The 72089-nt window shown below is 27.8% G+C and overlaps 5 protein-coding genes and 1 non-coding gene across 15 annotated transcripts; 3 read left to right on the top strand and 3 right to left on the bottom strand.

The window, feature by feature from the left end:
• Positions 1–15848: 15848 nt before the first annotated feature.
• Positions 15849–15930, bottom strand: TRNAS-CGA (transfer RNA serine (anticodon CGA)). Its single transcript has one exon. It is a non-coding gene; the product is annotated as a tRNA-Ser (tRNA).
• A 5277-nt stretch (positions 15931–21207) lies between these two features.
• Positions 21208–24560, bottom strand: LOC109805417 (Thioredoxin superfamily protein). Its single transcript, XM_020367479.3, has 5 exons — positions 24231–24560; positions 24082–24147; positions 23476–23616; positions 22259–22351; positions 21208–21677 (listed from the first exon to the last, which is right to left on the bottom strand). Exons 1-5 carry the CDS (start codon positions 24471–24473, stop codon positions 21468–21470), a joined length of 753 nt encoding a protein of 250 aa, XP_020223068.1. The 5' UTR covers positions 24474–24560; the 3' UTR covers positions 21208–21467.
• Positions 24561–28728: 4168 nt separating this feature from the next.
• On the bottom strand, positions 28729–37063 carry LOC109806654 (putative lipid phosphate phosphatase 4). Its single transcript, XM_020369126.3, has 8 exons — positions 36931–37063; positions 33335–33542; positions 33139–33226; positions 32758–32867; positions 32327–32420; positions 31979–32167; positions 31804–31863; positions 28729–29101 (listed from the first exon to the last, which is right to left on the bottom strand). Exons 2-8 carry the CDS (start codon positions 33524–33526, stop codon positions 28959–28961), a joined length of 876 nt encoding a protein of 291 aa, XP_020224715.1. The 5' UTR covers positions 33527–33542; positions 36931–37063; the 3' UTR covers positions 28729–28958.
• A 2229-nt stretch (positions 37064–39292) lies between these two features.
• Positions 39293–43098, top strand: LOC109806062 (O-Glycosyl hydrolases family 17 protein). The gene is made up of 2 exons (XM_020368409.3): positions 39293–39922; positions 41672–43098. Exons 1-2 carry the CDS (start codon positions 39576–39578, stop codon positions 42783–42785), a joined length of 1461 nt encoding a protein of 486 aa, XP_020223998.1. The 5' UTR covers positions 39293–39575; the 3' UTR covers positions 42786–43098.
• A 5057-nt stretch (positions 43099–48155) lies between these two features.
• On the top strand, positions 48156–52374 carry TAF15B (TBP-associated factor 15B). Of its 9 annotated transcripts, none has more exons than XR_014432627.1 (8): positions 48156–48573; positions 48657–48762; positions 48899–49637; positions 49854–50004; positions 50104–50185; positions 50582–50786; positions 50906–50945; positions 52077–52374. XR_014432627.1 is itself a non-coding variant. In XM_020367966.3 (6 exons), exons 1-6 carry the CDS (start codon positions 48240–48242, stop codon positions 50691–50693), a joined length of 1524 nt encoding a protein of 507 aa, XP_020223555.1. In that variant the 5' UTR covers positions 48156–48239; the 3' UTR covers positions 50694–51286. The 9 variants fall into 9 exon arrangements, 1 of the variants encoding a protein (XP_020223555.1); XR_014432628.1 differs by having other exon boundaries at positions 52095–52374; XR_014432629.1 differs by having other exon boundaries at positions 52105–52374.
• Positions 52375–52522: 148 nt separating this feature from the next.
• On the top strand, positions 52523–56636 carry LOC109806662 (protein DOUBLE-STRAND BREAK FORMATION). 2 transcript variants are annotated; one of them, XM_020369135.3, is made up of 5 exons: positions 53623–54397; positions 54460–54667; positions 54805–54948; positions 55398–55542; positions 56353–56636. In XM_020369135.3, exons 1-5 carry the CDS (start codon positions 54339–54341, stop codon positions 56583–56585), a joined length of 789 nt encoding a protein of 262 aa, XP_020224724.1. In that variant the 5' UTR covers positions 53623–54338; the 3' UTR covers positions 56586–56636. The 2 variants fall into 2 exon arrangements, with proteins under 2 accessions (XP_082927376.1, XP_020224724.1); XM_083071250.1 differs by lacking the exon at positions 55398–55542 and having other exon boundaries at positions 52523–54397; positions 56358–56636.
• The last annotated feature ends 15453 nt before the right edge of the window (positions 56637–72089 follow it).

Here is a 72089-nt window from a genome sequence, read left to right on the forward strand (position 1 = left end):
GGTTTATAAAAATATACTACGATTTTTTTATAATCATATTATTAGTGTAAGTATTCATTTACTTTATTAATAATTAATTTCTACGCAGGCTTAACTAACATTTTTAATGGAATCACCCAATCCAATCCAACCTCATACTTTTTTCAATCCACAAGATTCGAACTAAAAATTAAACTTAAAGAGATTGAGTTCAAAGTAATGAGTTGTTGGCATGAATACAATGAATGTAAGAATACAGTAAATTAAGTGAGGTGGGAAGGGTTTGGGCATAGGCTATTCAGAGGTGACGCCCACATGGCATTGTTTATAGTCGCAGAGAATACACAGTAACACGTGGGGCACGGTGTCCCCGGCATGCATCATTTGGAGCCATATATATTTACGTGCTAAGAGATAGGTGCATTTGTTGAGAGAATTAATAGTATGTAGCAATTAAGGTGGATGGGGATGGATCCAGCTGAAAAGGGGGCCCTATAGAGCAGTGGTACGGTCCCTTGTTGTTGCCTTTTGCATTGTAATCCTGTGATCATTTTAAAACTTGGTGAGGATCATCAATCATTGTTTTGCAAATTGTGGTGCCCTCTTCCTTTTGCTCTTTTTCGCATATTGTGTGTGGCAATAAGTGTTTCAGGCTCTCTTTTGCGTGCAAAACACTGTCTCTGCATAATGCGTATACTCAAAACCCTACACTTCTTTTCTTATCTCAACCCTCCCTCTGCTTCTGCTCTTTGTTTTGTGCTCCTGCTTGCTTGTGTGGATTTTTTAATGTGCATGCTGTGGACACGTGGTTTTCCATGACAAAATTTCTGACCTAATAGTAAAGAACACTCCAAATAACCGATGCAAAAAGGTGGCTGGTGGCTACTGTGACTAATATATCATAAATTAAAACATATAATTTAAAGAATGAAATTTTTAATATTTTAGTATTGAACATCTAACTGATATGAAGTATATGTCTCCGTTTGAAAAAAGAATTATATGTCATGCAAATGCATAAAGATTGCATTCATAAACATACAGGTTATTTTAAGTAAATTGTTCTTAATTTGAAAAATATTGATAGTGATTAATGATGACTAAGTTTTTTATCTTAATTTTTTTACCAAGAGCTTTATATAATTTTGCAACACAATAATTTTTTTGGTACGTAAATTTATTGTCTATTAAGGAAGTAAAATGAATTTACAGTCTTGGAAACTGAAAAGGCTCGCCATATGGTATGGTAATAGCTTAGGTAAAGGTCCAATTGTAAAATAATAATAATAAAAATAAAAGTTTGTATAAGTCATACTACAAGAATAAGGACAATAACATGTGTTATAATTGTCGGAAAGAAGGATATATGAAGAAGAATTTTCTAAAGTTCAAGAAAAATAAAGTCAGTTCTTCAAATTTTTGTGGAATTAATAGAGATTTCATCAAATAGTCTATAAAAGAATCGAACGACGGAAATGTTTTCTTTATTTCATCTAATGTGAATGATGATGACCACAATTTTGATTAATTTAGCAATTGCTTTCCACATTATACTTAACTGAGATTGGTTTGTCACATTCAAAGATATTGATGGTGGTAAAGTATGATGATGCATTAGTGTATATAACTGGTTAAAGTGTGATGCAAATCAAGAGAGGGTTTTTTTTTTTTTTTAACAGCAAAATTAATATAATATATAACAGGTACAAGGGGTACCTGAACCCATATACAAAGTATAGAGTTTTCCAGGATTATAGAGAAATACTTAGTACATTTCTATCTCCTCATAATCAGAACCTGCTACCCTATCCACACCCGTTGAAACAAATACATGGCCCAGGATTGCTACTCCATTGAGAGAAAGAATAGGCAAAGGATGGTTTGAGGGTGGATAGCCACCTCCAACAAAAAATAAGAATGTCTCTAACTATACTACCTTGCTCAAATGTTCCGCCGACAAAGATACACTTATTCCTGTACCTCCATAAGGTCCACATTGTAGCTAGCCACACAGTATGCCAAGTTTCTGCCTCTGACTCGTTTTGAATTGGTGCTGGGAGGAAAGAAAAGTGGTCGAAGATCTGCCTAGGAAGAGGTGCAGGACAATTTAACCAGGAGAGGCACTGTTTCCAAACTCTATCAACCATCGGACATGTACAAAAGATGTGTGTAGTGGTTTCAATATCTACCTTGCAAAAGATACATTTAGATTCATGCTCGCCAAGTAATATATTCCTGCGTGCCAAATTATCCACAGTTGGGAGTCCTCGATTCAGAAGCCTCCAAGCAAAGAAGAGAACTTTAGGAGGGGCAGGGATAGACCATATTAACTTGAAGATATCGTGATCTTCAATAGTGACTGACTCAGCTAATATGATCTGATAAGCCGACTTAACAGAAAACATCCCTGAGGACTCTGCCACCCAACTCCAAGAGTCGCATTGGGAGGAATTGAAGATGCGAAAGAGAGGGTTGATACATTATATTATGAAAATATTAACTGGTGTGAGTTCTGTGCTCAAACTCTAAGAATTTAATTCCTTTAAGCATTTTAGGTTTATTTTGTTGTAATAAATATCAAGCTGAAGGTGTCTAGAGTGTTCTACAGAAAAATAAATAAATAAATAATTGAAAAATGGACTATATGGTACTTGTAAGGAAAAACAATGGTAGGTGTAGTGTAGTCGCAATTCTTTCTATTTCAAATTTTGATCCAAACTTGTTTGTGATATATCAGGTTAGATTAAATGAGTGTGGAATATTATAGGGTATTGTAATAAGTTTTGTTGAATTGATTAGGTTTTATTATTATCAAATTACTTATAAATGTTTAATTTTATAAATTTTATGTTTGAGATGTTCAATCTAATAAAAAAGTGTGTTATAAATCTCAGATTATCTAATAAAAAAGTGTGTTATAAATCTCAGATTAACTTGTGAGACGATCATATTATAATTTATAAATAGAGAGTAATTCTTATCTTATAAATTGATATTATAAGGTTAAATTAAATTCCAAATCATTTTTTATAAGATTTGCAAGTGAAGCTAGTATATTTAGTGAATAATGAATTGAGAAGTTATATTTTTTTTATAAACATTGTGTTTACAGAAAATAGCGTAAATGTCAAAATTAGCATCGGAGTTCATAAAATGTAAAAGTCTCTAAGATTACATAAATTTTTTTAATTTGGGAAGCTATAAAAATTAACTAAATTAGTTCTATCATATTTTTATACTAGTACAAAATCTGTTATTTATGTTATTGTATTCTTGTCGAAAAACGAAAAATCTGACATTAAAAAAACGCGGTGGCATTTTTAAAATTTAAATCAAGTTTTTTACGTTGGATACCATTAGGTCCGACATAAAATTTAAAATTTACGTCGACCCTCTATATAGTTCGACATAGATTTAAAAATTTACTTTGGACCTCGTGGTGTCTGACGTAAAAAACTTTTTATATCCCCTTCTCCTGCTTCATTTCTTCGCACGCACTCTAGGGTTTTATTTGCAGAACGTTTAGGCGACCTCCGACGACGAGTTTCTATGCATCCTGGGTGTTTCCGGTGACATTGAACGGCAGCGACGGTGGTGGCAACGTCCATTCATCGTTACAGATCGTTTTAACCAATTGTATTGAAGTTTTGGTGCGCGTCTTGCTTAGGTTAACGTTTAAGGGTACTCGAAGGTTTTGGGATTCAAGGTTAGTGCAAATAGATTGGATTGAAGGATATTTTTGAACTTAAACATTGTTTGTGTGTGTTGTTTTGGAGGATTTAAGGTTATTCCGTAGGTATATTTTTTAAATGAAAACTTACGTATGTTATGTGTTAATTTTACATTTGGAATGACCCGTTCTCCAACCAAAACGGCTCGTTCTGTTGCATATGTCATGTGTTAATTTTGTATCTCGAACAACCCGTTCTCAAACCAGAACGGCCCGTTCCAAATGCACAATTAACACACAACGAGTGCAAGCAGAACGGGTTGTTCTAGTTTCTTAGTTTTCAACTTTTTTACGTTGGGGTTCGAAAATCTCCAACGTAATATTACGTCGACTTTTACACCCGACGTAAATTTACGTCTTCCGTATTTATGTTAGATATTTTTATGACGTAAAAACATCAAAGAAGCTTACGTAAAATACCTCTTTTGTACTAGTGTTACTTAAAACTTTTAAATAATTAAGAGACCTTTAACTCAATTGATGGAGCGATGCACATGAATTATTTAAGCTATTTAGTACTGACTTTAATTTCCTACATAAAAGAAAAGTTTAAAAAAAATTACACAAATTTACATAAATATAATTGGTTAAACTGTATATTTTGAACATTCTTTTGCTCAAAACTCACAAGATAAAACATCAATTGTATATAAAATATTTTTCCCTTCTTCTCAAACCCTAATCTCACATCTTATATAAAAAAATTATTAAATTTTCATTAAACTTCCTACTTCTCAAATAATTGGATAAAAATAATAATTTATATATTTTAAGTAAAAATAATGGTAGGACAAAATTTGTTTAATTTTAAAATAAAGAAACAATTTAATCAAATTAAAAATAAAAACTTAAGAGACTCGAGTCACACACATATTATAGAAGAGATCAATTAAGTTACAAAAATTAAAAATTATTTTATATTTTATTACATATATATATATATATTAAGTTAATTTAAATTTATATAATGTTTCAAACTTAAGGGATAATATACTTTTATGAATACTATTGAGGAGTAAGAGTAACTTAATTCCTTCTCCCGGTCCTTTCTATTCTATATATACTTTAAATTAAATGAAAAATTGTAATTAAACCTTAATTTTTAAGAAAGTATCTCCTTATATATATATATATATATATATATATCACAAAAATCATTATTTCCTAATTCAAAAGTTGAAGAACTTTACGAATTATTACATCCGATATAAGTCGAAATGTTCAGTTTTATATGTTAAAATCATGGACACTTTAAAAAGATGGTATACGAATGATTGAGTATAGGATGTTTGCTTCAATAGAGAATATAACAGAACGCAAGAAAGAAACTTACAATCACATACATTATTATTCGACAATTGGATATATATTACTTATAATTAATTGACGTAATTTGAAAAATTAATTAAAATCTTTAAAATCATCTTAGCTGTCATCACAATCATTGATGACGTATCAACTAAATCTTCTCTCTAGAAGCGACACCTATAGAACTTTATTTTGTTGCATTATTATTACTACGTAGTGTGACTGTGACTCTGTGAGTGCTTCAATTTCATCCTTCTTTTGATTAAATTAATATGATGCATTTTTATTTATTATGATATCTAATGCTAAAGGATTAATGGACCTCATTGACGCAGCCACAACGCCATCGTTTACTTTTCAGACGGGAACGAAGAAAACTGCGTCTCTCATTATTATATCATCATATGTTTCAGAAATTAATTTATATATATAAGAATACACATTTTGAGTTGTACATATATATACTTTGTTAATATATTAGTATTTTACTTAGAAATATTTATAAGGTGAACTTTATATATATATTTTTATCCTTGCGTGATCTGAAATTTGAATATGACGAGTGAATTAATTGAAAGGATATGTTAATATAACCCAACATAGCATGAATATTTCTGCTCTAAATAATGAAGATGGTGGTGGTGTACAATCAGATGAGAAGAGACTATATTTATTATACACCCATAACCTATGTGACGGGTCGTTATTATTGTTGGACTTTAATTAATAAGATAAGATATGCTCATATGGGATCCAATGATGTATTTCTTTTATATAGTTTTTAATCCAATATTTCCTACCCAAAATTCAAAAGCAATCAAAAAAATATATTTTCCTTTTATATCCACGAATTCAAAGATTAATTTTCTCACATACATATATAGTTATATGTGAATCGTATTATTATATCCGATGGTGCATATGTGTATGCTAAATGGGAATCTGGTCCACAAAAAACAAAAGTGGAGTTTATAATTATGTATACGTTCCTTACTCACTTAATCGAATCATCGTAATTTATTTCGTGAAGGAAATGAAATTACCCAAACTTGTTGTTTTTATAATAAAGATGGCCTTCAATTATGGAATGTGATGTATTATTAGTTTATGAAGAAATAATACTTATTTCACACAAGCAAGTATGGTGTTCTGACTCACTCACAGGTTTATAGCATCTTCTAGTGCGTCACTCGTCTTATTCTTGTCTTTTATTATCTTGTTGGTTTAGGGTAATTAATTTTTTTTCTCTTTCTTACCGTGTCTTTTACAATGAGTACTCAAATTTAGTATGTGACACATTGGTCGTTAATAAAATTAAAAAGATGTTCACATTAATTCTTTAAATTATTCGTTACATATTACCGAGTGTGTCAATGAAATAAATTAAACGAGTTTCATGTTGTAACTTAACTAATGAATTGAAGAACACATGTGACTTATACTAAAATTTTATAAGTCGTGTTAACCTTTTTTAGTAGGACACGTTTTATTTTTTAAAAAAGTAAGTTTTCATAAATAAAAATTAATTACTTATACTTTTAAAACTTTCATGTGCTCATTTAAATTTTTTTTCTTCATATGATTAAATTTTTACTTATTGATCTTATAATTACGTAGCAATCTTTTTTATTTTCTCTATCGTGATTGATTTAATATTCTTTTATCAACAATTAAAGATTTTCATTACTGATAAACTTTCACATGTTTAGATTAAATTCCATAACTTGATTTATGTTAAGGGCCGTCCTAACTCAAAAGATTAATGACATAATTATAAAAAAAATTATTAGGAAAAAATTCTTAGATTAAATTTGTTTATATGAGATTTTTCTTTTAATATATAATATTACTAAGGTTAAAACACTTCATATCTCTATATATTTTATTTTAATAAATAAATAAATATATATATATATGTATATATATTATAAAATAAACTCAATTTAATACATGTATACTATTCCAATTTGCAGTTATTGAATGGGAGAGTGTACAAATGACAAATAAAAGTGTTGACCAATAAAAGAAAGTTGTAGTTATTAAAAGGTAAACATGTCTTAAGAAATGAGGAAATAAAAAAATATTTTTTATATATTGTTATAAATAAAATATTAATTATATCCTATTAATTAAATACTTTAAATTGTTTTAAAGATTACAAATTTGAAAGAAAAAAAAAAACTGAATTATCCATATAACAAGTTTTTTTAAAATAATATTTAAATATTTTATCGTATATACACAAACACAAAATTAAAAACATCCCTTTATTCATTCATATAATGATGTAATTAACTCAACCTATTTGAACAACTAACAAGTGAGTAAAAACAATATATGAGTTGTAGGGTTGTTTTAGTTCAATTAGTGATTTTAAATTCGAATCTTTTATGAATTGAATTACAATAAATATTAAGAAGAATCTTGTCATCTATAATAATTATATTTAATTCAAATGGGATTAAATTATATTTACTTATATAACTTACTCGAACCTTGTTAGGGACCTTTCTTGAAAATTAAGCTTATATTTAACATACCTTCACCTCATTAATTTGACATGTAAGATAAGGTGTTAGCTAACTAACATTTTCTTTCTATACTATTAGTGTAGAAAATTGATATATACTATATATTAATATTATTACATCTAGTATTGGGACAATGAATCATCCTGACTGTAGACTGAATATTTAAACCTACAGTATATATCAATACTAATTATGAATTAAGAAGGAGTTATAATAATATTAATGTAATTTTTACTAAGTATTATATCGTTTAATAACTTTATATTAAATGTGAATTTTATAAATCTAACAAAGTTCATATCTCTTAGATTATATATATATATAATTTTATATTAATTCAAGATGATTTGATACTTCACTTTTATAAACAAAATTGACATAATATATTTATTTAAAAATATAAACATTTTGATTACCTTCAAGTTGTTCAATTTTAACAAAATTTAATATACACGTATAAAGTAATATGAACTTTTAATCTAATGATTAAATTTACAAAATTCACATTTAATATAAAGTTATTAAGTAGTGTAATACTTAGTAAAAGTTACACCGATATAATTATAACTTTCCTATTGAATTAATGTTAGAATATATAATGGAAATAAGTCGAATTAATATATAGTTATTTTCGTTAATAAATAACCTTTTGCGGTGGTTGAACGTATGCTTGTTACAGTATTAAAAGTTATTCTCAATCTAAATTAAATTAAGCATTTTTATATTCTATGCAAAAGTTCCAGTCAAATTAAAAATTTTATTTATATAATAAGTTTGAATTATTGTTTTCAATAAAATATTTTTAAAATGAGACATATATTCTTTGAAAAGTTTAATTTTTTTTTTACATTATATCAGAAACTTTAATTAAATTGTTCAAAAAGTTATATTATTTAATCAAATATATTTTTTTACAATAATATCCTTTCTCTTTACTTCTTCCAATCACATATATCTCATCACATTTTTCCTTTTATCTTCTATCTCTAACTTTGAATAAGATAGAAATATAAATAAACTTGTCGCACAAACACATTACTTATTAATATTCTTATAGTATAATTTATCAAGACACATGCATATACTTAAGTAAAAGCTTTTATTCATTACTTCGAGTTAAACGTGATTTTTCACGTCTCAAACTCTAATGCAAACACAGTGAGATGCGTCTACTCCCAAATTCACGTCAATGTTGCTAAAAAATTGGAAGTTACAAAGAGTTGCTATACTTTCATATAAATGTGACAATTGGATGTGATTTTGGTTGATTTGATGGGAAACTAAACACACTTAATTGATTTCATGTTAGATTTTTCAAAATCACGTGAAAAATGTCGAATAATGTGATTTATAACAAAATTTACACATTTAATTTTATGTTGATGAATTGATTTAAAATTGAAGCAACCTTAGATAAATTATGCATTATACTTATGTAAAAAAAAAAACATTATATTGAGTATTAGTACCAACTTGTTTTTATAATAAAAAAATATTGAAATGTAACTCACATCATTTCAAAATCAATCTTACAAAATCAGTAAGATACAAAATCAATTTTTCGAACACTCTCCAAAAACACACGACTTTCAAAATCAATCTTACAAAATCAGTAACATAGAAAATAAATATTTCCAACACTCTCCAAACACACACCACACTTTCTTATTTATAACTGATGTAACAATGCATGTAAAGTGAACAATATTGTATGAAACAAAATCTTACAGCCTACTATTTCTCAAATATGTTGGAATTTGAAGGAAAGCAATTTGACAAAAAGAAGGGTAGGATTTTAGTGACTTTTACAGCAACAGTAGTGGTCGGTCCAATTTTCGAGCAGCAAGAAAAGTTAATTAATAGGGTATTTATGGACTCAGCAAAATGCTACTACTAAAGTATTTGCATTTCCTGCAAAGGAATTAAAGACATGGCTATTGCAAATTGAAAACATAGATAGTTTCATAATCATATTCGTATAAACGATGTGCTGGTCAGTGAAGTGGGTCCTAACTCCTTTGACAAACTGTTCTTTCAGTCACCGACACCCATATCTGGCCCCTAGATTTCTTTGCTGACACCCTATGTCTATGCCTCATGTGTACACCAATTTCATTATTATTATAAAACTTACGTGTGTACAATTTTATACATATTTAATGAACTTCTTTATCATATATGCATCGACATAAAATTTACTTTTTATTGAAAAATAGTAGATTAAATATGTTTTTAGTGTTTAAGTTTTAATAAATATATTTTATCAATTTTTATATATTGAGCCTTTCCAGAGAAAGAAAATCCAGCGTCTCATGATCTTGGTGATGTTGTAAGAACTAAAGAGAAGGAAGATGAAGTTGAAATAGGTGGTAGGACAAGGTATTGATTGCGTTGGAACTTTTTGGCTAGATTTTCAAACCACCTTCAATCCAATACTTCTTGTCGTTAGAAAAACCAGTAAAGAAAATACGAATGCCTTCTTTCATAGATAGAATTAGATTCTTGTCGTTCTAAAGGTTATACAAATACGTGGTAGAACATAAAAAAATAATTGGAAGGCTAGAAAATGAACAAGGAAGCAAAGCCCAATATAAAGAAAGAGTTATATATATTAAACATAAACTTCTATATGATACAAAAGTGTTTTTAGAAGTTTTTCTTGAATATGAATAAATTTGTAAAGATTTTTTTCAAAGTTTTATCTAATTAGTTTTCATTCAATAATTATTCATTAATTAAATATGACTATTTTAAAATAAAATATCAATAAAAAATATGTTTAATATTAAAAATTATTTATCATAATTTAAAATATAATTTATACGTTTAAAATATTTATGTATATTTATTATAAATTTTAGTTATATTATATATAATAAACAGGTATATCATTATACATGTTATAGTACTAGTTAAAAATAATCTTCTAAATTCATGCTAAAACTTACAAAACTACTATTAATATATTATTAATATATTGATTGATAAAAGGAATAATAATTTATTTTTTTAATTAAATTATTTAATTTTTGAATTTTGACCTTAAATATATAATTAATTATATTAAAAATAAAATGCATTACATGTATTACTAGTCTTCGATAAATATTAGCCATTACCTTTTATAACAAATATTTTATATCAACATTGTAGTTATAAAAAAAATCTAGGAAATTATATCTTTTACATTCTCTATTATAATTACAATATACTTTTTTCTAACAAATGTTTCAAAATTTTCTTTGTTTAACTAAAAAATAATACACAAATCATCTGTGAAAATTTAATCATGGAAAAAAAATTGTTCAATACATTCGAGAAGAGTGTTTATAAAAACCAACGTTTATATGAGTAGAACTTATTTAACTCAAATTGTTTGATTGTTTTCAGATTTTGATTCAAGTTTTGTAGGTGGAAAAATGTGAGAGGAATTTTTTCTTTCTAAAAAATAACCAATCAAATTTTTCAGCGGAGATTAAACGATAATAAAATTAGTAGATATTTTGTAATTATAATATAATAAAAAAATATTTTTGAATTATCCTGAAACTTCAATTTCAAAATAAAAACTTTAATTTCGAAAGTGTTAACTAATGCTCTTTCAAAAGTTTAAATCCAAAAGTAATTTCTAAATGAATTTCGGAAGTGGTTCGCAAAACTTAATAGATTATATTTCCACACAAGAGTGTTTATTCTTTAATTCGTTCCAAAATTATGTTAGAAAAAGGTAAATTTAAAATAATAATTGCAAAAACGAGGGGAGCAATTATTTAAAAAAAGAAAGTGTTGTTCAAAGAAAAATAGGCATGCCACATCAATATTCTATGTGTCCAAACAACTTATATTTAGTTTATTGTTTTTTTTTTAATTTATTTTGTAAAACGTTTTTTTCGTTTAAAAAAAACTCAAGTACACACAATAAATGAAAGTAAGACATGTGATGCATAAGTACAAATGTAGAGTAAGAATATGGTTTAACATTTATAATAGATAATTTTGTCACTTAAATATCTAGTTAAAGTTTAATTTTTCTGCATACATATATGTATTGAGAAAGATTAACTCGTTAATAAATATATATTAGTATATCCATAAATAATAAATACAATCACAAACAGTGGCAGAACTTGAAAAAAAAATTTAGGGGTGCCAGATTATTTTTAGAAGTGCCAGATTATTTTCATATATATACAAAATTATAAATTAATTTTTTTATTAGTTAAAAAAATAATAGAATTTCTCTTTTTTTAACTTAATTTTTTAGTTTTATTATAATTAATGATATAATAATATATAAATATAATATTAATATATATATATATATATATATATATATATATATATATATATAATTTAGAAAAGTTTGGGGGAGCCGTGGCTCCCCCTGTCCCTATGAAGATCTGTCACTGATCACAAACTAATTAGTTACGATTAGACAAGTTATATGTATTTTAGATTAGGATTTCAAATATAAAATTTTATGCAATTATTGCTTATTTATATAAATCATGTAAAAATGTTTTATTTAAACTTTCTTCTTTTACATTCTCTTATCTTGTGTAATTACGGCTACGCTACCAAAAAAAAAATTGTGTAACTATGATTTCTTTTGATACTTTTCTATAAGACTTTTCTCTTTAACTAGACAACAAGAGTCTTAATTAATCTAACTATATATGTTAATGAAGTTCAACTCGATTGAGATATCTAATTTTTTGTGCCTTTTTAATCTTTTAAGAAAGTTTGCAAAAAACCAATGGTTGCCCTAACTTACTATATTACACTTGGATGAAACCCACACATAAACCAAATGGTTGCCCTAACCTTTAAGTGTAATGTGTATGAAAATTGTATTAAAAGTTTCATACAATTATTATGTAATTCGTTTTTCTCTAATGGGGTGGTCACTAAAGTGTTAATTATAACTTCCTCTTAAACTATTAGAAACAGACTAATAGTAAGAGTTGGATAGTATATCTAAAATCTTTAGTTTGAATTTTACTACGATTATTGTACACTAAAAAGAAAAATAATAATAGGCAATCAAGTATTATTATTTCATCTCATTGTCATTTATTCATTAAATTAAATATTCATAATTTGAATCATATATTATAAGTTAGTTTTTTTCTCTATACTTGTGTAATTGTTTAGGTTTAAACATATTGTATAGAAAATAACTTTTTAGTCATCTAAAATGGAAAAAAAAAATAAACAAGTTAAAATTAATATTAATTCTCAAAAGAGTACTATTTATAAATTATTTATTAAACATTCTACAATTGTTCTTCAAAATGATGTAAATTTAGATAATGTAGACTCAAAAACTAAAAATTTAAAAATAAAGAATTATATAAGAAAAATGAAGAGCCAAATATTTTCTCTTTTCTTATTTTCTAAGTTACCTTCGAGTTTTTTTTAATTTTTTTGATGGACTTTATTTTTAACAGACAAATCCGTCGGAAAATATCGTCCAAAAAATTGATTTTTACAAACTAATCAAATATGCAGATAATTATCAATAGAAAATTTTATATTCAAATTTTCGTTGGTAAACTTCGTTGGAAAGTTTAAAATTTCCAAACGCGTATAAATCCATTTAAAAAAAAATCTGTTGATAAATCTATCATTTCTACAAATCCTGAATCCGTCTGTAATATCCATTGGTACTATACTTTTTGCAAACAGATTTGGACATCAGAAAAAATTCGTTGATAGGGAATTTTTTCTTATAATGGATAAAAATTAATATATTCACGTCAACAACTTAATTAGTATAGTTCATTAAATATTTTAGAATTTAACAACATAAAATAATTTTAAAAAATATTTTCAAAGTAAATTATTTAAAAATGATATTAAATAAGATATATCTATTGTGAATGGTCTAATAATATTTTTAATATCATAATAATTTTATAATAAAAATACAAAAATACTATTTAAATAATTAAAAAAATTATAGGTTGGGTGGACCCACTGCGATTATAAATTGATTAACTAAGATTCCCGACAACGACTATATTATAAGATGGAAGATGAGATCGACATTTGCTTGTAATGTGCGGAAGAAGAAACATCAACTCACACTCCATCTTCACTTCATAATCAACAAGGGAATAAATTTTACAAGAGAATAAACACAACACATAAGTTTTATAATATTTTATTTTTTCTGTAGCAAATATTATATAATAATAAAAATAAGATTTCTATATATTATTTCAACTCTATTAATTGATCAATCCTAATAATTTAGTTTTATAATATGTTTGAATAAAATAAAATAGAATATAATTTTTTGTAAGGATTTTTTGGCTCAAAAGAGGAGAGGAAAGAGGAAAGAAAATGACAGCAAGAGTTAAAAATCTTGTTTCATTAATTGAGAGAAGAAAGGAAAAAATAACTTTTTTCTTATTTAGTTTATAAGGGAAGAGTAAAAATTTTAAAAATTTATTTATTTTTATATTTTTATAACTTTAATTTGAAAACATAAATAAAGATATTTTACAGATTATACTAAAAATATTTTAAAATTTTTCCTCCCCTTAATTAGATGAGGAAGGTCTTACTCTCTTCCCCTTTTAAAAGATGAACAAAAAGTTTTTTAAAACCCCTCGTCTCTCCTCCAACAAACACAAAAACCCTATGTAAAAGAAGTATTTTCTCTAATTACAAATACAAAAAAATTAATTTTTGCTAATTAGAAAAATTAGTTTGCATCATTTAATTTTACTATTATATCGCTTAAAACACAATTTATTTTTTCTAATTTACCCTTCCTTATTACTTGATATCAAGAATAAAAAAGAAAGCTGGAATACAATCTCAATTGAATGGAGGAGTATTTTATAGATGATAGTATTAAATAAAGTATAATCAGTTAGAATTTACTTATATTTAAGATCGGCCCATAAATATATTTTTTTCTCATATCCTTCTTATATCTCTTTTTAGCATTAAATGTTTCTTTCAAAAACAAATTTCTTATAAAGATGTAACTATGTTTCACATTTACTTTTTAAGAAGATCTTATGTATCAAAAAGTTTTTGTTATTATTATTGTATTTAATACTAATTTGTTAATTGTAACAATAAAAAGATAATGATTGACCATAGAGTATGTTATTTGGGTCAATTAGCAGTCTAGCACGATGTTATTTTACCTAAACTAGTAATTTCGTGAATATACAATTACATTAAATATTTACCTAAAGTGAAATCCAATACAAATAGTATACGTTCACAAATAGAACACATTCACTTATGTATTTATTTTTGTGATAGACATATGTGAAGTTGCATATGTACACCATATTATTATTAAGCATCACAATTTACTTGGTAATTTGGTTACATAGAATGAGTCTTCCAAGTTTCAACTGTAGAAATAGAAAGTTAAAGATTCACCACAAATTCGGTTTAACTAGTAGTGTCAAGTTTAAATAAAATTACGTTAAAATCTTATCTAATTTAAGTAAGATTGTCTTTTAAATAATGAATACTTGTATTCTATATAAATAAAATAAAACAAAAAAAAATGGTAATAACGGGTGGTATTGATTGAGGAACATTTTTTCCCTTGGTTGAGTGGGAACTTGGAATTTAATTACTACTAGAAATTGAGCTCTGAAAGAGATCACTGAAATCATAAAATGAAAAGTGTTATTCGTATCTAATTGGATCTTGGATGAACACGTAACAAGGACAAGGGGTTTAGAAATTGAAATCGTTTGGGCCTTTATTAGTATTATTCATGTCCAAAACTTCAAACAGATAAATGATCTTTTGTGGTGATGGGCCAAGTTGTGAGTTAGGTGCAAAAATACGGTTCATGATATATACATTCCCTTTATTTTTTATAAGTACACTTCATTTTTTAAATAAATAATTAAATTTCTAAAATATTCTTAATTTTTAATTTTTAATTTTTTAATTTTACATCCACAACATTTAATTTAGTAATTTTGTTAACACATCTTCTCTCCTCTTTTCAATATTTACATGCACTTCCATACCTTTCCTTCACCCCACCTATTTTGGTAGCATATAAAAATTGAAAGAAAAAAAAAATTATGAAAAAGAAGAAAAGAAGTAACAAATTAAAGGTTAGAGGTGTAAATTAGAAAAATTAAAAAAGAAATTAAACTATAATATTTTATAATTTTTTAAAAATAATAAAGGAGGTATACTTATTAAAAAAAGGAAGTGTATTTATCATGAGCCTAAAAAAAAATGTTAAGCCCAGAAAGAAAATTGAAAGCTGTAAATGAGGTAAGATATATCAGAAAATTAAAAATCGTCGACAGCAGGATTCGAACCTGCGCAGGCAAAGCCCAACAGATTTCGAGTCTGTCTCCTTAACCACTCGGACATATCGACTCTTTTGATAATGATGATGACATTTAATATTAATATAAACATTTTATATATATATATATTTTTAAATAACTTTCATGTCTAATTTTTACAGCTTAACATGCTCAATAATATATTATTACAGTTACCCTGCATAAATACATAAATTCTGTTATTATACTTTTTTATTTTGCATATGCAATTGGATTGATGAAAAGTATGTAGATTTTAAAAATTCTCAAATTAATGTTTTCAAAATTTTTTATGTTAAAAAGCTTAATTCGATCAATAAATCTCATCTGTTTGTATTCTTAAATTAATTATTTTGTACTTTTTATGTTAAGCATTTAAGTTTTAGTTTGAACAAACTTCTGAATAAATACTTATTAAAAAGGTAAAATTATTGAGACTCCAAAATACTAATTTGCAATTCCTTTATCACTTTAAGATTTCCAAAATTATTAAAAAAATATTTTAATTAATTAAATGAGTTTTATAAATATTTTATATTTTTAAATTATTATAAGTGTTTTTAATTGAATAAAGAAAAATTTGTGGAATTATTTTGAAATAATATCCATTTGGAGAAAAATATGTTTTTTCATTATAATTATTTTATATATATTTTATTTTATTTATAACTAGTATCTTAACATGTGTAATGCACATACATGTTTATTATATATAATTAAAATTTATATTAAAAAAATACAATTATATATATATATATAATTTGTATAAATAGATATTTTAAATATTTTAAATTATATTTTATATTTAGGATAAATAATTTATATTGTAGTGAAAAAACTCTTTTTATTTATTAAAAATTTATTGTAAATATTACTATTCAATTCATAAATAATTATAATAAATAAAAACTGAATTAGGTAAGAAATTAAAAAAAAATTCTACAATCTTTCTCATTGAAAAAAAACTCATAAAAACACTCTCGTATAAGATAGAGGTTTATATTTAATATATAGGAGTTGATTGTGTTGAGAGAAATATGTTTATTTTATATATTATTTATAATAATAAGGGAATGAGTTATTTTAGGGTTTTAAGCATAGATGATTTTACACTTCTTTGTTTTTCACCATATGCTCTTATTCTCTCTATGCTCTAAAGAAATTAAGGAACTGCTCAATGACCAAGAAGGACGATTACCCCAAAAATTTGTGTTTGTCTATGAGTGCTCGTCGAGGTAAGGGTGGAGTGATTAGTCTTGCTTTGGACGTAAAATATATGTTGCGTAGTAAGATTGACCCTGAATCTCTTTCTTTTTCATATGCATTGTATAAGGGAAGAATCCAATTTTTGATCATGACTTGCAATTCTATGTTCCATATGGTTATTCGGTATTCTAATTAACATTGTTGATTGGAATGTGTATTTAATTGTATGTAATAACTATTCTTGTGGATCTTGAATTGTCCATGGGTTCTTGTGGCAACCCAAAAGAATGAATGTATTGAGTGAATATGGGATAATTGAAATGAGCATGCGGATTTGAGTAATTGATGACTTGATTGCATAGTAATAGGTCGTAATTTGGCATTTTACCAATTGGATTTGAATTGAAGGTGTTAAAGAATGGTGTAAGGAGGGTTAGAAACCTATGAATAATACAATATCAAGTTTTAGATTGTCTTAGCTTGCTCGAGTGGCCTTAGACTTCATCTAAGTGAATTTAGCTTGCTTCAAGTGACTTTAAAATTGCTCAAGCAAGTCCTGACAAAGAAGTTTGACCAGCTACTCGCTTCATGTTAATTTTAGCATGCTTTGAGCAAGTTGATCTTGCTTAGGCAAATAATTGACCCACTTAAGCGAGTAGGTGGCCAAAGTTTGCTTTTATGGTCTTTATGAAAATTGTAGTCCTAGATGTTAGTTTTTCAATGTCGTTGGAATTACTAAAAAGAAAGTTTAGAACTCAAGTTATAATCAAATTAGTCAATGGAAATCAAGTTGTCAAATTTTAGTTGAAATATTGTAGTTTTGTAATTTTTTAAAATAGTATATAAAAGAATTAACTCTTGAGATCAACATAAAACTTGTAGATAATTGCCTTAAATTTCTAACAAAATTAAAATTAACTTAATAGCATGTATTTGACTTTAGATATCGTGTTTGAACTACATAAGGTCATAGACAACTAAGATATGAAAATGCATTTTGTGAATGGTGATGATGAATGACTTTATCCTTTAAGTGTTGGATCTTATGAATGATTTGAGGTACCTATATCAATGTTTAGGAAAGAGAAATCATGAGAGAATAATTGTGAATAAGTTATAATGTGAGTTGATTGTTAACGACTTAAGGTGTTTTAGTGATAGTGATGTCTGAGGAACTAATGTGTGATATCAATAATGTTACAAGACTAGTTAAATTATTAATTTAAATATTTAGTTTGGTGTTGATATCATAGTGACTATCATTGAGGTATTAACATGTGATTAGATGATTTCATAATGATTCTATCTTAAGGTGTTATCGGATGATGCTGTGGAAATTATTGTGTTTGAACTGTGAACATGTGACTCTTGTGTGATACAATAATGTGTTGTGCATGTGTTGATTATCCTGTCCAAGGAATGAAATATGTGTTGAGTATGTATTTATGATAATGCGAGGCATGATTGATGTAAAAGATGTGAATTGGTATTAACAAATTGGCAAATTGATGTGTGTGGATCCTATGAGAGTCATGCAATGATAACTTGGTAAATTGTGAATATCCATCATGATAACATGATATTGTATTGAGTCTTGTGTTTGTACATCATATGCATAAATATTTTTTTTATGGATATGATGTGAAATACACTGTCAAGGAAGGTTCTCCTTGTATAAAAGCTTAGAAATTCATGATCTTGGGGACAATTAGGTTTGGTATCCCCAATTTTGCTTGCTTGTGTGCATAGGATGAAACTTGTGTGACACAATTTTCACAACAAGCCCTTGGTGTATCTCCTCTTATTGTAAAGTGTAATGAGGGTGTGATCTGGCATGCTCTCCTAAGCTACTCTTGTATGCCTTTAGGCAATGGACAACACGATGTGTTTTTTACAAGTGATACATGCATATGCACATTGAAGTTTGTGTCCATCGCATTATGTATGTTGATGTGTAATCGTGTGATGAACCTTATTGTGACCCTTAATGGAATATGCTACACTATCTTGCCATTGCTATATATTATTGTTATTATATCTTGTGTATTTGGCTATCTAGCTACGTTATACCAATGAGTTAGAGTAATATGTTTCTCACTCTTCGTTTCTCGTTGTAAGTTTTGTGTTTATGTTGTTACAAGTGAGGTTCATCACAACGTTGATAATGTTGGAGACAAGCCTTAAACCTTGTGTTAGATTTCATACCCTGATAAAATGTGACATTGGAATGTAATTAGGATTTGAAATTATGATGTTTAATCATGTTTAGGCATGATGTTAGACTATTATTTATTTTTCATTAGACACTCATGTTGGGATCGCATTTTGTTCAAGTTGCTATGTGATATTTCTCTGAAGTAATTTGTTTTATTCAAAAAATTTTACTCTTTTAGAAATCTTTTTTTTTAATTTGAGATTATATGCTAATATTAACACGTGGGATAGAATGTGTAACAATCCCTATATTATTTTTTACTTTTATCTTGTTTTACAAACTCATCATTCAAAATAATCACGTGTCACAATATAAATTATTATCATATATCTAAAATAAAATTTATATATTTAAAAATATATATTTATATAAAATTTAAATATAATTTATATATTCAGATATAATATTTAAGAACTTTTCTTTAAATTCATCATTTTATATTAAATATGATCGTTTATTTTGCGCAAAAATATTTTTATGTTTTTCTTTAACGAAAATATTTTTAAGCATTTTTCTTCGATTAAAATATTTTTAGAGAATTCTAATAAATTCTCATCTAATTCAATTCTTATAAAATATCAATAATTAAAAATAATTTTGTGTCACGATATAAATTATTTATCATAAATATAAAATATAATTCATATGTTTAAAATATCTATTTATATAAATTTTAAACATATATATATATATATTAATTAGATATTCATTTTTCAAAAAAAATATTAATTAGATATTCAAATATAATATTTATTTCCATACACAATTTATTATAAATTTTAATTATATAATCAATATTTAACGAGTACAATGCACATATTATAATACCAATATCGCATATAAAAAATAAAAAACAAATAAAATGTACACAAATGTAATTTTTTTATATTTAAATAAAATAAATTTTTAGAATTATGATAATATAATTTAATTGATGAAAAAAATTAATAAAATATTTAGTGAATAAATATTATATTTAATTACTATATTACAAAACTTACATTTGAAAAGGGAAAAACATTTCTATTTATAAAAATATAGAATATATTTTCAAAATATTAAGAGAAAAAAATAAGTTTTTTAAATACATAAAATAACACTATGTATTATTACTTTTATTTGTCCTAACAAAAAAAATTGCAAATAAGCTAATAGCCTAATATTATAGATAACATTATAAGTTAGACTAAACATAAGTTAATATATAATATTTTAACTAATCAAAGATATTATTTATTAGGAGAAAAGTGTAGATAAATATATATAAGTGTAATAATTAATTCATGTTCAATTTTTATTTGCGTTAAAATAATAATTGATTAACAAAAGTTACATTTTTCAAATACAAATTAGTCATTTGATTAATTTTGAGATATGTGAATCATATTCATAGACAAAAAAAATTTGCATAATGTACAAGTTTATAAATATAAACATCGAGTCATTAAAATGTTATAATTATTATTAATTATTGGGGAAAAAATCACTTAATCTCTCTCTATAAGTAATTATTGAGGTGTACAATTATTTTTTATTTTAAAAAATAAAATGAAGACATGATAAAAGTTAAATAAAAATATGTATAGTTATTTTAAATTTTAACTTTATATTTAATTAGTGAAGTAGTTTTTTTCTATATACGGTTAAAATTTAATTATGATATAATTTATATGTTATTTAAGAGACAAACTAGTAAAAAAAAATTGTAAAAATGAAAAACTAAATATCACCATCATAACAGTCTTAAATTATTAAAAATTTATAAATTTGATCTATGAATTAAGAATTTTAAATTCAATAGTTGAATCGTTGAAATTTAATGTAAATCATGAGTTATTAAACAGAGTAAGTCTACCTAAACTTACTCTTAAAATAAATTGATCCTTCCTCTATATATCAAAATTGTAATTCGATGAAAATAACTAAGATATATAATTGTACAACCACTAGGATCAACTTAGTATTGGAATAGAATACATATGGTTCTTTGTCAAACTTTATTGTAATTCTGATGGATAAAAAAACATATATAATTGTACATAGACAACATGTTTTTTTTTTTTAAGTACTGTATATACATCACAAGTTCTATTTGGACTTTTCAAGGGATCAACACAACTACAACAGCTAACAGCAACAAACTGCTTTTAAATATGGCATTGACACATCTAAAAAGCACCACCAAAGTTCATCTGTTGCAACCATGATGCAATGATTGACCTCATTTTTTTCCATGTTGGCATCCCTCCCTCATCGTCGCAAACTGAATGCTTAGGCTTTGCTTTGAATTCTCCAAGGTATAACGCTTGGGTGCAGCTTTGGACTTTATGAGGGCCTTTATAAGCCTTACAAATGTAGCTTATGAAGTTTTCATAATCCTGCAGCAAAAGAAATTGGCAAGTTCTTTTGAATATCATGTACATTTCTAATTTCATTCATTATATGATAAAACTTGGTATTTCTTTTTTATTCATTAGAATTGAACTCAGTACAAGGAACTTCACATAGCTCACACCCTGATTAACTGAGTTAGACTTCTTGGTAACTTAGTGTATTTGATTTCATGTTAAATTCTCCATAAACACGTTGAAATACCAGTTAACATGACTATAAGTAAACTCTCACATGCTTTGGTTTTCCGTTGAAGAATTGATTATAGGTCCTGAGTTGAAACAATTTTAAGTAGCTTTTTGTGTTGAAACAGATTTTATACTGAAATTGTCTTTTTATAATAAAAACATCTAAACACAAACCACATCACTTCAAAATCATTTTTAAGCAAAATCAACTTCATTCAAAATCAATTTTGTCAACGCTCATCCACACACACTTACATATGCAAAGCATAAATTTCAGACTTCAGTGTCAGATTATTTTGTTAATTAGAGGTATATGTTAGTGTAAAATTAAAGCATTAGGAATGGGATCTGTTTTGACCGTATAAAATTGCAAAACTGACCTCATAGAGTGGTTCTCCATCCACAACTACCCATGGAACATACGTGTGAGGAGGCTTCAGAGCACTTGTTTCATCTGCATATTGTAGCTCCAACTGCATAAATATGGAAAAATGTTACCAGAGACAAAAAATTCAGCCAAACAGTAACACTGATATACCGAGTCAAAGCACATCTGTCATATCCGTTTTCTCTTTTTCTGTCAAGATAGTGTTAATATTCTGCAAGTTTGGCATAATATTGAAAAAGGATTTTGACAAATTAATTATCTTGAATAAAAATGAATGTTCAGAAGCTACAAATCAGAAGCAGCAGCAGCAGCAAAAGAGCTATAAATCATCTATGGAAATAAGATAATTTGTAGATCATCTTACACTGCTTTAGAGCTTTGTAACAATCAAAGCCAGGACCAATTTGTTTCAGTTAAATGTTAGAATAAGTTAAATTTCTTCTCATTAACTGTTTCATTTTGTTGTCTTACTATCCAAATTTCACATAACAGAACCAGTTCCTGCTAGTTAACATGGATTATCTCACCTTTAAGTGAGATCCATTTATCTATTTCCCTCAAGATTACTTCAAATAAAGAATTGAGAAGTCACCACCAACTCGCATCTGTATAACTGTTCAGATTTTCTAATTCCCAAAACTTTCCATAAGTTTTTTCATTTAGCCATGTTGGTAAAATTTTAAGGCTATTTGAAAAAGTTTAATTTATATTAACATTAACAAAATTTACATTAATAGCCAATCAAAAATCACGATAGAGAATTAGAGATGTCTATGTCTGAGTTGTCAGTTCATTTACTATTTTTTCTATTTGAAGACATTTTAGAGCACTTGAGTATCTTTCTTGATGACAAAAAAGGAATAAACAGATAATTTAATTTAAATATTATGCCATTATCATCCAACTTTTTATTTTTTGGATAACTACGTTTTCAGTGCAATGTATCCATCAATTTTTCATTTACAATACTCGAACTCGAAACATAAAGAAACTAAGTTCAGTTTCACTCAAAAAATGACTTGTTGGTATAATTATTTTATAGAATAAAATTGTTTACTCAATAGTAACTAATTTAAAAGTGATATCTAAAAGCGATTTCTATTTAGTTGACCGTTTAAATTTTTTTACTCAGGGTGCTGGGAAATTAAACTCGTATTATCATTCAATAATACTGACAGCATCATACTCAAGGTGAAGAAAAGCACGAACCTGTTTTCCATGTTCACTATTATAACACTGCTTAATAGGCTTCGAGTCCAGATCCAGTTTCTCAAAACAAGATTCCCACTCAGTGCGCTTACCCTGAAACACCAGATCCTCAACACAATAGATGAATGGAAAGTGCTTGCTCTGCAAAAAAAGTCAGGGTTACATAAATACTCATAACATAGATACATATGCAAAGCACTGTAATACAATTATTTAAGTTAGCAAACTCATCAAATTTAAAATGAGTGACATATGAATAAGGGACTCTCATATTTGAATGGGTTCATTTTCCCCTAAAAGTCCAAATTTCATAGACCAAATCAAATCTAATAATAAAAAAACAATAAAATATTTATATATTGAGACACATCAAAACTGGAGATACGAAACAACTTGATTGAATTTGTAATTTTCTAATCTAAACCGATCTGATGATTCAAACCAATAGCAACGGATTTTTTTCTTTCAGTTTGGTTCAGATTCATTGAATCATTGAGCCGTGTCCACCCCTAATCACTACAGTACTCCAAACACCAACTAAACAAATTAAATAACCCTTAAAACAATAATGAAAAAGAAATAAAGGCAAAGCAATTGTAGCGTTACCGTTTGAGGCAATATATGAATGGCACAGGCTTCCACTGTGTTGAGCAAGCACTCGTATGGCCCATGCTGTAACAATGAATAGCTAGTTGAGAAAGAAGGAGTTGAAGTTCACTTATTAAATTCGATGTGGGACTTAGTAATTAGAGTACCTGGCAGTTAAAGGTGTTGTTGTCTCGGAGTTTGGCATTGCCCCAGGGAACGAGTTTGAGGTCAACGATGGCGATGATGTCGGTGGTGAAGACTTTGGGAAGGTAATTGACGATGAAGTTGGCGCTGTAAGGGCACAGGGTTTCGTAGTAGAGTTCCAACGATACTTTGTCATGGGATTGAGAGGGAGAGAATAAGGCAGAGAAAGAGAGGAATAAGAAGAAGAGAGGAAGAGAAGAAGCCATGCCTGAAACTCTATTTCGGTTTCAACGGGAAAAGAGTATCACACTTTAACAAGATATTTCATCTTCCTCTGTCTCTCGCTCTTACTTCACTATATACTATTACAATGTCCACAAACTTTGAAACTCTATATTTTATTTCATAACAAATTTTATGAGAATTATTATTATTTATTATGGTTTATATTTAGTTTTCAAAATTTAAGATTTTAAATTTAGAGTTTAGATTTTAATTTCAGGTTTAATTTTTAATATTATTTTTTATTATTTAAAAATTTAAAAATAAAATCATCTAAATAATATATATATATCACAAATTATATTATCATTTTTATATATATTATAGATACTATAGGGGTCAAGTTACTTCGTGTCTCTAATAGTTACACATAAACAAATATTAAAAGTTACGGATAATTATTCAGAATGGATATATGAAGATTTATATATATATATATATATATATATATATATATATATATATATATATATATTTTTTTTTTTTTAAGGGGTATAATGGTCTACTAAAAAGTGGAGACCAAAGGAGTGGTTACCAAAATATATCTCCTTTATAATAGTTATAAATATTATATTTCTTTTTTTTACATATATATATATATATGTTATATTTATTTTTTATTTTAATTAAAATTTATAATCTATTAAAATAATTTTAAATTTTTAATATTATTATTTTTTATGTGTGTTAACTAACTGTCTAACAATATCATTTATAAATAAATTAATTTTTTTATTTAATTTTAAATAATGCGTTAATAAATAGATAAATATTGATTAATTTAAAAATTATGAAAAATAATTTTGCAAGAAAAGACTTTAGCTAACTAAAATTACACGTCCATAAATTATAGGAATTATCAGTAGATTTAAGTGTTTAATTTATTTTGAACAAGTAATCGTTTAATGTTTATTAAATAGGTTATAAATTAGTATCTAAAATTATAAATGTTAAGTAATTTAACACAGAGTATTATGAGTTGTAAAAAAAATTATAAAAGAAGCATTTAAAATTATGAAAAATATTATTTAACATTTAAGTTATTGAATAAAAATTGTTTTGGTCAATGCTTTAATTCAAACATGTTATTAATCTAATGAAGTCATGGTTCAAAATTTAATAGTTAAATTGTAGTTGAATGGTATCTGAGATGATATTAATAAAATAATAATAATAATTAAATAATACATATAAGTTATTATTTTTTTTGAAGGGACATATAAGTTATTATTAAAAAATATATAACATCATAATTTTATAATATTAAGAATTAAATATTATTTATAATTTAATAAGTTGTTAATATTTAAATTTCATACAAAAGTTCAAATAAAATACATTATAATTGTTAACTATATTATATATAGGTAAATAAGTTTTTAAATTAAAAAGGTAAAAAAATAAACATTAACGAAGATAAGAAAAATAAAAATTAAGAATCTATAAGTTATAGTTTACTTCAATTACCTTATAAACATAAGTAGTAATTCTTCTCATAAATTCATGAACCAATATTTTGTTTTTGTCAAACTAACTTATAAACTAATAAATGATGAACAAATAAATTTCTTAAATGTTTTGTCCGTTTCTTTTTATTTGTCAAATTTAAAATGTTTAGGCAAATTTTATTTTTATTTACTTGTTATTTTTAAATTTTAAGATAACATTAATTGTTGTATTATAATTATATACCCTCATTCTTACCTGACTTTTAATTAATTTACACGACATCTACAATGTATTTATTATGAAAAAGAAGGTATAATAGAAAACATAAAAATCATTCTATAAAAAATAGAAAAATTTGTTACGTTTCTTGATTTATGCACAAGTTAAATATTTGTTATACTAAAAGTTAATTTATAAATATTTATGATAAATAAAAATTAAATTAGAAAAATTTTAAAAAAAATCCCTAAAAACTCCTTTATCAAAGAAAAAGTTTTCTAAAAATAATTTGGTATAAGATAAATATTCGTATTTAATAAATAATGGTTGAATATACTCATAATATTGTTTTGCAATAGGTTAAATTACACTTTTGATCTTTTTATTTTTATCAATTCGTGATTTTTGTCTCTATTTTAAAACAGAGACATTATTTTTCTAATTTTAAAAATATGAAATTCCGTTCTTCCTATCAAATTAACATTTATTAGTCGCTAAACTTTAATGTTTACTCATACTTAAATGATATGACATTAAGTAACATGACATTTAGAAATAAAAAAATTAAAAAAAAATATAAATATAATTTATTAATAAAATAAATATCAATTACTCATAAAAATAGATGCAAATGAAAAAATTTTGTATGTTACTTTTAATTTTTAGTCCTACATGTCATGTAACTAAATATTATATTATTTAAGTCACAACAAATTACTAAATAACGTTAAAATTTAACGATTAACGAATATTAAATTAAAAAAATAATCAAATTTCTATATCTTATAAAATAAAAAAATTAAATGTCTATTTTAAAATAGAAATATCAAAATTACAAATACGAAAAATAGTGAAATCAATAATACAATTTACTTTTATGATATGAGCTGTGTAATATTTAAATTCTTTTATTTAATATTTATTTTCGTAGAATAACAATAGAATTAACAAGAGGATAAATGAGCATCGTTCGTTTTCATTTCATTGCATGTTTGTCACTTGTCAAAATCAGTTCAACACGTATGCTACACTTGTTATTCCCTACTTTCTTAAGATTTACCGACACTTTTTTCTGTCTTTATTTAAATATCTCTTTATATTTATACCTATTATAAACAAGATATTCTATTTTATATATATAATTTCTAAACTATTTTATTTTTAAATAATAAAAATAATAATAATACAAATTGACTAAATTCAAGATTTTGAGATTCGACAACTAAGTATAATATCAGTTGACTTAACAAGTATTAATAATTTTTAAACATTTTAAAATAAATATAGAGACATGAAATATCTCGACTTCACTAGTATGTATAACATATAATAAAGGAAATTGTCTCATTTAGTTTATATATTTCTTAGATAATTTTACTCTTAAATTTTTAAATAATATTAAAAATTAATCATTCTTATAAAACTAAGACTCAAACTTAAAATATTTAAATTTGAAGACTAAATATAACATTAATTGATCTACTAAACATTAATAACTTTTAAATACTTCTATAAAATAAAATATAGAGATATAAAATGTCTCGACTTCACTAACATATAATAATAATAATAATAAGATACTAATCTTTTTATCCATAATATATATATATATATATATATATATATATATATATATATATATACTAATGATAAGGGATACTATTTTTGGGTATTCATAATTTATTTTTAATTTTATTTTAATTAACTACCATAAAAAAAAATTTACATTACTCAAAAAAATTGTTCATTAATTAACTATTAAAAAAATTGCTATTTTCTTGAAGACATAGAGTTAATGTTTTAAAAATTGGATTAAGCATTAAATTGGTTGGAATAATGGATTGGAAATTAAATTTTTGAATCACTAATTGAATTATATGACTTAATTTTTATTAATTTTAATATATATATTATACATATTTCATACCTATAAATTTCAATTAAATTTATATTATATAATAAAAACCTTAAAAATACTCAACTTATTTTATATATAATATAATTAAATTATAATTTTAAATTAAAATATATTAAAAAGATAACTTAAGTGAATTATATATTAATTCAACAAGTTGGCTTGGTGGTTGCTTGGCTTTCAAAAAATGATAATTGTAATAAAATATAATTTAACTACAGTATATATATTATATTTGTCAAACATGAATTAAAAATATCATGAAAGTTTCCGCCATTTTTTTTTAATTTTCTATATTTTTTTGGCTTCCCTCCTTTATGTAATTGAATGGTTGGTGTTTATTTGTTGTTTTGGTTGTTGTTGATATGAATCATCACCACAAGCTTACCACTATATCTAATAAAACAACTATTCATGACAACATCAGAACCACCGTTGTAGTCGTTGGTTATTAGCTCCACAAAAACCGCAACACTAAACTCCAAAAATCAGACATCATCTTCATTCTTCAAGGGAATAGACATTATTATAAAAGAGTAAATTAGTAAATTACATTAAAAAAATTGTCGGTCATTCAAATTTAAATGATATATCTTTTGATTAAAAATCATTTGGAACCACTTAATTCTACACTTTATTTTTCTACTTCATCTATGTACCATTGAAAAAGTTGCTTCAAATTTCACATTATGTAAAACATGATGTGGATCTTTCACTTTGGAGAATATTAGTACAAAAGTTCGACCAAAGGAAACTTCAATCGTGAATGTGCCTATTAGATGTATACCTAGGCATAACAATGCCCAATGTTTCCAAAACTAACTATTCATTCAGTCAAAGAAGCATATAGTATAATCTCCTGTTAATTGGTAAAAGAAATCAGCAATCACATATATCTTGTCCCATTTTCCATTTGCTCCAATTGTAGGGGATACTCATCTAGCCTTGATACAATGGAAGATTGGTTTCCTAGTTGGGAAGAACATTGATTTTCTCCCATCATATGAAAAAATGCATGAGGAGCCCAACCTACAGATTTGGAAGAAAATAAAAGTTAAGAAAACATAGGTTGATGCCCAATTTAGATTAGCTTCTAGTTTGTACGAAGTTTTCAATTGTAAAGCCTTGTTTTTAAAACTTTTTTTAAAAGCAAAAATGTCAAATTCTAAAAAATCTTCCTATGTATTTACAGAAAAGATATATAAAGAAGTTGAAAGTTGAGGTATATAAATTGATTTTTAAAGTTTGTGAGAGGTTTAGTTTAAGTATAATTGTACTATTTTATCTCTCATATTTTATGTTTTTACAAATTTTGTCACTTATTTTTAAAGTATTGCATATTTTTTCACTTTATTAGTTGATTGTTTGATTTTGTTAATTGATTGTTGACATGATATATTAATTATGGATATGACATGTCAATATGGTATATTATGTTATGTCATCATTTATGTCACATCATAATTCATGTCGATTATTAATATAACACATCAACAATTTATGGTTTACATTCTAATTCACTTAAATGTATTATCATTGATTCATGTGACTCAATCAAAAAGGTCTCAAGAATCAAAATAATTTGTATCTCATTCATTTTTCCTATAACTTCTTCAAAAGTCTTTGTGTTGCACTTTTTTCAAAATGCATGATAATTATTAAATATGTTAAGACCTTTTATCCCATTTAGGCAATTATCAAACATATCTCATGCTTTAAAGTCTTATTTTTGTAAAAAATAGGTAATTTAAGTTAAGTTCTATTTGGTTGAAAAGAGTTGTTAAGTCATATGTATTTTTGATAGTTTTATTTGTTAGTTTTGAGATATAGAGTGGAGGAAGCTAAATTACAAAGAAGAAATGGTAAAAGGAGCTAAAAATTGGGATTTGGGAGCATTCCCTTGGAGTGAGAGGGAAGCTAGCTCTGAGCTATTCCATGCTCACTCAAGCTAGCCACCTAGGTGCTTTGAACAAACCAACTTAAAAAACATCCTTGGAATAAAAGGAAGAGCTTGCTCAAGCGAGTCACTTAGACGTTCTGAGTGAGTCAACTTAGAAGACAACGGTAGAGAATAGGGATGGCAAAAATACCCGCACCCGCGGGTATTTGTGGGTAAAATCCGCTACGGATAATAAATGGATAGGCTAATTAGGTACCCGCGAATAATAGGGACGGATAATTTTTTACCCGTTTATAAATGGGGCGGGGGCGGGTATGATGATATCCATACCCGCGGGTACCCGTTTAATAATATTACTTAAATATCCTAATTATTCTTGTACAACATAACCCTAAAAGTACACTCTCTCGTCTTAGTTTCTTACAAAAGTGAGGTTGAGGAAGTTACCAACATGTGTTAAGCATGTTATAGAATTATGTTGGATATAATTTGATTAATTTTCTAGCTTTGATTGGAGCAATAAAATTTATGTATTTTAAGTTGTTTACTTTCGTTTGGAATTATGAGATTGAATTATTGTAGCTTTGTGATGAGACTTTAACTTGTAAGATTGATGTATTTTAAATCATTGATTATCTTACATTTTTATTATTATTTCAACAAAATTAACGTTAAATACAAGTTCAAAATTAACATTAAATTTTTATTTTTAATATTTCAATGACATTAAATATAGACTTAAAATTATTTGTAATATAATTTTTTTAATTTTTTAAAAAATTTATAAATATCCATGGATATCCATGAATATCCGTGGATATTCAAGAAATTCATGAATACCCGCTCAACGGATGCCCGCGCGGATATGGGGTGGATATGGAGACAATTTTCATCTACTGGGGCGGGGGCAGATTTACTATTACCCGCCCCCATGGGACCCCATTGCCATCCCTAGTGGAGAATCATGTTGGGTCACTCAAGTAAGTCATATGTGTGCTCCAAGCGGGCTAACATAGCAAATCCAACATAGACATTTAGACATTTCATCAAGCTTGCTTAGACAAGCAAACCTTGTTGTTCTTAGTGAATTTGCACATATCAAAAGCCATTCAAAACATTATAAAACTAGGGCTCGAAAAAAATAGAAGACAATTCATTTTTCAGATTACTCATGGAGGTTAGAGAGAGTGACAGTGATATTTTATAATCACAGATCCTTTAATTATTTTCGTCCATACTTGTGAGCAAATTCCTTAACCATGAGTAGTTAATTCTCCGTTGTTAGACATTGATATTGCTATTGAAACCCATGTAATTCCCTACGTTCTCGTTCAATAAAGGTTTTTTCCATTGATAATATTACTAGTCAATTTTTAAGTCTTTTACCTTAATACGAGTTGCATAATAAACTTTATCAAGGAATTCAAATTTTTATTGAAGAACTCAATCTCTTACCTAAGGAATTAGAGTTAAATAAATTCAAAGACGGTTGAATTAATTGTTTAATTACTAAAATTAAATGAGAATTAGGGAAGATTTACGGGAGAAAGGTTAATAAAATCAATATTTGTCGGTTCTTATTAATTAATTTCAAATTTTAAATTGTTACCTGTTCTAAACTCTTAATTATTTTATATATTTTTATGCAATTCTTTAAACAAACTATTTCTCTAAATTATCATAATTGGTACTAAAATTAGATACTCTTTTTACTATTTATGATAACTGATGCACTTGTCAAAAAGTCTAACAATATACTTAAAAAACAAAATGCACGTGAAGGCCAAATTTGAAATTCAAAGATGAAATAATAAAGGACAAGAATTCTCACCATGTTGAAGAGTAGGAAAGGGAAAGAGTAGCAAATAGCATATTGTAGACACGGTAAGCCCTGAAGCAACAAATCAAAGGGAGTTAACATGCATTATTAATTTGCTGAAAATAAATTTCAAATGAAGCAATAATCCATTGCATTGTGATAACAATTGTAACTAGCAACATGTAACCTATAAGGCCTCCAGTAAAGACATCAGTCCAATGATGCCAGTAATCATCAACTCGAGTAACTCCCACAAGAGCAGCAACAAGCAAAGGAAGCAAGACAATGCATAGTTTCGCAATATGCCCCCTACGATCGAACACTCTAATTTTCCCTGATAAATACCAAGAAAGGAAACCAAGACCAGCAAAGGACCCTGCATTTATTAATGAACCAAAACATTCAATTATAAACAAAGCAATCTTGCACAACTGATAATTTTCATATTATGAGCTTAGACAACCTTCTAGATTAGGTTCATATCAACAACAACTAACCCATGTTTTTGACAAGATATCCATATTCTATTACTTACATGAAGTGTGTCCACTTGGAAAGCTTTTGTATCCTTCCTTTATAACCGCCTTAATCCCAGTACAAACAACATCACCAGTGTCTTTATCAAACACCTGCATGAACCAATTCAAATAGGTTATCTAAGCAATCAGTATCAGACAGAAAAAGCCAGAGTCAAGAAAATAGGAAGGGTTGAGGAGTTAAAGGGTCTATTTGGTTTGAGAGAACATTTCTTGGATTTTGTTTCCTGCTTTCATAAATAATTACAAAAGGGCACCATGTTTTTTCTTTGTTTACAGGAAATATTACATTATGCCAATCTTTTGAAAAGTCAAAACAACGTGACATATTTTTGTACGGTTACTCCTAAAAACATGAAAAGAAAACAAAAAATGTTTTTTCAAAGGACCTTAAAGGTTACCAAACACTGAGAATAAGAAGAAAACACACAGGTATATTGTCAGGGAAACACCGTTGGAAGAAGTTTGGTCGTGGTCTACCAACAGCATCTTTAATGGAATCTGTGATAACACCAGTGATTAAGCTAGCAAACATGAGACCTGAGTTCCAAAATAAAGAAGTCAATCCAGTGAGATATAAAAAACAGGTAAGTCAAAATCATAAAGACAAAAGTAGGTGTTGTCATGTTATTTTTTTTCAATCAAAATTAGAGTTTCACCTCGTGTATAATAAAATATTTCATTATATATCAACACATTATTGAAAGAGAAAACTCTATTTATGATTGGAAAATAACACTAACAATGTTTATACTTTGTATCCAAGTTTTGTCCTAACATAAAACCGTAACATACCGAAAGAAGAGAATACCTAATGTTGCATGGTGTAAATCATAGATATCCCTTTTGACAAAGTAATATGCAACAAAGATAAGAATAGGGATGATAATAGAGAGGATCTGCAGCAAAAATCCTCATGAAGTTAATTTTGTGTCCTTAAAACTATAACATATAATTATCAGGAGGTTTCTCCATGGATTATTGGCATGATGGCAACAAGTACTTACAGGGACACCCCACATAGGTATGGTATCTTCTTTGAATGGAAACATAAGATCTGTCATCATGTCTTTCCCAACATAGCGATGGAATGGCTCTATCAAATTCAAGAGTCCATCAATAGCAGCAAGAAGCAGGAGAATGAGCCAATCATGCTTATGAGATAGTGCCAACATTCCTCCTGGGGATTGAAAAGCCATTTTTTCCCAAGTATGGCTACAAAAGAAAAAGCTCAATAACCTCTATGTTCATTTACTTTGGCTTAATAACATTGGTCTTTATCTGTAAAGGTGTAATGCTTAGAGTGTTATCAGTAATCAGAGATTTATTGCTAGGCCTAAAAACCATGAAATTTCAAGAAACTGTCACTACCTTCAAGTGATATTTCAAAATGACCATGCCAATGTGATGAATGTCTTGACACATTGCAGGGTAATAAACTCAGAACTGAAGGCTTTACATGAATATAAAATACAACAGAACTTAAATACAATTTCTTAAGTGTATTTTAGTGTTGTATATACATAATACATTCATGTTGCATTTGTATGTACAATATAATTTCAAATTATAATCATCTATATGACGAAGAAAATAAGAAGGAAAGGAATAATAAAGTATTATCGAAGTTTAGCTGATTTTTAACTTTACCATGATCTGGAAAAACAGATATCAACTCCATAAAATGACAGAAGAAATTAGAATTTATATAATACAAGAAACTGGCCATTGACAGGGATATTAAAAATCAACATGAACACAGATATATAAAGAACTGATGATGGTGACAAACATTCTAAACTGAATAAGAATTCAAATTCATTAAGGAGCATAACGAGGATAAACCTTCTCTAGTTTCTGGTTTTACGGTATTTAATATTGTTTCTTTATCAGCAGGTATCCAAAAATTATCCCACCAACCTTTAAGTTGGCCAGTAAACCCTTGAACTATAATTAAGGTAGTGGCCTTATCAGAGTTTCCTCTTCTTTTGTAGGCACTGGCTGCCATAGACATCATATATATATAATCTAATAAACTTTGTTCACTCATATCATCTATATTCCATTCAATCATTTCACTTCCTGAATAACTATTTTGTACATATTCTCCTCGTTCTTCATAGAGAACGTCCGCTGGAGATGGTCTAGGGTAATATGTTCTTGTTTTTGGATAATGAGTTTTAATCTTATTAATGGTAAAATCATCTGTATCTATGGTATTTATTGACGGTTTTCCTAACGTTAATTTTGATAATAAATCTTTAATTTCTTCCATTTTTTCTTCACTCTCACTTCCTAATTTTAATGAATCTATATGTGTATTCAACTGATATATTGGTTTTACTAATGGTTTTGGGATACTTGAAACTATACTACTGCTTGAAGAAGGAATTTCTTTATCTTCTATCCTTGTTAACTGTTTTGACAAAGTTTCTAACATACTATTAGAAAAATTTAATTGATTATGAATTTTTTTAATATCTTTTTTGTTAACATCTTTTTTCTGATTCATTAATAGTTTTGTAAGGACTTGCCTCTATTTCTTGTTTTTCTACTTCTAGTTTAACCGTAGTCATAGGTGGATATTCAGAAATAATAATTTTATTATCTATTGTTTTCTAAGTTTTATTAGTTTTTATTAAAGGATTTATTGATTTAATAATATTATTTTCTTTGCTATAAGTATTAAACCAATCAAAGAAATAAATATTGATTTCATTTTCTTCCATATAAGAATAATACAATTCTCTAAATTTAATAATTTCTTCTTGAGAAAAATTCGAAAAATACCATTTTCTTAATTCTTTATTATAATCTGCTTTAAAATCTTGATTAATCCATTCTTTATCAATTCTAAATGGTTCTTGTTTTGTAATAGTATTGATAACTGAATTGAAATCAGAAGCAGAAGGATTAAAATCCTCTTCTTCATGTTTAACATTTTCATAAACAGGTCTTGTTATTTTGGAATTAATATCTAATTTAGTTAAATCTATGTTAATAGTGGATCCGTCTACAGAATGTCTTGCATTATTTCCTTTAAAAATCATTTGTGGTAAATTATTTCTAAAGGATTTTGATCTATTTAGTCTTAACCTAATGTCTGTTCCATCTTGAATGATTTCTCTAATTTGAGTATTGTAAATTTTTGGTTCTTCTATGATATCTTCTAATAGCCAATCTTCTGGAATTTTTGAAATAACTTCTGCGTGACTAAGACGTCTAGGTATTTGTATTGAAGATTTTTTGAGATTTGCTTCAACTAATACAGTTTCATTCTTAGGTGAAGACCTAAGTGCTTTATAATTATAATCAATTTTTGTAATTTTATAATATATCCTAACAATAATTTGTATTGGACCAGATTCTTCATCTAATATTTCATCAGGAATTTTTACATATAATTTTAATGATTTACTTGTCTTTTCATTTTTAATATCCATTGAAAAGTTTGGGTAACAGTTAAAGAAGGCAGGACCATCATGTAAATTACTTTCTAATATCGCAATAATAGAATCTTGAAATTGTTTCATCCTAATATCTCGAAGTAATAATAATATTGGGCTGTTTATACCTAATCTGTAATTAGGTTTAACAGCTACTTGAATTAATCCTAGATGCATAAAATTATATCCTTTTCTGATGTGTTCATCTAATAAAGTTTGTTCAATTAAATTAAGAATTTTGTTAGTTTTTGTTCCTGGGTAACTATATTCTAGCGTATGAATTTCATCTTGACTTATTGACCATATACTATGTTGCTTATATACTTCACATTTTTTAACTATGGGTATTGACCAATTATGTAATGAATTTTCTATCTCGGCTATTTTGAGTTCTTGATCTAATTGGTTAGATGATGAAGTTTCACTGTCTATACTTGGAGTTCTCATGACTATTTGTTTGTTCTTGTTCTTGGTTCCTAGACTGCTAATAGTTTCAAACATCTTGGACATTTTTGAAGATTCTTTAAAGGTGGTAAAGGCTTTTCTCCTTTCCATGGCTGACCAACGGTTTCACTGCCTAATCCCCTAGGACTTACTACCGGGACCACCAACACAAGAAGGTTTGGCTTCTACTTCCCCTCAAAGAAGATAAAAAATGGACAAGCTTTGAATACTAAAAACAGTTTTCAGAACTAGAAAACAGGAATAAACAAATAATATAGAGATTCACAAAGTAAAAGCAGTGTTAACCACAGGTATTGAATAAAATATTGAATGAACGAAGATTTGAATATGAATATCAGATTTAAAAATACAATTATAATGTTGTATGCAAGATGATAAAATAATATGTCCTTCTAGAAAGAAAATAACCATAAATATAATTTGATTCAAATAAAGATGGCAGAACCTCAATAAATTATATTTATATGGCTCAGAACCTTGACCATTATTATTAAATATCTAAGTTATATATGTTGAGACAAAACGGATAATGTCATTCACGATTACAAACACATATTATCAAAGAAGACAATTACAGCAACAAAACTGAAACCTGGAAACTGTTACATAAATATAAAAAAACTGAGACAAATCCTGAAAAGAAAATTAAAGGAATATAATTTTAAATAAGAAATGAAAAAATGAACCTTTACCTTTAAACACGGATATTTGGAGAAAGAAACACAAAAAGCCAGGGACGTGCGTTCTGCAAACCGCACGCCCAATATCCAACGTAAAAGCTATGAGAGAAACTTGCAGATGTATATACGAGTTTGATGAATCGAGGAACAATTGCATCTTAGAATCTAAATTTAGACTTTAAAGTCTTTTTAATTTTGTTACTTATTAATAATCTCATTTATGTATTTATAGTTTTCTTTAAAAAAAAATGCATTTATAGTTTTTTTTTTAATTTGCGTACATTAAGAATATTTTTGACCAACTATTAAATCCTCCTCAATACCACTTACATTAAGATTACAATGTTTAGGCAACGGGAAAGCACATATTAGACTCGATCGTCATTCGTCAGTTAGATATAGACCATTAGGGTTAGTCTAGTGGTTGGATGAAGAAAGATTGAGGTAGTTAGAAGCATGAGGAATTATGCTCAATCCTTATTGCGACCATCTTTGTAATTTTTCTTATCTTTATAAAAAAAAAATTCGTCAATTAAATACTTGATAGACTATGTACAAGAATATATATAAATAATTTATTTTTGCTTATTTCTATTTATAAATGTTTATGAAAGTATTTGGACAAATTTATAAAATATTTTATGAATATCTTATAAAATATTTTGAACTTATTTTAATAAGTTGTTCAATATAATTTACACGAAAAATTATTGAGAAAAATTTTAATTCAAATATTGTCACTAACATAAATATATTTTATTTTTATTTTTTCTATTCTTTCACTAAAAATCAGTTATATATTTTTCTTCATTACTTCCTTTAAATTTTTTTGTTTCTCTTTATTTTTTTTCTTTTCTCCATTTTTTTATCTCATCCCCAAAATTTATAATCTCCTATTATAACAAAAAACCTTATAACAAAATTTACATTCTCTATAAAAGAATACTTATATTTTTGTAAAAAAATAGTAAAAATTAATTGAATTGATAAAAAAATTGAACATAATCTCAATGATTAACACGAATTATTGTGTTATTCTCTCTTAATTCTTGATTTGCACTTGTAAAATTTTGTAACTATTTCATCGTTTTGGAAAAAAGTGTTGAAATGTTTGTTGACACTATTTAAACCCCTTTTTAATATATTTCTTTTCTTCAAACTTCTTTTCATCTTAGAGGAAAAATTTTATGAGATGAATTTTACGTTAAAATACTTAGATTTTCCTCCCTTTTTCGTCATACCAAACACACCTCATTTTTTAATACACATTAAGTTTTTTCATAGAGGATTCAAGTTCAATTCCTGCAAAATACACTTTTGGAGTCGACTATAAGTATGACTAAACTCCGACTAGAGATTAGTCTCATAACCAGTTCAAAGGACAAAAAGTTATGAAGATACTTTGGTATGCTACTCGAGCCGAAGGCCTAATTACAATTATACTAAACCCAAAAATACCAAACACACCTCATTTTTGTTATATATAAAAAAAAAAAAAAACTTGTTTTTGACTTCTCTTTCCACTTCTTTCTTTTCAAACACACCCTTAAAGGCAAAGTAAAAGTTAAAGTTGAGTGTGTTTGTACCCCGATAAATACATGATTTTTCACGTTTGATCGAAACTATATTTTATTATTTTACGTATTTTCTTATTCAAACATGGAGAGAAAATATAGGATGCATGTTTTCAATTTCATTCCAAACATGCAAGTATACAAATAATTTATCATATAGTTTGATCTTAACACTAAGCCACAATCTAATTGAATTGCAAGCTCATAACAATTCAATATGATTTTATATGTTAATTAAAAGATGTCATCTGCTCATCATTTTTTTTTTTTAAATTCAACCATTTGCCTTGTTTATTCAATTTATTTATTTTTATTTTTTAGTATTAGAAAGTCTAAGTGAATTGAATTTTGATGACTTACTAATATTAAGACAAGTTTTAATGCTCAAAAATGGTAAATTTTAAGACTTAAAAAACGTTTACATATATATCTTCATATATTTATTGACAAAATTTTCATATTCACAACCAAAATAGACGTTATTATAAGATATAAGTTGTTTCTTTCCCGACTAAACTGTTACTTACTAACTAAAATGCTCAGTTGGCAAAAGGTTAAACCATAATAAAAAGCAATGAGTTAGGACATAAAGTTCATTTATATATTTATTTAGGTCAACAGTGAAGAGAAAGTTTAAAAATAAAAAAGCTATGATCCCACAGTCATGTATATTGGGCCTCAATCAGTCTTGCCCAACATCAATTGCCCCCAACGCAAAGGGTCGTAGACACAAAAACAGATAACATAGTAATAATCATAAACTAATAAAAACAAACACAAAAGCAAGAGCATATATGTTCCATTGTCCTGTACTTCACAGCCATGGGCCTAAGACCAGTCCACACAACTGACACCACGCATTAAATCCATCCTTCACCACTACACTCAGCACCTACTAGCACTACTCACCAATAACCATTGACACCTAGTTACTAGCCTCCAAAATTTTTCAAACTAACCAAAAACCACTCAACACATCACACCACAGCTTCAAGCCCCAACCAAAGTTGTCACTCACACAGTAGCCAAGATTGCATTTTTTTCATTCCTTCTTCATTTTCCAGCATCATCACACCCACCCAAATGCCTCCCATTTCTTGTTTCCTCATATTCACCTTCCTAACCATGACTCCCACCATTTTCTGTGTGGTTGGAGCTGTGGGGGTGAACTGGGGCACCATGGCTTCTCACCCCCTTCCACCCCCCAAGGTGGTGAAGCTCTTGAAGTCCAACAACATCAACAAAGTTAAGCTCTTTGATGCCGACTCTGATGTTCTTCAGACACTTTCTGGCTCCAACGTTGCTGTTACTGTGGGCATTCCCAACGCTATGCTCAGAAACTTGAACTCTTCTAAGAAGGCTGCGGATAGTTGGGTCCATGATAATGTTACACGCTACATGTCCAATGGGGGCAGTGTCACTCGAATTGAGTGAGTCAGGTTTCTTGGTTCTCTTTGTTTCCCATTTTTCTCTGTTCTTCTATTTTGCTTGTGCTTTGTTTATTTTTCCATTTTTTTATAATTGATTTAATTTTCAATACATGGTTGTTTGCTTTGGATTTTTACTCTTTTGATTGACTGATGATCATGGACATTCTGAAAAGGGGGGGGGGGGGGTGTTCAATTCCGTGTTTGTTATTCTGCCTTTTGGTGAGACCATCAAGCATTAGTGTCTGCATAAGGAAAGTTTTTATATTATAGAACACAGAACAATTCCATTGGGCATAGGGGTCAAGCTGCACGGTTTTTCTATAACCATATTGTCATAAGGTTAAATGGAATGAGAACAAATATCTACCGAAATCCAGAATCTGTATTTGGACCATTAGGACTATATACAAAGAAGAAATCCGGCTAATGCCAGATTTGTCGAATTTGCTTCTTTTGTTAAGCCTGTGTTTCTTTTTTACATTAATCAACTCCTTGGTTCATTACGCATTTTCCCTTCACTTCCTGATATATTGCCACCTCAGGTAGGGTGACTGAGTTGGATGTAGCATAAATGAAACTGTCTTACTAGTTACTACTAGTAGAAGTACTTATAAGTAGGGGTGTGCAAGAAATCTGAACCGAAGAGAATCAGATTATAAAAATCTTGCTTGAGAAAAAAACTGAACCGATTCACTGTGTAATAATTCAGTTAACCAAATCAATTTTTATAAAGGGGAATCGTTTGAGTTTATGAAAAAACCAAACATATGTGAGTTTAAAGTGAATAACTGAATTTTACTGTTTTTATAAAAACTGAAGCGATCTACTTTATAAAAAACGGTTTGATTAACCAAACTGTTTTTATAAAATGGATTGATTCAGTTCGGTTCAAATTTTTGAAAAATTCAAACCATGAACAGCCCTACTTATAAGGAAATAATAACAGGTGAAGATCATATGATATGTTGCTCTGCATTCCCAGGCTTTGTGTGCGTGCTTTTGTGTGTGCCCGTGCATGCCTGTGTTTGTGCAGAAGACCGGACGTAGTTATTGACATACATAATAAACATGCACCTTTTAAGTTTGAGCTTTTTCTTTAAAAGTTAGTTTTGTAGAACATTACTATTTTTCTCAGTATTGCATGCCAGGAGAATGAAAAGCTGGCCTACAAACTTGGCCAAATGGTTGGTTCCACTCCCTGAGAATGCTGATGTTGTAGATATCTAGTTCCTTTTATGCCTTAATAATTTACAAATACAAGTGAGTTTGAATTAACTTCTCAGCAAGTACTTATAGGAGAATAAAATAAAATGAATCAAGGAAGTAGAATTAATCAAACTTCTCACTTAAGTTAAAATTAATTGTTGCACCTCAATATTTTGATAAGTTCCCTCACAGAAGTTGACCTATTATCCTATGTCTAGTTCAAAGGAAGGGATGGAGGGGGTGGGAAGAGAGGGTTATTAGATGTGAAGGGTCTCCTTGTTTGGTTTGGTTGAAGGGGAGCCGAGTGTCCTCTGGTTTTCTTGGGGAGGAGAGGAAAAACACTAGTAATATACTTTTATACCATAACAGTATTGAGGAGGGGTGGATAAATTAAATCTAAAGGATAGTGTTGGCAGCACCTTCAGAAAGTTATAACCCACTTACCCTCTCTTCCAAATCTCTCAATATTGGAAGGGATGCAAATCTTAATTATGTCTTAAGTATGGTTCCCTCTACATATGGTTCTAAATATAATTTTTGCAGATATGTTGCTGTTGGTGATGAGCCGTTTCTTAAAAGCTATGGTGAACAATTTCATCCCTTTTTAATTGGAGCTGCTATGAACATTCAAGCATCTTTAAAGAAAGCAAAACTGGACAGCAAAGTGAAAGTTGTGGTTCCATGCAGCTTTGACAGTTTTGAGTCAGGATTTAACCTGTCCTCAGAAGTTCATTTCAGGCCTGACCTCAACAAAACCATGACTGAGCTCCTTGCATTTCTTGATAAGCATGGATCACCTTTCTTTGTGACTATTTCTCCATTCATAACGCACCTTCAAACCAAAAACTTATCACTGGATTTTTCCCTCTTTAAAGAAACTGCACACCCTCATAATTTTAACCATAAAACCTACAAAAACAGCTTTGACTTAAGCTATGATACAGTGGTTACTGTATTATCAGCAGTCGGATATCCAAACATGGACATTGTCGTGGCCAAGATTGGTTGGCCAACAGATGGAGCTGCCAATGCAAGCTCAAACCTTGCAGAAACCTTCATTAAAGGCCTTATAAGCCACCTTCACAGTAACTTGGGGACTCCACTTAGGCCACACAAGCCACCACTTGAAACATACATTTTGAGCCTTCTTGATGAGGACCAAAGAAGCATTGCTTCTGGAAACTTTGAAAGGCATTGGGGTTTGTTCACTTTCGACGGCCAAGCAAAGTACCATGTGGATCTTGGCCAGGGTTCAAAGAGACTTTTGAATGCTCAAAATGTTGAGTATCTCTCTTCTAAGTGGTGTGTTGTGAACAACAATAAAGACTTGTCAAATGCATCAGCCAGTGCTTTAGAGGCTTGTGCAAATGCTGATTGTACTGCACTGTCTCCTGGTGGATCCTGCTTCAATATCAGCTGGCCTAGTAACATATCATATGCTTTTAATAGCTATTATCAGCAGCATGATCAGAGGGCAGAAAGCTGTGACTTTGGAGGTTTAGGTTTGATCACAACTGTTGATCCATCCATGGAGCATTGCAGGTTTCCCATTGAGATTCGCATCTCTCACTCAGTTTTTCACAGGCCGTGTAATTTCTTGTTGGTGATTTTATTTGTAACAACCCTCTTGGTGTCTGAACCACTAGGGTTAGCCTAATGGCAGAGGGTTAAAGTAATATGCCCCAGGTCTTAGATTTATACTTTGTTACTGTCATTGTAATTTTCACCGATTGAAAAAAAAAAAAAATAACTTTTTGTATCTTTTGCGGTTTGACATAGCTAAAGATGAGGATCATTTTTTGATCTCCTGGCCTGTTGTAATTTTGTTGTAGATGTTTAGTGATGAATGAAAATGGTTAGCATTTTTTTTGTAACATTTATTCATGCTAGCTAAATGTGAAGGATGTCACTTTTCATTTTTATTCATTACATGTTGTTGATAACTTGATATGAGATTACTTTTCGCGAAATTGAGTGAAATAATTGTCACAAATGTTCATGATATCCCATAACATATGTGATCATGCAATATGGTGGAACTTAGAAGCAGCATGGATGGATGAGGTGTCCATGATCAATTGAATATGCATTAAGCGATAAAGTATGTATGCAGTCAATGCACACAATGTGGTGAGGGTATCTGCCTTAACAGCAAATGTTTTGTTTTTTTTGTTTTTCTTAACTATTACAGTAGTAACAAAATGATTTGTAGAATCAGGAATTTAAAGTGTTTTAAATAATCACTAACAAGTGTAATCAGGATACTTTCTAGCAAATTTCCTTTAATATAATTATGCTAGTAATATATCTATCTATATTTAGTGTAGAAAGTATTTTTAATATAGCTGCTGCAAGCCATTTTTTCTAAATTGACTTTTTATTATTTTTAAAAATTACTTTTTTTTAATTAACTTTTTTCACTTGTCTCGTTTATATTTTCTTGGAATTTTATTTTTTTAAAACTTTAAAATTTTAATATTACTAATTTTCATTGTTATTTTTTTTTCTAAATGTGTGAACTAAAAAACTTTAATAATGTGAAAAAACTTTAATAATTGGTTTTTGTCCAAGTGATAAGTGAAAAAAAAAGGGGAGATCAATGAATCATTGAGTTTGATTGAATTATAATTTCAATTATTGATGGAGTTTAATATATAAAAGATGGTTGATATTTTCTGAATAAGACTTTTTTTTTAAATAAAAAGGAAAAAAATCTAAATACTTTGAATTGAATTACATAAATAGTTTAACTTTCTTATACTACTATTTAATCTTAGATTTTCATACAATTATAAATTGTAGAATTTTGTAATAACTACTTTCAAAATAATATTTGAATAATTTATAACTTGTTAACATGATAAAGATTTTAGTTTTAAAAATATATATAAAATGTTTTAAAAGTATAAAAAATTAAAATATTCACATATCATTACAATTAAAAAAAAAACATAGTTATGCTAACTTATATCAATATATAACATATCAATATAAGAAATGTTTCTTATATTGATATAAATTAGCATAACTATGTTTTTTTTAAAGGACAACTAACATAACTATGTTAAACTATAATGTTTTAGAAATAAATTTTTAATAAAAGTATTTTGTCTATTTTTTTCTTTAATAAGTGTTTTTAAATATTTTTCATACTCTTTTATCTACTTTAATATATTATATTTATTTAAAATTAAATTTTATTAATTTTTACAATAAATTATCAGTAACTAAAAATATTTTAGCACCACAGGTTAAATATTTATCATGAATATAAATTATAATATATAATAAAAATATTTATTATAAATTTTAGTTATAATAATATTTAGGTTAAAACCCTATTTTGGTCCCTTATAATCTTTTTTTGTTTCAATTTAGTTCCTCATTAATTTTTGGTCTCAATTTGGTCCCAAATTAATTAATTGGTTTCAATTTAGTCCTAAATTAATTAATTGGTTTTAATGTGAGACTTTTCGTCCAAATTGCTTTAACGGTGTTAACTTTTGGCCACGTGGACGCCACGTAGATGCATACGTGGCATCCACGTGGATGTGAATTTTTTTGAAAACACCTGGACCCAGAACGGCCCGTTCTGAAATCGGAACGGGCCGTTCTGGGTGCACTTTTGGTGTGTTAATTTTGCATCCGGAACGACCCGTTTCAAGTGCAAAATTAACACACCCAAAATGCACCAGAACGTCCCGTTCCAGTTTCAGAACGGGACGTTCCGGTTTTATTTTATTTTTTTATATATAAAATATTAATAATTTTATAAAATATATATTATTAATTATATTTTAATTATGTTATTATATCCAATAAAATAAATATATTAATATTTTTTTTATATTTTATTTTATTATGTTTATCTTATTAATTTTTATCATTTTATTCCTTTAATCTTAAATAAGTTGCAAAAAATTATAAAGTGATATTCCTTTTATCTTATTAATTATTATATTTTTTAATAAAATTAATTAAGAATATTGGTTTAATTGCACTTTTTATCCCTCAAGTATTACAATTGTGCAGTTTTGTGATCTCCAAGATTTTAATTGCATAATTTTAGTCCTTAAAGAATTGCAATTGCGCGATTTTGGTCCTTCAATTTTTAATTCAACAATTTTAGTCCCTCAAATATCATAATAGTATGATTTTTGTGTCTCCCATTAAAAATTAATAATTTATATATATATATATATATATATAATGTTTTAAAATTAAATAATTATTTATCTATTCAAATTAATGTATATTATAATTTTCGATATTATATCAATAATATTATTAATATATTTATAGATAAACTAATAATTTGATAAATATAACTTGTTATATATTAATATACTTTTACAAAAATATAAGTATATTAATTAGAAATATATATCTGATCTTAGATATTTATATTTTTGTAAAAGTATATTAATATATATTAAGTTATATTTATCAAATTATTAGTTTATTTATAAAAAAGGTAAAAATATTATTGATATTAATTTATCAGTAATATTAAAATACTAATAATATATAAATTTTATTTATTTAGTAATAGTAAATATATATCATTTGATACATAAAAAAAAAATATACGTTAATTTAAATAAACAAATAATTATATAGTTTTAAAACATTATATATATATTAAAATTTTAAAATTATTAAATTTTTAATGAGAAAGACTAAAATTCCACAATTATGATATTTGAGAGATTAAAATTGTTCAATTAAAAATTGTGAGACTAAAATTACACAATTATAATCTTTTAAGGACTGAAATTACTCAATTAAAACCTTAGAGATCAAAATTGCATAATTATAATATCAAAAACACAATTAAGTAAATAATATTTTATTCACAGTTCTGGAACGGGCCGTTCTGAAACCAGAACGTCCCGTTCTTATTTCAGAACGTCCCGTTTTGGAAGCAGAACGACCCGTTCTGATTTCAGAACGACCCGTTCTGATTCACTGGTGGTGTTTTTATTTTGCAACTAGAACGGCCCGTTCCGGTTTCAGAACAGGCCGTTCTAGGTCCAGGTGTTTTAAAAAATATTCTCATCCACGTGAATGTCACGTATGCATCTACGTGGCGTCCACGTGGCCAAGAGTTAACACCGTTAAAGCAATTTGGACGGAAAGTCCCACATTGAAACTAATTAATTAATTTAGGACTAAATTGAAACCAATTAATTAATTTGGGACCAAATTGAGACCAAAAATTAATGAAAGACTAAATTGAAACAAAAAAAAGATTATAAGGGACCAAAATAGGGTTTTAACCTAATATTTATTTCGAGGTATCATATTATATTATTAGAAATTTCACTTATATTTCTTAAAATTTTATTTATGAATATATTTTAAAAATATTTGATTACATTTTAATATTTCTATAAATATTTTTAAAACTAAAAATGAATAGTGTTATAAAAAATAATTTTTTTTATATTCCCATCAAAATATCATCTTCTCACTCTTCAACAAATTTGACTAAAACATAAATATAATATTTATTTTTAATTTTTTGATAAATATGAGAATAAATACTCTAATAATTATTAACTTTTTTTTACAAAAGCATTCTTAGAATAATAAGATGACATGAAATGAATATTTTCTTATTAGGAGATGTTTCGTAGGAGAAATTTTTTTCATATTCAAAAATTTATGAGAATTATAAATTTTGAGAATCATATTCTTAAAAATAATTAAATTTTGTTTGTTTATTCATAAAGATTTTTAGAAATATTTATATAAATTTCTTGAGATATAAAGATTCTCAAATTTGATTCCAATATTACTTTTTTAGCATATAAATATTTTTTATGAAAATATTATTTTATTAAAATAGTATTATTAAATATTTTTTTATAACTTATAATTTTTAAATAATTATAAAAATACCATATATTATGAAAATAATATAATTATTTGATTTTTTTTGCTTTTACTCTTTAAAAAATATAATTAAAAGTGATAAAAAAAAATTAAAAGGATACAAAATAATATGTCAAATGAACTATTTAATAAAAATTATATTTTAATTAGTTAATAAAATCAATATATTTTTATGTTTATTTTTTTTACTGAGTATTTTTATGTTTATTATTCAAGTACTAATGAATAAAAAAATATTAGTTAGATTTTGCATATTGAAATTATATTTAATGAAACAAAAACACGTAATTTATTAATTTAATTCAATAGATATTAATACAAAATTAATCAAATAGAAGATAATGAAATAATGGATTTTGAATCAGTAAAAATATTCACATCACATATACGTATAAGAACATGATTGAGATAAAGACTTATATAGAATTTATGAGAGAATACAATATTATTATCTATTTCTCAAAAATTGAAAAATAAACAAAGAAATATGTGAGAAGATGAATTTGGAAGAATATGAATTCCAACTATGTATTTTTTATTTTAAAAAAAATATTATAATTTTTTATAACTTTTCCCTAACTTAGAAAAATAGGATTCTCAACTTCTCATGGATATGTTTTAAAATTTGTAAAATAACTATCATATACGAAAAATTTTAATTTTAATTTAAAATTTTTAAATAAAAATATTTTGCATATTAAATATTTTTTAAGATATTTTTTTTTCTGTGTATAATTATATAGGTTAAAATATTTAAAAAAAAAATCAAATTAGACTATTAATTGATAACATTAATAAAGATGATAATTTTCGTGTTTACATCTATTTGACAATTTTAGCTTTTAACTAATTTATTTAGCTATCTCACTATCGTACATTTTTTTAATTTCATTATTTTATTTATTTATTTATTTATTTTATGGTGAATTAGGGAGTGCTTCATTTTCATGGTTTATTATAAAGATAAATAAATAAATAATTTTATTCGAGATGCTACTACACAAGCTAGAACCTACAAGAATGGACCGTTGATGACTTTATGCCTAATTGATAAGATAACGTGGGCCGTTACTTTGCGAAGGGCTTAAAGGGCCTTCATTGTTTGGCCCATTTCAGTCTGTGCGTTCTTTTTACCTCACTTCACAAACTCAGCTTGCAAAAAAATCTCACTGATTTTTCTTCTCTCGCGGTCCCTGGAACCCTAGATCGGATCATGTCTGGAGCGTACGGTCAAGACGGCGGCGGTGCCGCGCCACCGTCCTATGGGGCTAGTGGCGGTTACGGTACCGCCGCTGGCTACGGTGCCGGTGCTGGCGGAGGAGGCAGTTATGGAGGTAGTTATGGTGGTAACGATGGCGGTGGAGGCTATGGAGCAAAAGGCAGCGGAAACGGCGGCGGGTATGGCGGCAGCGATGGTGGAGGATATGGCGGAAGGAGCGGCTACGGCGGAAACGATGGCGGAGGCTATGGAGGAAGAGGCGGTGGTGGTCAAGGTGGTCGGGGAGGTGGAGGTTACGGTGGTGGTGGTAGTGGATACGGCGGGCGAGGTTTTTGTTTTGTTCTGTCGTTTTAACTTTGTTAATTTTTTAAATATTCGTATCATGTTCGTATTTGATGTGAATTTCTGCAGGTGGTGGTGGTGGTGGAGATCGTGGTGGTCGAGGTGGTGGTCGTGGCGGCCGTGGCGGTGGAGGTGGCAGCGGCAGAGATGGAGACTGGCGTTGTCCTAACCAAAGGTTTTTATTTTATTATATTTAATTTTTCTGTTAAAAATTGAAAATAATTTCTGTTTTTCATTAACTAAAGCTGTGAGAATTTTACTGCTGTTGGTTCCGACGTTTTCCGTATTTGATTCGAAATCGTTATGCATAGTTGTGGGAACTTGAACTTTGCGAGAAGGGTTGAATGTAACAAATGCGGTGCTCCGAGTCCTAATCCTAATCCCAATAGTTCTAATGACCGAGGTGGCAGTGGTGGTGGTTATAATAGAGGAGGCGGTGGTGGAGGTTATGGTAACAGTCGAGGAGGAAGATCTGACTATAACAGTGGAGGGGGTAGATCTGGGAACTATGATGGTGGGAGAGGTAATGATTATAATAGTGGAAGGAGTGGTAGTAGTGATGGTAGAGGTGGTTCATATAGAGGTAATCAAGGGAGAGAAGAAGGTGGCTATGGTCAAGTTCCTCCTCCTACCGCTCAATCTTATGGTGGTGCTGGTGCTGGTGCAGGTGGAAACTACCCACCCACTTACAATTCTTATGGTGGGAATGCAAGTTATGGAACAGATGCAGTTCCTCCACCTGCAAGTTATACTGGTGGTCCTAATTCCTACCCTCCATCATATGGGGGTAACGCAGGTGGTTATGGGGGAGACACTCAAGGGGATGGGCGGAGTGGTGGTAGATCTGGGCCTCCAGCGGGATATGACAGTAGTTACGGTGCTGGTAACCGAGGTGGATTTGGTGGATCTCCTGCTGAACCCCCTGCTGCGGTGAAGCAGTGTGATGAGAATTGTGATGATACATGTGACAACTCTAGAATCTACATCTCAAACCTACCACCTGATGTGACTATTGAAGAATTGAGGGAACTTTTTGGAGGCATTGGACAAGTAATATTCTGATCTTTTTATATTAGAGTTTTGCACAAGCTTTACAGGGTCATTTTATCATTTTTCTTTCATGAGTCTTTTATATATGAATGGAATGTCTCTTTTGGTTCATTTGTTTGTTGTTTTTTATATAAGAAATATGATTACTTTTGTCTTCTCTTCATTGAAAAGGAAAGAACATGTCAGTGATTTTGTTGTATGTTCTTAATTGCTCAGGTTGGAAGAATAAAACAGAAGAGGGGCTATAAAGATCAGTGGCCTTGGAACATAAAGATTTACACTGATGAGAATGGAAACAACAAGGGTGATGCTTGCCTTGCTTATGAAGACCCTTCTGCAGCACATTCTGCTGGCGGTTTTTACAATAGTACTTCATCGAACAATTTCCTCTTTTCTACCTGCCTGTTTATCTATTTATATAGTGTTTCTCATATAATGGGATATTAATAATAATATTACATTTCAGATTATGATTTGAGGGGTTACAAAATCAGTGTTGCAATGGCAGAAAAATCTGCACCAAGAGCTCCAGCTGCATATAACCAAGGGTATTCATTACAGACTGAATTAATATTGACTTTTAATTGTTTTATTCTATCTTTTGGGATATAAAATTCATGTTATGTTTCAAAATTGCTAAGAAAATTTATGTCCAGTAAGTTCCTATGATTGTCTGCTATAGTTCTCACTTTTATAAGAATAAATGTCAAAGATTAAGTATTGAGCTTTTTACCTACCAATGAAGTCGATGAAAAACAATGAAATGATGGTTATAAAATTTAGTTGTTTTGTTAATCAATATGATTGGGAATTCTTCTGTACATTTAGCAGTTATTTGTTATGTATATTTATAACACAACCAATCGTGGTATCTTAATGTTTCCTTGTCAAAACTTTATTTTTCTTTTGAAATTGAATGATAATTAATTGTTCTTGTTCTATAGGGGCAATAGGGGTGGCTACGGTGGAGATAGACGCAGAGACAATTATAGAGATGGTGGTGGTTCTGGGCCTGATAGGCGTGATCATTATGGAAATCGTTCTCGTCCATACTGAGAGCTTGGACATTGAACGTTTTATGTACTATGAATTGTGGGCTGAGGGTTTAATTATTTCAGTTGGCTGGTTTCTTGAACTGGAAGCAAAGAGGTAGGTTGTTCACTCACTTTGAGCAAAGACCTCTTCCGCTCCTTTTTGTTTCAATTGTCTAGCTGGTGGGTTTTTGATTTTAGTCAGGGATTAATTTAATCATGTGAATGTTTTTATAGAGGCAAGTGGATAGTCTCCCAATTGCTTGCTGCTACTAAGGTAGGTGTTGAATATTTCAGGTGAGTGCTGCTATCATGAAAATGTGCCCTAATACTTGCTTGGAAATTTAACCATGTGTCATTATGTGGATAAATGCCTGCATTCCTAGCTCATCCCATGTGGCATCTGGTGCAAGCGGTCGATGGCATTAATTAATAGAATGTTGTCAGTCATGGTTCCATAAATCAATAAATCTTAGTCACAATGTTATAAGTGAATTTGATTTAAGTAGTAATTTTGGCTGTTTGCTTTAAATTAAAGCATTTATAATCTATCAATTGAGTGATACTATCGTGGTCTGTTGGAAAGTGAGGCTTCATGAAGTTGTGTTTTTCTGTTTACTTGACAATTTTGAGAAAGATTTAATTTACTGTTTAAATTGGCATCCAAGCAGCTCAATTAAAGCTAGGCCTGGTAGCAAATTCAACATAGAAAATAATGCAATTTACTTTAATGAAACCACTTTATTGAGTCAAGAACCTCTGAGTGTATTATATAGCGACAAGAATGTTATGTTTGCTCCGTAATAAAGTTTCATGTAGTTCTAGTACGTAAATTCTACCAAGCTTCAATCAGGTCTCATTTCATGATAAAAAACTTGTAGAAACAAGCTTCTCGATGTGAAAAGTGCTGTTGCATATATTTATCTGATGTATGTAATGCAAATTTAGGTTTCCTATTGGTTTGCTTTCTTATTATTCTAATATTGGCACTCGCACTTACTGATTTGATCTATTTGTAATTTTAACTTGATAGCTAATAGGAAATTTAGGATCTTTTTAACTTGATGCATGTGTTGTTTCTAGCAAGCTAGCTATTGGATTTCGCACTTCTTAGTAGCATTCGTTTGCGTATTCTCTGCAATGCAAGTTTGTTTGTCTATGTTGCATGATAATGAGTACAGTTGCAGTGCTAGTTTGTTTTACGGTTCACACATCTAATCCCCGTGGCTTGTGCGTATTCCGTATCACATGCGAGCAGAACTTTCTTGTGCTATTTGGGTATATCAAATACCGTAGCTTCGTACCCTGCTTGTTCATTTAGCTCCTTGTCCACAGATGGTTCAGTGCACATATAATTCAATTTTACTCTAATACCTAGTGTTCTGATTGTGTTATGTTGCCTGTTTAGGGTTTGAATCTCTAATAGGTCCTTACAGGTTATGCCCTCTTGTTTAGTCCTGATCAATCTTCGAGATGGTTTCATAGGATGAACCAAAATTTTCATCGGTTATTCAAGTCCCCTGATGTACCTTCTTAGTTCGTGTTTCTTCTTTGTTGCAACTTTCACGGGCGTTGTAATTCGTTTGATCATTTCATCGGTAGTTATATTGCAAAATGATTGTCTTTATTTTTTTTAAAATCAAATCTTGGTACCAAAATGCATCTTGATCAATAAATAATATAGTAAATTCAAAGCTGATGATCAACTATTTGTTCCGAGGGTGGGGGTACGAGTGCATTCTGATTTATTTCCTGAAGTTTCTTTTTTATGAAATGAATATAATGTACTTCTGAATAATGTTTGAAAGTATTATGATTTGAAAATTATTTATTTTGTTAAATTTCTTTTAAAATGTTTATAAGAACGACGGAATAAATTTGTAAGGAAATATTTTTACCATAAAATTTTATGTGCGCAGAGTTTTATTCATTTTCAAATTCCATTTGCCAAGAGGTTTGTGGAAATCCAAGTAACTAATCGATAATTTGATATTTCATTATGGCTATTACGTTTACTTTATAAAGTCTGCTATCAAGATAATACATCCAATTTGTTTTTAAGAATTAATCACGTGCAATAATAGATTTATAGCGATTTCTTCACCGAATTGAGGTAATTTCTTCGAGTTTATGAGTGGGCATATATAATAATGGATTAGCCGCAGTAATGGTATTAGATTTATAATTTTCAAAATAAGTTGTTACAATACTAAATTTGTGACAGGAAGAATAATACTCTCCGATACTATTTTAAAAAAGACTAGCAATTCGCACTAAAGAAGTGTGATAAATTCAAGATGTTGTATATTAAAAATTTTCACTATCTTAATTATTACCGTCAAATTCTTTGATAATGAATGTTTTAATGAAAGGATATATAATTTATATTTTTTCAAACGATTTCTTTTAGAGATAAAGTTCTACATTTAATAACAATTTTATGTTTAAGGTGAGGATGAAACTAGTTTCAAAAGTGCCAAACTGCCTGCATTAAAAGAGAAATAAAAGTTGAGTGTTATATATATTGTCACGATTTAGCGATACACTTATGTTTCATGAGAAGAAAGATGATATTATTTGTTAATAGCTACATTCATAAATATTTTTTTAAAAAGATTAAAATATATTTTTATTTCATTCATAATAAAAGATTTGAATGTATGTTTAGTCTATATAAAATAGTAAATTTTAATTTAGGTCTCTACTATTTTTTTAGTCTCTACTATTATATGATTCATTTTAACTACTTATATGTTTATTAAAAAGTTAAGTGACACTTTTAAGTTGTATCTATAATTGAACGTTTTGTTAAAACTCATATATCTTTTAAATTAAATGTTATCTATATAGGATTAAAATATAGACTCTAAATTTTAGATGAGTGAAAATCAAAGAAAATAATTTTATAAAGACTAAGATTAATTTTTAATTATTTTATAAGATAAAAAAATAATATTTATAAGTTTTAGAAGCATAAAAAATAGAGAGAAAATATTATAAGAATCAAAATTAATACTTGTTCATTTTACAAAGATTAGAAATAATATTTAAGCCTTTTTAAAATATGTTACGAATATGAAAATTTCACATTTTAATAAATTTGTAAACCGTAAAAAAAATACACTCTAAGAACTGTGATAAAATTCAAAATGTTGTATGTCATATAAACATTTCATTATTTTTTTCACCCCTAATTTGTAATAATTATCGTAATCACCTTCATTCAATTTTATTTGTTTACATATGCAATAAAACTTGTTATCTTTCATATCGATAAAAAAAAAAGTGGTTGTTAAAAAGTTCTGTCTCAAACGAATTAGTTCAGAAAGTTGAATACAGTTTATAATCTTCCTTAATTATTTTTATAAATAAGAAAAAGAATTCTACTTTGTAACTTCAAATATTAGATTGCAACAAACTAAGTAACTGAAATCTACTCTTTTATAATTAAAAAAAAAACAATTTATAACTGAAATATTAATTTAGGAAAAACAATTTTTTTAAAAATTATACTAATACCATTTTTTGGACAACTTTTTTTCTTCATATTTAAACCCACACTCTTTACAACACCAAAAAAAAAAAAAAAAACCCACACTCTTTTGAAATTTGGAAGTTGGAGTTCTGAGAGACGTTATTTGAAGCGGCAATTTTGTCTTCCTCCCGCGCAATGTCACACTCAGTGAAAGAACAACTCTCCTTTCTTCGCTCCCAAATCCAAGCCAGAAGGTCCTCTCTCTCTCTTCATCTCTGTGTGTATGTATCCAACTTTCCAATTTCATTTCTCGCAGTTTCAGCGACGCAACCCTCCGATTCCTCGAATCGCTTTTAGTCTCCAAGGACGTGAAGTCGTTGATCGAAGTTCGCTCCAGCTTGACGCAGCTTCTCAGATCTGAATCCCTCTCCGTTATTCGCTCCGTCGCCGCTAAAACAGTCCTCGACAAGCTTCTCACTCTCGAATTCTTCGTCCGCGCTTTCGCTCTCGTCGGAGATCAACAGGTTCTTTTACGGCTTCTCAGTTTCACTATCTTATGTAACAATGCGCCGATTTAAGTAGTTGCTATGAAATGAAACGGCGTCTTGCTGATTTTTTTTTCTTCTCTTCTGCGTTTCTGAATTGTTTTTTTTTTTTCAAGAGTTGTTTGGCGTTGAGATACGAGGCTTTAGTTCTGAGGGAACTCAAGTCCGCTAGCTGTAAATGGCTACAAGTTTCGCCTGTGGAATGGTTGAATTTTGTGGAGGACGCGGTCCGCAACGGTTTTCATGCCGTTGCAGAGAAGGTGCGTGTTATGCGTAGTGCATATTTTAATCTGCGACATGAGACCTAGCTAGTAATATTTTTTTTTGTTTTGTTTTGGAGAACGAATTTAGGAGAGTTTAGAATCCATGATGTAAAACTGTATTTGTATTGTTTGTTTGTTATAGAACCATACCTGAGAGTTTGCTTTGTAAAATAGTAGGGATTTCATAAGGATGCTTTGAGTGATTCTAATAAACTTTTTCACAAACATAAAAACGAGTAGGAAAAGAAAATAAGAAAGTAAAATGAAGTAAACTTCTTTCATAAGTTAAAATAACTGATGCACTTCAACTTTTATTGAAGCTATCTAGTCCAATGTTTTTATTTTTATTTTTTATTTTATAAGTAATTAGAGAGAAATGTATCTAAACATGGTATTATTAGAGTTTAGTTGTGTGTGTGTATGCTTAATTTCTGCTTGTCGGTTAGGCATGTGAAAATGTATTGTCGTGCCTTGGGAATAATGATGATTTGAAGACTGGAGGAGACATAGTTCCTGAAAACTTGAAGGCTATTATCAATGAGATTACACGGCTAAGGAACTGTGCAATGGCATCAGTTGCTTCAGGATCTGGTATCTCCTCATCCATTAATTACATTGAAGATTCATTTGATTAATGTTCTTCTAAGCAGATATGACTTGCGAATCATTTTTTTTATTTAGAATGTTAGCAGCAAATTGTTTGGTCCTTTTGCTGCGTGCATCACTCATTTTCAACTTTGCCCCTTTGGCACCGATTTTCATGATTTTAACTAAAGATTTTGGTTGCAACAAGGAGCCAAAATTCTGTACAAGTGTGCAGCGTATGCTGTTCTTTAATGTTGTATTTGGTTAGAGAAAAATGCCTAGATCCTTGAAGGCATCATTTTCCCCGAGATTGCTTTGTGATAGGAATTCGCTTTTGGGTTCTCTCTTACATTACTGATATCATACTGTCTCAAGAGTTTTTCCTTGTTATGTAGGATATCTCATCTTGTTCCCAAATTTCTCACCTTTTTTCTCTCATTATGTAATTTTAATCTTGTTAGTACTTAGTAGGCTGAAGATTGTACTTTGAATCAAGTTTCCTTGACTTTTTCATTTTTGGTTTCTCTGATGTTATTTACCTGTTTGTAGTCTGTTGATAATTAGAAATTGGTGCTCCTATCTTTTATTCCTCCTTTTCTTTATATGTGCTTGTGAAGACTGAACTCAGAAGAGCCATATAAATGATATAATGTAAAGTCATACACTTCTTTGGATATATCGGGATATTGTACTTGTTATCCTTTCTCCCTCGGTGGCTAGTCGCACGGAGATTGATAGTCTTTCCAGAAATGGATTTGTGCTCTGAGTAGTCATTCACTCATTTGTTTCACTGCTAATACTGTTTCGTCTTATCAGTTCAGGTGCAGACAGCTGAGTACCTAAATAGGAAAACAACAGAGCGGCAAAAGTCGGAGTTACTCTACAGAGAAAAACGATGTTCAGCAAGCACTTCTTTCAGAAACGGAATCAAGAGACAGAATATACGAAAGTTACATGAACACCAAAGTCTCCTACAGATCAGCGGTGAATTAGATGGACGGCATCCAAATTTGAGGTCAAATGATCAATTTGATTGTGACTTCTTCTGAGTGAACTAATTCATTGTTTAAGCATGTGAAGTTTTTAAATTTCAGTCTTTCTATTTGAGTATAAAGCCTTGATTAGTTTCTGATATTTTTACGCATTGAAAGAGCAGTTGTTTAAGCCATATAATATTTGACAAGTTAACAAAGGCAGTACTATGTGATTATATACCGTTTTTGGACAATTATTTAATTACAAATCTGAGTTTCTGTTACCTAAACTAACATTTTTTACCCCTGTGATCGGGTGAAGCCGATAGTGCAGATTGCAAGCTCCTCTTCAAGGTTTGTGATCGATATTTAGTTGTAGTTTGTTTCATTCGCTATACCCACTCTGACAAGTATACACGTGTCTATATGGCTGGCGATACCTACGAGGCCATGGACTCTCCATGTTGCACCTTAGCAGGTGTATCCATCTTGCCACTCTATTTAACTGATGGCCATACCTGAAATTATGATGTCAGATGATTATTTAACTTTAATAGTTTAACAAGTTAAACCAGCCCTAGTAATAATCGAGCAATGGTGGGGAAGTGTTTGGGATAGGCTAGACTTTTTAAGGTAGGAGACTAACCTGCATTATAAACCCAAGGTTTTGTTTACTTGATAAAGGTCTTGTTTTAAGACTTGATTTCACCTATTTTAAGGTTTGATCTTCAAAAACAAATTTAAAAGCTTATTTTATGGATAAATTTATTTCATTTTTCAGAGCAAATATTTCTCTTTAAAACGCCCATTGTTGCTTCTGCTGGCAGCTGTAGTTAATGGAAGTAAAACTTTATATAATCAAAATAGATCATTAAGATTAGAATTAATTAAAATATTTTAATTACTCATTTATGATAGTAAGAATAAGAATAATTCCTTTCTCTCTTAAGTCTATTACTTTAACGACTTTGGCATTTCAGATTGATAAAACCTTCTAGTTCCTTGCGAAAACTGCACCACCTTATAGTTCCGATCCAATGACCCAAATTTATAAAAAATTATATATGTAGCATTGTTTGCTATATGTCAACCTGTATCATATGATAATGATATTCTTACATAAGAATGAGAATCATCTATATTAACTTTTATATTAAAAATCTATATCAAATTTTATATTAAAATAAGTGATTTAAATTAAAATTTTATTTAAAACCATAAATGCAATAGTGGGTATGGATGTGTCAATTTTGTACTCAATTTAGCAAATAGGGTATTTTGTGCACTCGTATTAGGTCTGTTGAGCATTGGGGGTTACTACATACATACACATGTTTTCACATTAGTAAGATATTGTTTGCTTTGAGTTCAGTCCTCATGGTTTTGCTTTTGAATACCACCCAAAAAGCCTCATTGTAGCTCCATCATGACTTCACGACAACAGGACACGCCTCTTAACCCTCCACTGTTAGGAATACTTTTGACACAAGGGTCCATCATACTCATCGAGCCAGTCACCTGATTAGACCATCTGCTTTGATACCACTTGTTGAGCATTAGGGGTTATCACACACATACACATGTCTCGGGGTTATCACACACATACACATCCCTCCACTGTTAGGAATACTTTTGACACAAGGGTCCATCATACTCATCGAGCCAGTCACCTGATTAGACCATCGGCTTTGATACCACTTGTTGAGCATTAGGGGTTATCACACACATACACATGTCTCGGGGTTATCACACACATACACATGTCTCTACATTAGTAAAATATTGTCCGTTTTGGGCCCAACCTTCACATCAGACCATTGGCTTTGATACTACTTATTAAGCACTAGGGGGGTTATCACACACATACACATGTCTCTACATTGGTAAGATATTGTCCGCATTGGGACTAGCCTTCATGATTTTGCTTCTGGATACCACCCAAAAGGCCTTTCAACCAATGGAGACAATTGTGTGTATATAAACTCATGTCTATCCTCTTGTTTGAATGATGTGGGACTTTGCCTTCACGGTTTGGGCCTAGCCTTCACGGTTTTGCTTTTGGATACCACTCAAAAGGCCTCTCAACCAATGGAGACAATTGTGTGTATATAAACCCATGTTCATCCTCTTGTTTGAATGATATGGGACTTTGCTTGCATCCCAACAAGGTCAAACTAGGTATTTTCTGTTAAAGTCAAGATGAGTTCGAGTATTATCCATAGTTATGAGTTTATTTTTTATTCCTATTAAAAATAATGTATTTTCAAATTAGAAGGATAAAGATAGGATAAATTTTTTTAGTCACTAAAATCAAAATTTTAATTTTTTTTTAAATATCTAAAAACATATTTTACTCTTATAAATATAATACATAAAAACACTAACAATAAAGAAAATATGACTTTATACTTATATCTTAAATGGTATATAATAATTTTTATTTATTTTAAAATAATATAAAAATCATATAAGTACAAAAGAAAATAATCCGAGTCCCTCCTAATTTAGGTCCTCGTATCTTTGAATTAAGTTTAAGGTTGATTTATCATTGATAGCAATAATAAGAGTAATGATGACAATAATAATGATAATGATAATAATAAGTAACATTCATATTTATGATTCTAAATAAGTCTTTTAATTTAAGTGATTTATTTTAATTTGATAATCAATTTTAACCATTTTTATTCTCACTTTAAAAAAATTATTCTTATATGATAATTTTTTTGGACCTAGATATAAGTAAAAGAAACTAATTTCACATAGATTAAGGAGGATAGTTAGATGTATTTAATTTTGACGATTTCATATAAAATATATAGTACGTTTACTCATGTATCTTTAATCATATTTATGGTAACAGTGTTCTTATTTATTGTTTTAAGAGTATTTTTGGATTGAGAACATTTAATAAAGTTGACTTGATTGAAATTTATTTATATTTGAGTTAAAAAATTTTAATTATTTTTTTATTATATATAATTTTTATTTAGTAGAAAGATGAATATTAAAAAGATATTCTAAGAACTAAAAATACTAATACAATTTTATTGTTCGTATAATAGGATATATTAGATAAACTTTAAACGAGTACATCATCATTTTATGTAATATTCTAATTGTTAATTTGGTTGATTTAAAATGAATATTCAAAAATATTTCTGCTTATAAATATATCATTACCTGATTTCTTAAAACTATGGAAGTCTAAACAGGTGTGAGAGATATTATTTATCAACCTGTTTCAATTATCCAACATTATTTCCTTGACATATTTCACGTGGCTTGCATGTTTAATTTTCTTTTAAAAAGAGAATTGACTGGAATTTTCAAAGTTTTAACCACAGTATCCAACTACCAACATCACATTTAAACGCGTTGCTGATAATTTTGTATAGATTTTTTTTTTTCATATAGTTTTCATTGACTTTAATTTTTAATTCATATAATTAAAAACATTGTACATATATATATATATTTTTTTTATAGTCATGTTGTCAATTTCAATAACACTAAAATAAAATTTATCAAACCGTAGAGATTAAAAAAAAGAAGCAAAATTAATATATAAAAATTAAAATGTATTATTTTTAATTATAGGGATTAAGAAGTAAGATGGATGAAATTAGAGATAAAAATTAAACCTTTTATATATGACCATCCTTAGTTTAGTAGATATACAATTAAAATATTCAAATAAAATTTCATTTTTAATCTTTTATAATTTTTAGTTTGTAGTTTTAATTTTTTTTATTTATATAATTTTAATCCTCCAATATTTTAAAACCGGATCTCTAATATACAAGCTGAACTGTTTATAAAATAAAAAGAGACCTTTATATATACCAACAAAGTATTACTTTAGACAACTTGAATGTTTACTTTTATGTCCACACAAGTGGCTTTGAGGAGGGGAAAAAAGAAATTTAGGCAACAGATTATGATCATGTGCTTCTTAATTATATTCCAACATATGCTTCGCATAGACTTAGTTGGTCATATCAAACAAGCATGTTGAAAATGTTGAAAATTGACATGACATTGGAAACTCAACCCCTTCCTATGAACCAAAATACTTAAATATACATCATTTTTTTTTTATTTTCATTTTTTATTGTATATTTACCATTTCCCCTTTTCTTTTTAATTATGTTCTCCATCCTTTTATTCTTACTATTTATACATAAAAAAAAAATAAACATCGGTGGATACAAATAGTGATTATTTGTGTCACATAATCAAATTATTTAAAATTTAAATTCTAGTTTTAGAAATAAATAAATTATGTCTAAGGAAGAATATATGTGTACGAACCTTTATCATTACTCGGAGGTGAATTGAATTTCTGGCCAGCTTATTTTGCTGTCTGGCTTCGTTTGTCAAACTCCACACTTCCAATTTCTCCGCTGATGCCTAAACTAGGTCAGATTTGTAAGATATAAACATAATTTTTTAAAAAAATTTAATGGTCATGAATTATTTTACACTGTCAATCAATTAAATATTATTGTTAGTATATTTTTTTTCTTATTTATTACAAAAGTTAATAATTTAACATAAATAATAATGTAAAATAATTTTATATTTTTAGTGCATCACTTGTTTTCTCATTTTAAATTGTGTTATCATATTTTCTTTATTTTTAAAAATAAATTTTTATATATTATATTATTTCCATATAAATAAACTCTTAAAAGACTTTTTTTTTTCTATATTAGATTTAATGTATTTTGAGAAAAAGCAAAAGCTATAATTTAGATTATTTTAGATATTTTAGTTTGATGTCTTCTATTCTTTTAATTCTTTTTAAAAAAATAGATGTGTTAAAAATAAAACTTATTGAATTAATTAATATATATTAATATTTTTATTCTAAAATATATTATAAAATATATTTTACTTAATTATAAATTTATATATTTTGAATGTTATAATTTAACTATTCATATAATTTGACTATACATGGTGTTAATTAATTAATATATTATGTTACGGTTGAATAGATCTTCTCTTATATATTTTAGAAGTACAATCAACTCAAATTCAGATTATGTCACAAAAACAAACATAAATGTGTTTGATGAGCAATTCTAATTTTTTATCAACCACAAATTTTTCTAAGAAATGATGTTAATTATTTTATGGAAGAAATCCAATTTATAAAAAAAAAAAAAAATGAATTTTCACGTCTATTTTATAGGTGAAAAAAAAAATGTAATGAATGCTACTAAAAAAAGAAGAAAAAGATAGAAAAAATTAAGTGTAAAATAAAATATAAGAAAAAATATGTAAAAAGAAAATTGAAATCTATTACATGTATAAATATAATGTTATTTTCATTAATATATCTTGCTAAATCTGATCAATGGGAGCATTAATTTATTATAAAATTATCTTTTAAAAAAAATTAATTTCTATATATTAAACACAAATTTTTATTTTACACAAGAATATTTTTAGAAGTTTTTCTTCGATGAGAGAGCTTGTAGGGATTTTTTTAAAAATTTTAACGTGTTATATAGTTTAATATTTATTTATTTATTATAATTATTTATGAATTAAATATTAATATTTTAAAATAAATTATCAATAAACAATTATTTTGTTACAATACAAATTATTTATCATATAATTTTATGTTTGCAAATATTTATATATCCTAATTTTAAATATAATTTATATATTTAAATATAATATTTATTTATATATAAATTTATTATAAATTTTAATTATATAATGAACATACTTATGTATTACATATGTTAAAATTTTATTAATATATAAAAATGAACGCTGAAGAAATAAAAGTAACCATTTTTTTTTACAAAAAAAATAATGGTCTTAAATATTCTATTAAACTTTTAAAGATTATTTTTAAAGAAATTTTTCCTTGTATTTTTTTATTTTAGTTATTTTTATTTTTATTTTATTTACAAAATACTATTTTTATTTTCAGTTTTGTTCTCGTATTATGTGAACAATTTGCTTTTAGTTTTACCATTTTTTCCCTTTAAAAAGACTTGTTCAAAATGAGAAAAATATTATAAAAATTAATTTTTTTAAAAGGACTAAAACAAAATAACAAGGATCAAAATATATAAAAAGAATTAAAAGAATAATTTAAAAATACATTTTTTAGAATCAAAACAAAAAATATTACACAGACTAAAAATATATTTATGTTAAATTAATTATATATCAACTCATTATTTTAAACAATTCAAATTTAATCGCAGTGAACCATTATAATTAGATGGAATTTTGCCGCTTATAGTCCATAGTAATTCTACTTAGTTAGCATAAGATTTTCTTTTTTTCTTAAAAAAAATGTGGTCTAAACTAAAAAATTATTCTCAATTCTTAACTCAATTTATTTGAACTAAATGAGTTAAATTATATCAGTTTAATTAAAATATATATATATTAACCAAGTTAAAGTTTTTAACATTATAAACATAATTTATTATATATATATTAATTAATTGCTTACACATAAGTTATCATATATATATATATATATATATATATATAGTACAATAATTATTTTTAATAAAAATTATTTAAAAACAATATTTATTAAAGTGATTTTCGATTAACTAACTATATAAAACTGTACATAAAAAATTAACTCAATATTTTAAAGGCATGTTTGGGTAATTTTTTTTTTAATACAGTTATATAAAAGAAAAATAGGAAAAAGATGAAATTAACATTTCTATAAACTAAAAATAATTTATTCATAAGTTAAAAAAAATAAGATTTAAAAAAAATAATAGGAAAAAACTTCTTCAAATTAACTTATACACATAAACTAATTTAAAAAAATATTTTATTTTATTTCTCTCATAAAGCTGTTTATCAAAAAAATTATTGAAATATGTTCTAAATGAACTTTTATAAATCAACAAATTAAGATGAGTGAAACACCTTGCCACTTCCCCAGCCCACACTGTTCAAGATTTTGAAGACCACGCTCGTTTCAAGAATCGAATCTTCCATATCACCAAGGCAAAGGGAGGGCCATTAATGGCTCTGCGTTGGACCTTGCATGTCACATTTTTCTTCAAGAATAGTGAGAGATGTTTGTTTTCCTTCTACTCACTAATCAAAGATAGAGTTTTGTTTTTCTTTTTATTCCTTTTTCACAACTTTCAAGAGTTTGGCTGCACGTTTTGAAAGTTGGAAAGCAGTATGTGAGGGAATTAGCCATTAAGAAATTCAACACACTGGCCCCATCATGTCCATTATTTCACCCATGCATAAGAACAAAACATAAACTTGATCTATAAGCTAAAAGCATATGCAAATATTGACTGAAACAAGAAAAATGAGTTTCCTGCTCAGAACAAAAAGGTTTGAAGATAGGAATCATGTGGAGAGCATTTAATGCAAGCATAAGGTATAGGTCTTAGGGTTTCACTTTCACAGCTCGCTACAGTTTTAAATTCAGCCTCTCTTATGTCCCATCGATCGATGCCATTATATAATTTAATAAAATGGTTTCTTTACATCTATGAGTATTATAGTTTTAAAAATCGGACCGGTCATCGAACTGGTTAAGGTACTAGGTCAGTGGGTCACTAGTTGAACCGCTTGACTCGATTTTTATTAAAAAATATTTATATTAAATATATTTTATACTTATAAATTTTAATAAACTCATATCTTATTTTAAATTTTAATTTTTCTATCTTATTTAAAATTATTTTTATTTTTATTTTGTAAAAAAATACATAAAAAAATTACATGTTAAACGGTATATTAATACAAATTAAAAATATAAATAATATGTACATATATAATATGCTTGCAATTAATATCACAAAATAATATATGTAATATTTACATAGATATTGCATTATTAAATATATAATTTAAAATTAATAATATACTATAAAAGTTATTTAAGTTGTATATATTGCAAACAAATATATTAGAACAAGTAGTCATTGTTATATTTAATAAGACTCCTTGCTTTTTTATTAAGAGATTCAATTTTCATTATTATTTTTGTGATTTATGGTCCCTTAAAAAAATTTAAAAAAATTAAAAAAAAAGTGGTTGAACCGGTTTGACCCACCGGTTCACCGGTTGAACCGGAAAATTGACCGGTTCAATCCGGTTTGAAACGGGTCGATTGCATAACCGATCCAACTTCAGATTCGAACCGGCTGGACCACCGGTTCCCGGTCCAACCGGTCCGACCGGCCGGGTCGGTCCGGGTTTTAAAACACTGATCAGTATAACAAATATTATATTTTTTTATTAGTTATAAGAAACTACTTTCATATATGCCAAAAATAATTAAATTTAAGATGATTATATTTACATTATTTTTATTCACTTAAAAATTAACATAAAAAAGTTTTCCATATTAAGTTAATCACTATTCGTCATAGATAATTTTCACATATTTACAATTTTGTTATTACGGCACATTTTATATCGTGTAAATTATATTTAACATAAAATTTCAGTTATAAAACCTTGATTTTGCACGTAGCGTTCTTTAAATAATGTTATTAATTCAGATTTTGTAAAAAAAAAATTAAAAAGAGAAAACTTTTAAAATAATCTTCTAGGTTGTTTTTTGATAAAAAAAAATCAATATAACCAATAAATATTTTACACTTATTACATGATAAAAAATGATTAATAATCATAATAAGTACGAACTGATCATATGAAGATGATTAATGCAACATGGCCACGCATTCATGGTTTTCAATGACTATGCAGCAATTAATTGTGTTTCTGCAATCGCGAATATACAACTCATCCTTTGTTCATGAAGATGATTTAGCTTAATGTATCATGTGCTACAATTAAAGAAAGTTTACCTTGGGAAACAATATTAGTGGATCCTTGCTTCTGTTCACACTGCCATGACCGACCAAAGTTTAACCTAATGTCAACACTCAACATGAGTTGGTATGAGTCGAAGAAATTTGGATTTTGTGGTCTCTGAATTTGAATATATATTTGATCATGATATTCATATTTTTAGAGATTGGAAGGGTTTATTGTGTTTACGCATAGCTATACTTAGGAGATTATGCTCGACAGTATCAAGGGATGTTTCACACATATACACGTTTTCACATTGGTGAGATATTATCTGTTTTGGGCTTAAGCCTTCACGAATTTACTTTTGGACATCACCTAAAAAGTCTCTCAACTAATAGAGACAAGTGTATGTATATAAACTCATGTTCATTCTCTTGTTTGAACGATGTAAGAATTTACTTACATCCCAACAGGTACGTGATAGTGAAGACACAAAATGATTTTATTTTATTACATTTTAATATATATATATATATATATATATATATATATATATGTATGTATATATATTTTTTTTTTACTTCAAAAGCTCTGTTTGGACAAAGCACAAGTCTATTTATCTTATTTTCTTTCTAATTCGATCTATATTACTTGACTAAATGTGTTTGATATGTTATAAATGTTGGAAAAATAATCGGCACAAATAAATAAATATTATATTTATTAAGAAAATCAATATCAACAATATAATAAATACTTTAAAATTAAAAATAAAATAATTATTAACAACTAATTAAATACAAAGAGTAAATTAAATTAAAAAAATTAATAAAATTAGAGTGGTATTAGTTCAAGAATACTATTCTTAGAAAAAAACGTTCCCATTATATTAATAATTAGATCGGTTGAGTGCAATAAAAGATTTCTAAATCAAATAACAAGCTCTAAGAAAATTAAAAAAAAAAAACCCGATATTTATAACCTAGAGTATGGCTGTTATTATAATCCTTTTCACAAAATAAAGAAGGAACTTGCACATGGTAAAACAACAACAACCTAAGGTGCAAAAGTTAACGGATTTAAAAAGTGAACGTGCAAATAGGGACTTCCCGTGTGTTTGCATCCGCGTTTTAACGTGGTTTTTCACGTCCAACTTGAAGCAATGAATAGCTGCTTCTACGTAAATCTGTATGTAAACGTGGAGAGACGAAAGAATTGCGTTTCAAAATGAAAAGCAAACACTCACTTCGTCAAAGTGAAAAACCATAAAAGATTTGATCTTAATAAAGACTAAAATAATATTAAAATAGAAATTGATTAAATAAAAACATCTATTTAAAAATTTTAATTATAAGATAATTTTCCAACCATAAATAAAGAGTTCCAATTGAAAGTATAATTAAGTTGTAAAATGACAGAGATTTTATATTACATTTGTGACATGCTAATTGTGATGTTTCCCCAACAAGACTCTTTCTGGTAATGCATGAACAGTATAGATAGTGCACAAATTAGTTAACTTAATTTGTATTGACATTCAAACTATTTGTTATAAGAATAAAAATGATGAAGATTAAAAGTTATACGTAAAATGATTTCTAATTAAATAATAATATTGTAAATAGTTTTTACATTAATGCATAGATAAAGATCAAACTTTTAATTGTAATACATTCACTATATGCCGACAAATTATGTCTTTGTCAAGGCCTCTAGATCCCATGTGCATGTTCGAATCTCTTTTTGCTTAATCTCTTAATTACAATGATTAATCTCTTAATGTTAACCTTTACGGCCTAACTCGTTCGTGTCAAGGCTTGTTAATTAGATTCTCATGTGCATGTGCAACTCTTTTGATTTCTTGCTTAATCTCTTAATTAATTTCCATGATTAATCTCTAAATGTTAAAACTTCTACGGCCAAACTCGTTCATATGGTTACTCATATATATATAAAGAGAGAGAGAAAGAAAGAATTGTTTACTCTAGGAGTAAGTCTATTTAGACTTAGTCCGTTTAATAACTCATGTTCTACATCAAATTTTAACAATCTAATAGTTAAATTTAAAGTTTTTAATGCATATATCAAATCTATAAATTTTTAAAAAATTTGAAAATCATTTGATATTTCGTTTCATTAATTTAAATCAATGTATAAAATAATTTTATGATTATCCATCAATTTAAATTAATAAAATGAAGTATCAAATGATTTTCAAATTTTCTAAAAATTTGTAAATTTTTCTTATGCATTAAGAACTTTAAATTTAATAGTTGGATCATTAAAATTTGATGTAGAACATGAGTTATTAAACAGAGTAAGTTTAGGTAGATTTACTCTTAGAGTAAACAGATCTCTCCTTATATATATATATAACATATTTTACAAGAGGGAGGTTATAATTACACCGGTGTAACTTTTACTAAGTATTACACCGCTCAATAACTTTATATTAATTGTGAATTTTGTAAATCCAACTGTTAGATTGAAAGTTCATATCACGTGTATATCAAATTTTGTCAAAATTGAACAACAACTTGAATGTAATCAAGGTGTTCATATTTTAGTGTATTTCAATTTTGTTTTATAAAAATGAAGTATCAAATCATCTTGGATTAATATAAAATTTTGTATATATGATTTAATAGATATGAACTTTCAATCTAATGGTTAGATTTACAAAATTCACATTTAATATAATGTTATTGAGCAGTGTAATACTTAGTAAAAAGTTACACCGGTGTAATTATAACTCCCTCATTTTACATTAATGATAAAAAAAACATAAAAGTGGCTAACTATGATTATAATGCAAACAATTTTTAAATATACATGTAACAATATATATGTGTGTCTAGCATGGCTTCCAAAATGTACTCTTCCTCCAACCTTTTTCTATCCTACTCTCATAATAGGTATGATCATCACAGTCCAACTACATGGAAACATATATAGATAAGCTAATAGAAACAACTTAACAAATATAGAGATAAGGTATAATGACTATACTATCAACACAAAAACACGTCAACTTAGCATATGAATACTACCATGTATCAACACAATATATAATCAATTTAATAGTCTACAACAAACTATGTCACAACACCACAACTTCACAACATTACAACTTGTCAACATATATCACCTCGACGACATTAACAACAAAAAAACACAATATGTCATCACTCATTTCAATTAAAAGGTCTCTTACAACACAAGTGAACAGTTTAAGTTGTTTGATCCTACCAAACCAATTTAACAATGTGATCTTTTTGGGCTTGTTAGATTAATAACACATTTGGATAAAAATCCACAACACAACATGGTTTCTTGAATTTTTCCATTTAACTAGGAAAACTTAATATTCCCATCAGAGTTAGAACAACTTGAGTGTAAGCTTACCACAACTTTATCATGCATAACTTAACCTTTTATGGAATTAGCTCGTTGATTACCCTCTAAATATTGTGTTTTTTTTATTCTAATACTTAGTTAGGAATTTTGGCATCTCACCTTGTACCTTACTTAGTTTGGTCACTTTGTACATGCATGACTCGATCTTGCTCCCATACGAATCCGTATTGGTCACTTTATATATGCACGTATCATTCGACATGACTCTTATATGACATTAACTAAGGTCATAGAGGAGACTTAACACTCTACTTTAAGAGTCAACTTCGTAAGAAGGGAACACCATCACACCATATACTCATAATAGGATATTTAACTTTTAAAATAATACCTTTCTTCTAGTCTTAAGTTAATAAACACAACTCAACTGCATACTTTAAGCATTCACAACATTGCTATTCTTAGCACAACTCATCATACAACTACTAATCTTAATCAACTTACATTTTTCAACAATTTAAACATCCATATACATCATCCTAAATCAATGTATAAAGAACTAGAATCATACAACTTATATCATGTAAGCAATCCAATCTACTAATATATGTTCAACACTTAGTCAACAAAACAAAAAGTTTCTCATTTATAAACCTATGTCCAGTGCCATTCTTCTCGTGCTTGACATCATTGAGGTATAACAGTCTTTGGCTCACCCACGCTTGACACCAAACTACCCCCACCTAGTGTGAATGAGGTCAAGAGCCCCTGTATCAATCATGTTTGGCATAGATAAACCTACGCTCGACCTTGTTCAAGTAAAGAGTCTCTATTTAACTCACATCTGATGTCTAGCGCGTATAGACAGAGAGTTTCTATCTTGATCACTCTTGGTGCCACTCAAATGGAGCCTGGTGTCACCAAGTTATAGAGCTCCAAGGGGCATCCACACGCTCAATGTCATTCAATCCACATTCTACATGACTAAGTCAAAGAGTTTTCCTCTAACTCACGTCCGACGCTACCAATCTCATGCCTGACGAGAGTGAGATAGAAAGCCTTTAGCCTGTATCATGCTTGACACCATGATGAATTCTGCACTTGGAAAAATCACATTTTGATTCGATCTATTGGATCGAGCACTTGTTAGTCCCTTAGCCTCAATTAACTTAAGAGGGGGGGGGGTGAATTAAGTTTACTAAATTTCCTCTTATAAAAACTTTTCCAATTACTTATTTATCAATTTATTTCCTTAGAAAAATTTGTATGTAAAGAATGAATGATGATGCAAACTACACAATTATAATTAATAACAAGAAATTAAAAGTGTAGTTTGCATCATCATTCATTCTTTACATACAAATTTGTCTAAGGAAATAAATTGATAAAGAAGTAATTGGAAAAGTTTTTATAAGAGGAAATTTAGTAAACTTAATTCACCCCCCTCTTAAGTTAATTGAGGCTAAGGGACTAACAAGTGGTATCAGAGCAGGTTTCTTGTATAAGGCTTAAAAGCTTCAAGAATAAACATGGCCTCATCAAATTTTTTATTTCCCGAGGGAAACTCTATTTATAGACCCCCTATATTCAATGGTGAAGGTTATCATTATTGGAAATCTAGGATGCAAATTTTTATAGAAGTCATAGATTTAAACATATGGGATGCTATTGAAAATGGACCTTTCATTCCCTCTATTATAGTAGGCAATGAAATTAAAAATTTGCCCAAAGATCAATGGAGTGAAGATGATAGAAGAAATGTTCAATATAACTTAAAAGCCAAAAAATATAATCACTTCTGCTTTAGGAATTGATGAATATTTTAGAATTTCAAATTGTAAAAGTGCTAAAGAAATGTGGGATACACTTGAAGTAACACATGAAGGTACTAATGATGTGAAAAGATCTAGGATAAACACTCTCACTCATGAATATGAATTATTTAGAATGAATCAAAATGAAAGCATACAAGACATGCAAAAGAGATTTACACATATAGTTAATCATCTTGCATCTCTAGGAAAAGTGTTTTCCTAATGAAGATCTTATTAACAAAGTTTTGAGATGTTTGAGTAGGGAATGACAACCGAAAGTGACTGCAATTGCTGAATCAAAAGATCTAACAACCATGTCTCTTGCATCTAATTTGGAAAACTTCAAGAGCATGAAATGGAATTGATGAGACTAAGTCAAAATGAAAATAGTGACAAAAAGAAGAAAAGTATAGCACTTAAAGCATGTTCATCCTCTCATGAAGAAAATGAAAAAGATGACAACATTGAGGAAGATGATGATGATGATGATGAAGATTTCAATCTCTTTTGTAAAAAGATTCCACAAATTTCTAAGGAATAGAGGAAATAGAAGAAAATTCAATTTCAACATAAAGAAGAAAGGAGAAGAATCTTCTTCAACTCCAAGATGCTAATGAATGCAATCAACTGGGTCACTTAAAATTGGAATGTCCAATTTACAAAAAGAAGATGGAGAAATCAAACAACAAAAACTTCAAGGATAAGAAAAGCAAGAAAGTATATATCACTTGGGAAGAAAAATGATATGAACTCTACAAGTGATTCAGAAAATGAAGTTATAAATTTGGGACTCATGACCAAAGATTACGAAAGCGAAGAAGAGGTAACATCGTCTAACAATGATATCTCTATTACCTTTGATGAATCGCAAGATGCATTTAATGATTTACACAAGGGAATCTTTTAAACTTGCAAAATTAGTATCATCATATAAGAAAACAATTTCTAACTTGGAAAAAGAGATTTTGAAATTAAATAATGAATTAGATGATCTTAAAACTGAAATTAGTATAATAAATTCTAAAGAAGAAAATCAAGAGATTAAAAATAATTTAGAAATAAATAAAATAAATCATCCATGTTCAACATGCAATAGATTTAAAGAAGAAATTAGTAACCTAAGAAACACTCTTGCAAAATTTACTAGTGGAAGAAATAATTTGGATATAATATTAGGAAAACAAAAATGTGTATTTGATAAGGAAGGATTAGGATATAATCCTCAAAAACAACAAAAGAAATACAAAAATTTCTTTGTTCCCACACAAGTTACTAGTTCTCCATTCACAACATGTTTTTATTGTGGAAAGAAAGGTCATAATTCTTCAACTTGCTATATTAGAAAGAATTTTAACAATCTCAAGAATATGGTATGGATTCCTAAAGGTTCTTCTGTTATTACTAACATTAAGGACCCAAAGAAAGCTTGGGTACCAAAATCAATTCATTCTTTTTCTTGAAGGACTCCAAAGACCAAACTTGGTGCATTGATAGTAAATGTTCCAAGCACGTGATAGGAGACAACAACAAAGGAAAAATACTTGGCATTGGAAGAATTGGTACAAACTTCTCAACCTCCATAGAAATTGTCTTACTTATGAATGGTCTTAAACATAGTTTA

The sequence above is a fragment of the Cajanus cajan genome, chromosome 3, assembly GCF_000230855.2.
Source record: "Cajanus cajan strain Asha chromosome 3, NIPB_CcT2T_4, whole genome shotgun sequence".
In the NCBI taxonomy this organism is placed as follows: Eukaryota; Viridiplantae; Streptophyta; class Magnoliopsida; order Fabales; family Fabaceae; genus Cajanus; species Cajanus cajan.

What these genes read in the sequence shown, in the direction of transcription:
- LOC109805417 (XM_020367479.3), bottom strand. Translation starts at nt 24,473, where the DNA reads ATGGCTTCTTCTCTTCCTCTCTTCTTCTTATTCCTCTCTTTCTCTGCC. An exon ending in TTCATATATTGCCTCAAACG is followed by an intron (nt 23,617 to 24,081) that starts GTAACGCTACAA and finishes CTTTTTTTGCAG; the next exon opens with AGCAAGCACTTTCCATTCAT. An exon ending in ATGGAGAACCACTCTATGAG is followed by an intron (nt 21,678 to 22,258) that starts GTCAGTTTTGCA and finishes CTTTTGCTGCAG; the next exon opens with GATTATGAAAACTTCATAAG.
- LOC109806654 (XM_020369126.3), bottom strand. Translation starts at nt 33,526, where the DNA reads ATGGCTTTTCAATCCCCAGGAGGAATGTTGGCACTATCTCATAAGCAT. An exon ending in TTTACACCATGCAACATTAG is followed by an intron (nt 32,868 to 33,138) that starts GTATTCTCTTCT and finishes TTTGGAACTCAG; the next exon opens with GTCTCATGTTTGCTAGCTTA. An exon ending in GTTTCCCTGACAATATACCT is followed by an intron (nt 32,421 to 32,757) that starts GTGTGTTTTCTT and finishes TGGTTCATGCAG; the next exon opens with GTGTTTGATAAAGACACTGG.
- LOC109806062 (XM_020368409.3), top strand. Translation starts at nt 39,576, where the DNA reads ATGCCTCCCATTTCTTGTTTCCTCATATTCACCTTCCTAACCATGACT. An exon ending in GGCAGTGTCACTCGAATTGA is followed by an intron (nt 39,923 to 41,671) that starts GTGAGTCAGGTT and finishes TAATTTTTGCAG; the next exon opens with ATATGTTGCTGTTGGTGATG.
- TAF15B (XM_020367966.3), top strand. Translation starts at nt 48,240, where the DNA reads ATGTCTGGAGCGTACGGTCAAGACGGCGGCGGTGCCGCGCCACCGTCC. An exon ending in TGGCGTTGTCCTAACCAAAG is followed by an intron (nt 48,763 to 48,898) that starts GTTTTTATTTTA and finishes CGTTATGCATAG; the next exon opens with TTGTGGGAACTTGAACTTTG. An exon ending in TGCTGGCGGTTTTTACAATA is followed by an intron (nt 50,005 to 50,103) that starts GTACTTCATCGA and finishes ATTACATTTCAG; the next exon opens with ATTATGATTTGAGGGGTTAC.
- LOC109806662 (XM_020369135.3), top strand. Translation starts at nt 54,339, where the DNA reads ATGTCACACTCAGTGAAAGAACAACTCTCCTTTCTTCGCTCCCAAATC. An exon ending in TCCCAAATCCAAGCCAGAAG is followed by an intron (nt 54,398 to 54,459) that starts GTCCTCTCTCTC and finishes CATTTCTCGCAG; the next exon opens with TTTCAGCGACGCAACCCTCC. An exon ending in TTCATGCCGTTGCAGAGAAG is followed by an intron (nt 54,949 to 55,397) that starts GTGCGTGTTATG and finishes CTTGTCGGTTAG; the next exon opens with GCATGTGAAAATGTATTGTC.